The sequence below is a fragment of the Eriocheir sinensis genome, chromosome 9 (assembly GCF_024679095.1).
Source record: "Eriocheir sinensis breed Jianghai 21 chromosome 9, ASM2467909v1, whole genome shotgun sequence".
Lineage (NCBI taxonomy): Eukaryota > Metazoa > Arthropoda > Malacostraca > Decapoda > Varunidae > Eriocheir > Eriocheir sinensis.
In genome coordinates, this window is record NC_066517.1 from 5,007,797 (window position 1) to 5,079,885 (window position 72,089).

Sequence of the window (72,089 nt, forward strand, 5' to 3'; positions counted from 1 at the left end):
TCCCTATTGACTCACCAACACCGGAGAGTAGTTCAGCATGCTCTCTAAAGACAGATCCTCTCTTTATCCACACCACACTACATTCACACAACATATACACCTTTTCCCAAAATTTAAATTTCAAAATGGCGCACCTACACCAAGCCTCGGAGTCCCCGCCTGGGGGGGGGACCACAAATTCCCCCAGGGAGGACTCCCCTTCTGGCTGCCGACCCGAGAGGTGTCTTGATAACTCCTCGAACCTCTTTCTTCTCAATTTCTGCAACATTCGCGGTCTTCGCTCTATTTTTCATTCTGTGGAACATCATCTCTCCTCCTCTAAACCTCACCTTCTCTTCCTTACCGAAACACAGGTTGCTGAGGCTACTGACAGCAATCTGTACTCTGTTCCCTCCTACTATCTCTATCCTAAATTTCAATCCAAAGCTGGATGTTGCGCCTACGTGCGCAACGACATCACTTGCTCTCGTGCCCACGACCTTGACTCTTCTGAATTTTCCATCATCTGGCTAAAACTTCATTGTCATTCTATTACTAAATACATCTGTGCTGTTTATCTCTCACCTAACTCTACTAACTATGTAAAATTCTTTGACTATTTGAACTCTAAAGTGGAGCACATCTTGACCCACTCTCCCATCGCTGAAATCTCCATCCTAGGAGATTTCAATGTTCACCACCAGCTTTGGCTTTCATCCTCTTTCACTGTCCATCCTGGTGAACAAGCCTACAACTTTGCTATCCTCAACGACCTAGAGCAGTTGGTCCAGCACCCTACACGTATTCCCGACCGTCTTGGAGACAGGCCCAACTTTCTAGACCTCTTCCTTACCTCAAACCCTTCTGCTTATTCTGTCAAACTGTTCTCTCCGTTGGGCTCCTCCGATCACAATCTTATTTCTGCATCCTGTCCTATCACTCCTGTACACCCTCTGGACCCACCGAAGAGGCGATGCTTCTGGCATTTTGCTTCAGCTCGGTGGGACGACTTGAGGATGTACTTTTCCGATTTCCCGTGGAATGATTATTGCTTCCAGGATAGAGACTCCTCTGTGTGTGCTCAGCGCATCACAGAGGTGATTGTCACTGGAATGGAGGCATACATTCCTCGTTCTTTCTCTACTCCTCACGTTAAAAGCCTTGGTTTAATCACGCTTGTTCTCGTGCTGTCAATGATAGAGAGGTGGCTCACAAAAAGGTACCAGAGCCTTCAAACTAATGCTAATTAAGAACTGTACATTTCTGCCCGAAATCGTGCCAAATCTATTCTCCGACTTACCAAAAATTCTTTCATTAATAGAAAATGCCAAAACCTTGCTTTCTCTAACTCTTCCCGTGACTTCTGGCATCTAGCCAAAAACATCTCCTCCAACTTCACTTCTTCATCTTTCCCTCCACTCCTCAGTCCTGACGGCAACACTGCCGTCTCATCTATCTCTAAGGCTGAACTCTTCTCTCAAACTTTTTCTAAAAACTCCACTCTGGACGATTCTGGGCATATTCCTCCTACTCATCCTCCCTCTGACTCTTTTATGCCTGTTATAAAGATTCTTCAAAATGATGTTTTCTATGCCCTCTCTGGCCTCAATCCTCAGAAGGCTTATGGACCTGATGGAGTGCCTCCTATTGTCCTTAAAAACTGTGCCTCCGTGCTGTCACCCTGCCTGGTCAAACTCTTTCGCCTCTGCCTGTCAACATCTACCTTTGCTTCTTGCTGGAAGTATGCCTTCATACAGCCTGTGCCTAAGAAGGGTGACCGCTCCAATCCCTCAAACTACCGTCCTATAGCTTTACTTTCTTGTCTATCTAAAGCTTTTGAATCAATCGAAGATTCAAAAGCACCTTTCCACTTCTGACCTTCTATCTGATCGCCAGTATGGGTTCCGCAAGGGGCGTTCTACTGGTGATCTCCTAGCCTTCTTAACTGACTCTTGGTCATCCTCTCTTAGCCGTTTCGGTGAAACTTTTGCTATTGCGCTGGACATATCAAAAGCTTTTGATAGGGTCTGGCACAAATCTTTGCTTTCCAAACTACCCTCCTACGGTTTCTATCCTTCTCTCTGTACCTTTATCTCCAGTTTCCTTTTTGACCGCTCTATTTCTGCAGTGGTAGACGGTCACTGTTCTTCCCCTAAATCTATTAACAGTGGTGTCCCACAGGGTTCTGTCCTATCTCCCACTCTTTTTCTGTTGTTCATTGATGATCTTCTTTCCAAAACGAACTGTCCTATCCATTCCTACGCCGATGATTCCACTCAGCATTACTCAACTTCTTTTAATAGAAGACCCACCCTACAGGAACTTAACGACTCAAGGCTGGAGGCTGCAGAACGCTTAGCCTCAGCCCTTACTATTATTTCCGATTGGGGCAAGAAGAACCTGGTGTCCTTCAACGCCTCAAAAACACAGTCTCTCCACCTATCCACTCGACACAATCTTCCAAACAACTATCACCTATTCTTTGACAACACCCAGCTATCACCTTCCTCAACACTAAACATCCTCGGTCTATCCTTAACTCAAAATCTCAACTGGAAACTTCATATCTCATCTCTTACTAAATCAGCTTCCTCGAGGCTGGGCGTTCTGGACCGTCTCCGCCAGTTCTTCTCCCCTGCACAGTTGCTGTCCATATACAGGGGCCTTGTCCACCCTCGTATGGAGTATGCATCTTATGTATGGGGGGGCTCCACTCACACAGCTCTTCTGGACAGAGTGGAGGCTAAGGCTCTTCGTCTCATCAGCTCTCCTCCTCATACTGATAGTCTTCTGCCTCTTAAATTCCGCCGCAATGTTGCCTCTCTTTCTATCTTCTATCGATATTTCCACGCTGACTGCTCTTCTGAACTTGCTAACTGCATGCCTCCCCCCCTCCCGCGGCCCCGCTGCACTCGACTTTCTACTCATGCTTATCCCTATATTGTCCAAACCCCTTATGCAAGAGTTAACCAGCATCTTCACTCTTTCATCCCTCACGCTGGTAAACTCTGGAACAATCTTCCTTCATCTGTATTTCCTCCTGCCTACGACTTGAACTCTTTCAAGAGGAGGGTATCAGGACACCTCTCCTCCCGTATTTGATCTTGCTTTCGCCACCTCTTTTGTTTCTTTTTTAGGAGCGGCTTTTTTTTTATTATTGTTTTCTTTTTTGTGTGCCCTTGAGCTGCCTCCTTTATTGTAAAAAAAAAATATATTTTTATACAGATGTTCGTTATTTTATGTGTATTCTGTATATTTATTTTCCTACAAATATACATTCTTTTATCTGAATTTTGTTGCTTTATTTTGATACGAATTTACATTATTTTAGGTGTGTTTGGTATATATATTTTTATACTTATTTACATTATTTATATGTATTTTGTATGTATATTTTCATAGAAATTTACTCTATTTTATATGTATTCGTATATATATTTTGATACAAATTTACATTATTTATGTGTATTTTGCATATCTATTTCAATACAAATTTGTTTATTGTATGTGCATTTTGCAATTTTAATTTAATACAAATTTAATTGTGTTATGTTTTTTTTTTGTACGTATATTTTTATACAAATATGCGTTATTATATGGTATTTTGCAACTTTATTATTATACAAATTTACATTATTTTATGGATTTTCTGTTTATTTATTTTGAAACGCTTTTACATTATTCTATGTGTATTTTGTATATATATATATATATATATATATATATATATATATATATATATATATATATATATATATATATATATATATATATATATATATATATGTATATATATATTATGCAAATTTACGTTATTTTATGTGTATTTGTTTATATATTTTCATAAAATTTTACATTATTTAATGTATTTTTGTATATGTATATCAATTCAAATTTGCCTAATTTTATGTGTAGTTTGCATATCTATTTTCAAACAAATTTAAAATATTTATGTGTATTTTTGTATATATTTTTATACAAATTTTAGTTATTTTATTTGTATTTTGTATATATATTTTCCTACAAATATACATTCTTTTATTGTAATTTTGCTTACTCATTTTAATACGAGTTTACATTATTTTATGTGTATTTTAAATATATATTTTTCTACGTATTTACATTATTTTATGTGTATTTTGTATATATATTTTCATAAAAATGTACGTTATTTTATTTTGTGTATTCGTATATGTTTTGATACAAATTTATATTATTTTATGTGTATTTAGCATATCTATTTCAATAAAAATTTACCTTATTGTATGTGTATTTTGTATATTTATTTTAATACAAATTTAATTATTTGATGTGTATTTTTGTATATATATATTTTTTTTTAATATGAGTAATATTATGGGTAATTTGCATCTTTATTTTCATAAATTTTTACATTATTGATATTCTGTATATTTATCTTGATACAATTTTACATTATTCTAGGTGTATTTTGTATATATTTTCCTTACATATTTACATTATTTTATGTGTATTTTGTATATATATTTTTCTACGTATTTATATTATTTATGTATTTATATATATATTTACGTTATTTTATTGTGTGTATTATATATTTATACAAATTTATACAAATTCATGTCATTTTATTGGTATTTGTATATATATTTTCATACTAATTTATATTATTTCATAGGTATTTTGTACATTTATTTCATTACAAATTTTCCTTATTTTATGTTTATTTTGTATATTTATTTTAATTCAATTTTAAATTATTTTATGTTTTTGTATATATATTTTTTAAATGCGTTATTTTATGTATTTTGTATTAATTTTCAAACAAATCTACATTATTTTAATATATTCTGTTTATTTTTTTGATACGATTTTACATTTATCTCTATTTGTGTGTATATTTTTTTATACATATTTACATTATTTAGTGTGTATTTTGTAAATATATTTCATACAAATTTACGTTATTTTAAGTGTATTTGTTTATATATTTTCATTCAAATTTACATTATTTTATGTGTTTTGTATATATATTTAAAACAAATTTAGCTTATTTTATGTGTATTTTATATCTTTTTATACTTTAATTATTTTTTGTATATAGGTTTATACAATTACGTTTTTATGTATATATTTTTATACAAATTTACATTATTTTATTGGTATTTTGTTTATATATTTTGATACAATTTCCATTATTTTATGTATTTTGCATGTACATTATTTAATGTGTGTTTATATATATTTTATATATTTTTTATAAATTTTACGTTTATTTTTATGTGCATTTTGAATACAAATTTAAATATTTTATTTTGTGCATATATTTTTATAAAAATGCATTTATTTTATGGGTATTTTGCATCTTAATTTTCATACAAATTTACATTATTTTATTAATATTCTGTGTATTTATTTTGATATGATTTTACATTATTCTATTTGTGTTTTGTATACATTTTTTATACATATTTACATTCTTTAATGTATATTTTGTATATATATTTTATACAAATTTACGTTGTTTTAAGTGTATTTGTTTATATATTTTAATTCAAATTTACATTTTTTATGTGTATTTTGTTTATGTATTTCAATACAAATTAACCTAATTTTATGTGTATTTTGTATATTTATTTTCATACAAATTTACATTATTTTTGTGTATTTTTGTATAGAGTTTTTTTTCAAATTTTCGTTATTTTATGTGCATTTTGTGTATCTATTTTCATTCAAATACACATTCTTTTATTGATATTTTCTATATTTATTTTGAAACGAGTTTACATTATTTAATGTGTATTTTGTATATATATTTTTATACGTATTTTGTATATATATTTCTATAGAAATCTACGTTATTTTATGAGTATTCGTATATATATTTTTAAACAAATTTACTTTATTGTATGCGCATTTTGTATATTAATTTTAATACAAATTTAATTATTCTATGTGTATTTTTGTATATGTATTTTTATAAGAATATGCTTTATTTTATGGGTATTTTGCATCTTTATATTCATACAAATTTACATTATTTTATTGATATTCTACGTATTTATTTTGATACGATTTTCCATTATTCCATGTGTATTTTGTTTATATATTTTATACAAATGTACGTTATTTTATGTGTATTTGTTTTCATTTCATACAAATTTACATTATTTTATGTGTATTTTCTACAAGTATTTAAATACAAATTTAACTAATTATATGTGTATTTTGTATATCTATTTTCATATAATAATTATATTGAAATTATTTTTGCGTATTTTTGTTTTTATTTTTATACAAATTTTCGTTATTTTATGTGTATTTTGTATATTTATTTTCCTACAAATATACGTTCTTTTATCGGAGTTACATCATTTTAGGTGTATTTGATATATGTATTTTTATACTTATTTACATCATTTTATATGTATTTTGTATGTATATTTTCATAGAAATTTATTCTTTTATATGTTATTCGTATATGTATTTTGATACAAATTTACATTATTGATGTGTATTTTGCATATCTCTTTCAATACAAATATACATTATTGTATGTGCATTTTGTATATTTATTTTAATACAAATTTAATTAGTTTATGTGATTTTTTTATATATATTTTTATACAAAGATACGTTATTATATGGATATTTTGCATCTTTATTTTCATACAAATTTACATTATTTTATTGATATTATGTTTATTTATTTTGATACGATTTTACATTATTCTATGTGTATTTTGTATATATATATATATATATATATATATATATATATATATATTTATATATATATATATATATATATATATATATATATATATAGATATATATATATATATATATATATATATATATTTTTTTTAAATGTTTACTTTATTTAATGTATATTTTGTATATATATTTTATTCAAATTTACGTTATTTTATGTGTATTTGTTTATATATTTTCATACAAATTTATATTATTTTCTGTGTTATTATATTTTGTATATGTATTTCAATACAAATTTCCTTAATTTTATGTGTATTTTGCATATGTATTTCAAACAAATTTAAATTATTTTTGTGTATTTTTGTATATATTTTTATACAAATTTTAGATATTTTATTTGAATTTGGTATATATATTCTCCTACAAATATACATTCTTTTATTGGAGTTTGTTTATTTATTTTGATACGAATTTACATTATTTTATGTGTATTTTGTATATATATTTTTCTACGTACTTACATTATTTTATGTGTATTTAATATATATTTTTAAAAAAATTACGCTATTTTATTGATTGTATTCGTATGTATTTTGACAAATTTCCGGTATTTTATGCGTATTTGTTTAAACATTTTGATACAAATATACATTATTTTATGTATTTTGTATATATATTTCAATACAAATTTAGTTTATTTTATGTTTATTTTGTATGTCTATTTTCATACAAATTTAAACTACTTTTGTGTATTTTTGCATATAGTTTTATACAAATTTACGTTATTTTATGTGTATTTTGTATATTTATTTTCATACAAGTTCACATTCTTCTATTGGTATTTTGTTTATTTATTTTGGTACGAATTTACATTATTTTATGTGTATTTTGTATATATATTTTTATTCGTATTTACATCATTTTATGTGTATTTTTTATATATATTTTTATAGAAATTTACGTTTTTTGATGTGTATTCGTATATATATTTTGAAAAAAATATATGTGTGTTTTGCATATCTATTTCAATACAAATTTACCATATTGTATGTGCATTTTGTATATTTATTTTAATACAAATTTAATTATCTAATGTGTATTTTTGTATATATACTTTTATAAAAAAAATTGCTTTTTTATGGGTTGCATCTTTATTTTCATACAAATTTACATTATTTTATTGATATTCTGTGTATTTATTTTGATACATTGTTCTATGTGTATTCTGTATATATTTTATTTTACATATTTATATTATTTAATGTCCATTTTCTATATATATATTTTATAAATATACTTTACTTTATGTCTATTTGTTTATATATTTTCATACAAATTTACATTATTTTATGTGTATTTTGTATATGTATTTCAATACAAATTTATCTAATATTATGTGTGTTTTGTATATCTATTTTCATACAAATTGAAATTATTTTTGTGTATTTTTGTATATACTTTTATACAAATTTTAGTTATTTTATATATTATTTTGTACATTTATTTTCCTACATAGATACATTCTTTTATTGAAATTTAGTTTATATATTTTAGGTGTATTATGTATATATATTTTATACGTATTTACATCATTTTATGTTTATTTTTTATATATATTTTCATAGAAATTTACGTTATTTTATGTGTTTTCGTAATATATATTTTAATACAAATTTACATTTCTTGTTGTGTATTTTGTATATCTCTTTCAATACAAATTTACCTTATTGTATGTGCATTTTGTATATTGGTTTTAATACAAATTTAGTTATTTTATGTGTATTTTTGTATGTATATTTTTATAGAAATATGCGTTATTTTATGGTTATTTTGCATCTTTATTTTCATAGAAATTTACATTATTTTATTGATATTCTGTTCATTTATTTTTATATGATTTTACATTATTCTATGTGTATTTAATGTGTATTTTTTATATATATTTTGTACAAATTTACGTTATTTTATGTGCATTTGTTGATATATTTTGACACAAATTTACAATATCTTATGGGTATTTTGTATATATATTTCAAAATAAAATTACCTAGTTTTATGTGTATTTTGTATATCTATTTTCATACAAATTCAAATTATTTCTGGGTATTTTTGTATATATTTTAATACAAATTTTAATTATGTTATGTTTTTTTTTTTTTCATTCAGATATATATTAATTTATTGTTATTTTGGTGATTTATTTTGATAAGAATTTACATTATTTTATATGTACTTTGTATATATATTTTTATACGCATTTACATTATTTAATGTTTATTTTGAATATATATTTTTATACAAATTTATGTTATTTTATGTGTATTTCTATATATATTTTCATACAATTTTACATTATTTTATGTGTATTTTGTACATATATTTCATTACAAATTTACATTATTTTATGTTTATTTTGTATATTTATTTCATTCAATTTTAAATTATTTTATGAGTAAATATGTATTTGTATTTAGGTTATTTTATATGTATTTTCTATATATATTTTCATCCAAAATTACATTATATTATTGGTATTTTGTTTATTGGATTCGATACGAGTTTAGATTATTTCATAGATATTTTGTATACATATTTTTATACACATTTACATTATTTAATGTGTGTTTTGTATATATATTTTTGTGCAAATTTACTTTATTTATGTGCATATTTGTACATTTATTTTTTATAGAAATTTGTGTAATTTTATGTGTATTTTGTATATGTTTTCTTAAACAAATTTATATTATTTTATTGGTATCTTGTTCATTTATTTTGATACGAATTACATGATTATATGTGTATTTTGTACATATTTTTTTATACGTATTTACATTATTTAATGTGTATTTTGTTTATATATTTTTATACAAATTTACGTTATTATTTGTGTATTTGTATAAATATTTTCATACAAATTTTCATTATTTTATGTATTTTGTATATATATTTAAATTCATATTTAGCTTATGTTATATGTATTTTTTATATCTATTTTCATACAAATTTATTTACTTCTGTGTATTTTTGTATATAGTTCTATACAAATTTACGTTATTTTATGTGTATTTTGTATATTTATATTTATACAAATACACATTCTTTTATTGGTATTTTGTTTATTTATTTTGATACGAGTTTACTTTATCTTATGTGTATTTTGTATACATTTTTTTATACGTATTTACATAATTTTATGTTTATTTTGTATAGATATTTTTATAGAAATCTACGTTATTTTATGTTTATTCGTATATATATTTTACAACAAATTTACATTATTTTATATGTATTTTGCATATCTATTTCAATACAAATTACCTTACTGTATGTGCATTTTTTATATTTAATTTAATAGAAATTCAAATATTTTGTGTGTATTTTGTTAAATATATTTTTTATAAAAAAAATGTGTTATTTTATGTGTATTTTGCATCTAAATTTTCATACAAATTTACATTATTTTATTAATACTCTGTGTATTTATTTTGATACGATTTTACATTATTCTATTTGTGTTTTGTATATATTTTTTATACATATTTACATTATTTAATGTGTATTTTGTATATATATTTCATACAAATTTACGTTATTTTAAGTTAATTTGTTTATATATTTTCATTCAAATTTACATTATCTTATGTGTATTTTGTATATTTATTTCAATACAAACTTACCTAATTTTATGTGTATTTTGTATATTTATTATCATACAAATTTAAATCATTTATGTATATTTTTGTATATAGTTTTATACAAATTTACGTTATTTTAAGTGTGTTTGTTTATATATTTTCATTCAAATTTACATTATTTTATGTGTTTTTTGTATATGTATTTCAATACCTATGTATTCACCTAATTTTGTGTGTATTTTGTATATCTATTTTCTTACAAATACACATTCTTTTATTGATACTTTGTTTTTTTATTTTGACACGAGTTTACATTATTTAATGTGTATTTTGTATATATATTTTAATACGTATTTACATCATTTCATGTGTATTTTGTATATATATTTTCATACGTATTTACATCATTTCATGTGTATTTTGTATATATATTTCTATAGAAATATACGTTATCTTATGTGTACTCATATATATATATATATATATATATATATATATATATATATATATATATATATATATATATATATATATATATATATATATATATATATATATATATATATATATATATATATATATATATATATATATATATATATATATTTTTTTTTTTTTTTTTTTAAAAAAATTTAAATTGTTTTATGTGTATATTTCATATTTTTTCAATACAAATATACCTTATTGTATGTGCATTTTGTATATTAATTTTAATACAAATTTAAACATTCTATGTGCATTTTTGTATATGTATTTTTATAAAAAATATGCTTTATTTTATGGGTATTTTGCATCTTTATTTTCATGCAAATTTACATTATTTTATTGATATTCTGTGTATTTATTTTGATACGATTTTACATTATTCTATGTTTATTTTGTATATATATTTTATACAAATGTACGTTATTTTATGTGTATTTGTTTTCATTTCATACAAATTTAAATTATTTGATGTGTATTTTGTACATGTATTTAAATACAAATTTAACTAATTATATGTGTATTTTGTGTATGAGTATTTTCATACAAATTGAAATTATTTTTCTGTATTTTTGTATATATCTTTATACAAATTTTCGTTATTTTTTTGTGTATTTTGTATATTTATTTTCCTACAAATATATGTTCTTTAATGCGATTTTTTTTATTTATTTTGATACGAAATTACATTATTTTAAGTGTATTTGGTATATATATTTTTATACTTATTTTCATCATTTTATATGTATTTTGTAAGTATATTTTCATAGAAATTTACTCTATTTCATGTGTATTCGTATATATATTTTGATACAAATATACATTATTGAAGTGTATTTTGCATATCTATTTCAATACAAATTTACTTTATTGTAGGGTATTTTGCATCTTTATTTTCATACAAATTTACATTATTTTATTGATATTATGTTTATTTATTTTGATACGATTTTACATTATTCTCTGTGTATTTTGTATATATATTTTTATACATATTTACATTATTTAATGTATATTTTGTATATATATTTTATGCAAATTTACGTAGTTTTTTGTGTATTTCTTTATATATTTTCATAAAAATTTACATTATACATCATTTTGTATATGTATTTCAATACAAATTTGCCCAATTTTATGTGTATTTTCCATATCTATTTTCAGACAAATTTAAATTATTTTAGTTATTTCATTTGATTTTGTATATATATTTTCCTACAGATATACTTTGTTTTATTGGATTTTATTTTTTTTATAAGAATTTACATTATTTTATGTGTATTTTGTATATATATTTTTCAACGTATTTATATTATTTTATGTGTATTTTGTATAATTATCTTTATAAAAATTCACGTTATTTTATTGTGTGTATTCGTATATATTTTGATACAAATTTACATTGTTTTATGTGCATTTTGCATACCTATTTCAATACAAATTTACATTATTGCTTATGCATTTTGTATATTTATTTTAAAACATATTTAATAATTTTATTTGTATATTTGTATATGTATATTTTTTAAATATGAGTTATTTTATGGGTATTTTGCATCATTATTTACATAAATTTTTAAATTGCTTTATTGATATTCTGCATATTTATATTGATAGAATTTTACATTATTCTAGGTGTATTTTGTATATATTTTCCTTACATATTTACATTATTTAAAGTATATTTTGCATATATATATATATATATATATATATATATATATATATATATATATATATATATATATATATATATATATATATATATATATATATATATATATATATATATATATATATATATATATATATATATATATATATATATATATATATATATATATATATATATATATATATATATATATATATATATATATATATATATATATATATATGTGTAATTTGAATATATATTTTTATACGTATTTACATTATTTAATGTGTATTTTGTATATATATTTTCATACAAACTTATGATATTTTACGTGTATTTGTATATATATTTTGATATAAATCTACATTATTTCATGTGTATTTTGTATATATTTTTCATTACAAATTCGCCATATTTTATGTTTATTTTTATATTTATTTTCATTCAAATTTAAATTATTTTATGTGTATATATTTATTTGTATTTAAGTTATTTTATGTGTTTTTGCTATATATATTTTCATTCAAAATTACATTATTTTATCATTATTTTGTTAATTTATCTCGATACGAATTTACATTATTTCATGTGTATTTTCTATAAATATTTTTATACGCATTTACATTATTTAATGTGTGTTTTGTATATATATATATATATATATATATATATATATATATATATATATATATATATATATATATATATATATATATATATATATATTTTATACAATTTTAGTTCATTTTATGTGCATTTGTGATGTTTTTTTTATACAAATTTACATTATTTTAAGTGTATTATGTACTTTTTATACTACAAATTTGCCTAATTTTATGTGTATTTTGTTTATTTATTTTAATAGAAATTTTATTATTTGATATGTATTTTTGTAAATATATTTTTATAAAAATATGCTTTTTTTATTGGTATTTTGCATCTTTATTTCATACAAATATACATTATTTTATTGATATTCTGTGTATTTATTTTGATACGATTTTACATTGTTCTGTAGTATTTTGTATATATTTAATTTTACATATTTACATTATTTAATGTCCATTTTCTATATATATATATATATATATATATATATATATATATATCTCTATAGATATATATATATATATATATATATATATAGATATATATATATATATATATATATATATATATATATATATATATATATATATATATATATATATATATATATATATATATATATATATATATATATATATATATTATACAAATATACGTTACTTTATGTCTATTTGTTTATATATTTTCATACAGATTTACATTATTTTATGTGTATTTTGTATATGTATTTCAATGCAAATTTACCTAATTTTGTGTTTTTTGTATATCTATTTTCAAACAAATTGAAATTATTTTTGTGTATTTTTGTATGTATTTTTATTAAAAAAATTGTTACTTTACATATTATTTTGTATATTTATTTTCTTACATATAAACATTCTTTTATTGAAATTTAGTTTATTTAATTTGATACGAATTTACCTTATTTTAGGTGCATTTTGTATATATCTTTATACGTATTTACATCATTTTATGTGTATTTTTTATATATATTTTCATAGAGATTTACGTTATTTTATGTGTTTGCGTACATATATTTTGATACAAATTTACATTATTTGATGTGTATTTTGCATATCTATTTCAATACAAATTTACCTTATTGTATGTGCTTTTTGTATATTTATTTTAATACAAATTTAATTATTTTATGAGTTTTTTTAATATATATTTTTATACAAATATGCGTTTTTTATTGGAATTTTGCATCTTTATTTTCATAGAAACTTACATTATATTATTGATATTCTGTTCATTTTTTTTTATACGATTTTACATTATTCTGTGTATTTTGTATATATTTTTTATACAAATTTATACTATTTTATGGGTATTTGTTAATATATTTGGACACAAATTTACAATATTTTAAGAGTATTTTGTATATATATTCCAAAAAAAATTTACCTAGTTTTATGTGTATTTTGAATATCTATTTTCATACAAATTCAAATTATTTCAGGGTATTTTTGTATATATTTTAATACAAATTTTAGTTATGTTATGTGTATTTTGTAAATTTATTTTATATTCAAATATATATTATTTTATTGGTATTTTGTCGATTTATTTTGATACGAATTTACATTATTTTATATGTACTTTCTATGTATATTTTTATACGCATTTACATTATTTAATGTTTATTTTGAGTATATATTTTTATACAAATTCATGTTATTTTATGTGTATTTGTATATATATTTGCATAAAAATTTACATTATCTTAGGTGTATTTTGTACATATATTTCATTACAAATTTACCTTATTTTATGTTCATTTTGTATATTTATTTCATTCAATTTTAAATTATTTTATGTGTATATTTGCATTTGTATTTAGGTTATTTTATGTGTATTTTCTATATATATTTTCATCCAAAATTATATTATTTTATCGGTATTTTGTTAATTTAATTCGACACGAATTTAGATTATTTCATAGGTATTTTGTATACTTATTTTTATACACATTTACATTATTTAATGTGTGTTTTGTATATATATTTTTATGCAAATTTACTTTATTTATGTGCATTTTTGTACATATATTTTTATAGAAATTTTAGTTATTTTAAGTGTATTTTGTATATGTTTTCTCATACAAATTTACATTATTTTATTGGTATTTTGTTTATTCATTTTGATACGAATTACTTTATTATATGTGTATTTTGTACATTTTTTTATACGTTTTTACATTATTTAATGAGTATTTAATTTATATATTTTTATACAAATTTACGTTATTATATGTGTATTTGTATAAATATTTTGATACAAATTTACATTATTTTATGTATTTTGTATATATATTTCAATTCAAATTTACCTTATTTTATGTGTATTTTGTATATCTATTTTCATACAAATTTAACTACTTCTGTGTATTTTTGTATATAGTTTTATACAAATTTACGTTATTTTATGTGTATCTTGTATATTTATATTTATACAAATACACATTCTTTTATTGGTATTTTGTTAATTTATTGTGATACGAATTTACATTATTTTATGTGTATTTTGTATACATTTTTTTAAATGTAATTACTTCATTTTATGTGTATTTTGTATATATATTTTTTATAGAAATCTACGTTATTGTATGTGTATTCGTATATATATTTTGAAACAAATTTACATTGTTTTATATGTATTTTGCATATCTAATTCAATACAAATTTACCTTATTGTATGTGCATTTTGTATATTTATTTTAATACAAATTTAAATATTTTGTGTATTTTGGTATATAAATTTCATAAAAAATGCGTTATTTTAAGGGTAATTTGGATCTTTATTTTCATTCAAATTTACATTATTTTATTAATATTCTGTGTATTTATTTTAATACGATTTTATATTATTCTATTTGTGTTTTGTATATATTTTTTTCATACATATTTACATTATTTAATGTGTATTTTGTATATATATTTCATACAAATCTACGTTATTTTAAGTGCATTTGCTTATAATATTTTTATTCAAATTTACATTATTTTATGTGTATTTTGTATATGTATTTCAATACAAATTAACCTAATTTTATGTGTATTTTGTATATTTGTTTTCATACAAATTTAAATTATTTTTGTGTATTTTTGTATAGAGTTTTATACAAATTTAGGTTATTATATCTGTAATTTGTATATCTATTTTCATACAAATACACATTCTTTTATTGATATTTTGTTTATTTATTTTGACATGAATTTACATTATTTGTATATATATTTTTATTCGTATTGACATCATTTCATGTGTATTTTGTGTATATATTTCAATAGAAATCTAAGTTATTTTATAAGTATTCGTATATATATTTTAAAACAAATTTTCATTGTTTTATGTGTATTTTGCATATTTTTTCAATATAAATTTACCTTATTGTATGTGCATTTTGTATATTAATTTTAATACAAATTTAATTATTCTATGTGTATTTTTGTATATGTATTTTTATAAAAATATGTTTTATTTTATGGGTATTTTGCATCTTTATTTTCATACAAATTTACAATATTTCATTGATATTCTGTGTATTTATTTTGATACGATCTTACATTATTCTATGTGTATTTTGAATATATGTTTTGTACAAATATACGTTATTTTATGTGTATTTGTTTTCATTTCATAAAAATTTACATTATTTTATATGTATTTTGTACATGTATTTAAATACAAATTTAACTAATTATATGTGTATTTTGTGTATTTATTTTTCTGTACTGTTTATTGAATTTAATACGAATTTACCTCATTTGAGGTGTATTTTGTATATATATTTTTATACGTATTTACATTATTTTATATATATTTTTTATATATATTTTCATAGAAATTTACGTTATTTTATGTGTTTTCCTATATATATTTTAATACAAATTTATATTATTTGTTGTGTATTTTGCATATCTATTTCAATACAAATTTACCTTATTGTGTGTGCATTTTGTATATTTATTTTAATACAATTCTAATTATTTTATATGTATTTTTGTATATATATTTTTATACAAATATTGCGTTATTTTATGGGTATTTTGCATCTTTATTTTCATAGAAACTTACATTATATCATAGATATTCTCTTCATTTATTTTGATACGATTTTACATTATTCTATGTATATTTTATATATACTTTTTATACCTTTTTCCATTATTTAATGTGTATTTTTTATAAATATTTTTTACAAATTTACGTTATTTTATGTGTATTTGAAGATATATTTTGACACAAATTTACAATAATTTATGATTATTTTGTATATATATTTCAAAAGAAATTTTATATCTATTTTCATACAAATTCAAATTATTTATGGGTATTTTTGTATATATTTTAATACAAAGTTTATTTATGTTATGTTTATTTTGTAAATTTATTTTCATTTAAATATATATTATTTTATAGGTGTTTTGTTGATTTATTTTTATACGAATTTATACTATTTTATATGTACTTGTTTATATATTTTTTTTGCACATTTACATTATTTAATGTTTATTTTGAATATATATTTTTATACAAATTCATGTTATTTTATTTGTATTTTTATTTATATTTGCAAACAAATTTACATTATTTTATGTGTATTTTCTATATATATTTCATTACAAATTTACCTTATTTTATGTTTATTTTGTATATTTATTTCATTCAATCTTACATTATTTTATGTGTATATTTGTATTTGTATATAGGTTATTTTATGTGTTTTTTCTATATATATTTTCATCCAAAATTACAATATTTTATTGGTATTTTCTTAATTTATTTCGATACGAATTTAGATTATTTCATATGTATTTTGTATACATATTTTTATACGCAGTTACATTATTTAATGTGTGTTTTGTATATATATTTTAATGCAAATTTACTTTATTTCATGTGCATTTTTGTACATATATTTTCATAGAAATTTGCGTTATTTTATGTGTATTTTGTATATGTTTTCTCATACAAATTTACATTATTTTATTAGTATTTTGTTTATTTATTCTGACACGAATTACATGATTATATGTGTTTTTTGTAAATATATTTTATACGTATTTATATTATTTAATGTGTATTTTTTTATATGTTTTTATACAAATTTATGTTATTATAATTTATTATGTGTATTTGTATACATTATTTTATGTATTTTGTATATATATTTCAGTTCAAATTTAGCTTAATTTATATGTGTTTTGTATATCTATTTTCATACAAATTTAATTACTTTAATGTATTTTTTATATAGTTTTATACAAACTTACGTTATTTTATGTGTATTTTGTATATTTATATTTATACAAATACACATCCTTTTATTGGTATTTTGTTTATTTATTTTGATACGAGTTTACATTATTTTCTGTTTATTTTGTATACATTTTTTTATACGTATTGACTTAATTTTATGTGTATTTTGTTATATTTTTATAGAACTCTACTTTATTTTAAGTGTATTCGTATTTATATTTTGAAACAAATTTACATTGTTTTATATGTATTTTGCATATCTATTTCAATACAAATTTACCTTATTGTATGTGCATTTTGTATATTTATTTTAATACAAATGTAAATATTTTATGTGCATTTTGGTATATATTTTTTATTTTTAAATGCGTTTTTTGGGGGGTATTTTTCATCTTTATTTTCATACAAATTTATATTATTTTATTAATACTCTGTGCATTTATTTTGATACGATTTTACCATATTCTATTTGTGTTTTGTATATATTTTTATACATGTTTACATTATTTAATGTGTATTTTGTATATATATATTTTATTCAAATTTACGTTATTTAAGTCTGTTTGTTTATATATTTTCATTCAAATTTACATTATTTTATGTATATTTTTTATATGTATTTCAAAACAAATTTACCTAATTTTATGTGTATTTTGTATATTTATTTTCATACAAATTTAAATTATTTTTGTGTATTTTTGTATATAGTTTCATACAAATTTTGGTTATTGTATGTGTATTTTGTATATCTATTTTCATACAAATACACATTCTTTTATTGATATTTTGTTTATTTATTTTGACACGAATTTACATTATTTAATGTGTATTTTGTATATATATTTTTAGACGAATTTACACCATTTCATGTGTATTTTGTATATATATTTCTATAGATATCTACGTTATTTTATGTGTATTCGTGTATATATTTTTAAACAAATTTACATTGTTTTATGTGTATTTTGCATATTTTTTCAATACAAATTTACCTTATTGTATGTGCATTTTGTATATTAAATTTAATATAAATCTAAATATTCCATATGTAGTTTTGTATATGTATTTTTTTTTTAAATATGCTTTATTTTATGGGTATTTGTATCTATATTTTCATACGAATTTACATTATTTTATTGATATTCTGTGTATTTATTTCGATACGATTTTACATCATTCTATGTGTATTTTGTATATATATTTCATACAAATTTACGTTATTTTATGTTTATTTGTTTTCAATTCATATAAATTTACATTATTTTATGTATATTTTGTAAATGTATTTAAACACAAATTTAACTAATTATATGTGTATCTTGTATATTTATTTTCATACAAATTGAAATTATTTATGTGTATTTTTGTATATATTTTTATACAAATTATCGTTATTTTATGTGTATTTTGTATATTTATTTTCCTACAAATATACGTTCTTTTATCGGAATTTTGTTTATTTGTTTTGATACGAATTTACATTATTTATATTTTTATACTAATTTACATCATTTTTTATATGTATTTTGTATGTATATTTTCATAGAAATGTACTCTATTTTATGTGTATTCGTATATATATTTTGATACAAATTTAAATTATTGATGTGTATTTTGCATATCTATTTCAATACAAATTTAATTTTTTGTATGTGCATTTTGTATATTTATTTTAATACAAATTTAATCATTTTATGTGTATTTTTGGATATATATTTTTATACAAATATGCGTTATTATATGGGAATTTTGCATTTTTATTTTCATACAAATTTACATTATTTTATTGATATTCTGTTTATTTATTTTGATACGATTTTTCATTATTCTAAGTGTATTTTGTATACATATTTTTATACATATTTACATTATTTCATGTATATTTTGTATAAATATTTTGTGCAAATTTACGTTATTTTATGTGTATTTCTTTAAATATTTTCATACAAATTTACATTATTTTATGTGGATTTTGTATTTGTATTTCATTACAAATTTGCCTAATTTTATATTTATTTAGCATATCTATTTTCAAAAAAATTTAAATTTTTTTGTGTTTTTTTGTATATATGTTTATACAAATTTTAGTTATTTTATTTGTATTTTGTATATATATTTTCCTACAAATATACATTCTTTCATTGGAGTTTTCTTTATTTATTTTGATACGAATTTACATTATTTTACGTGTATTTTGTATATCTATTTTTCTACGTATTAAATTATTATATGTGTATTTTGTGTATAAATTTTCATAAGACTGTACGTTATATTATTGTGTGTATTCGCATAAATTTTGATACAAATTTACATTACTTAATGTGTATTTTGCATATCTATTTCAATACAAATTTACTTTATTGTATGTGTATTTTGTATATTTATTTTAATACAAATTTAATTATTTGATGTGTATTTTTGTATATATATTTTTTTTAAATATGTGTTATTTTATGGGTATTTTGCATCTTTATTTTCGTAAATTTTTACATTACTTTATTGATATTCTGTATATTTATATTGACAGAATTTTACATTATTCTTTGTGTATTTTGTATATATTTTCCTTACATATTTACATTATTTAATGTATATTTTTTAGGTTATATATATATATATATATATATATATATATATATATATATATATATATATATATATATATATATATATAGATAGATAGATAGATATATAGATAGATAGATAGATAGATAGATAGATAGATAGATAGATAGATAGATAGATAGATAGATAGATAGATAGATAGATAGATAGATAGATAGATAGATATAGATATATATATAGATATAGATATAGATATAGATATAGATATAGATATAGATATATATAGATATAGATATATATAGATATAGATATATATATATATAGATATATATATATATATATATATATATATATATATATATAGATATATCTATATATATATATATATATATATATATATATATATATATATTACGTTATTCTATGTTTATTTGTTTATATGTTTTGATAGAAATTTACAACATTTTATGAGTACTTTGTATATACGTATATTTCAAAACAAATTTACCTAATTTTATGTGTATTTTGTATATCTATTTTCATACAAATTTAAATTATTAATTATACTATGTGTATTTTGTAAATTTAATTTAACACAAATATATATTATTTTATTGGTATTTTTTTATTTATTTTGATACTTATTTACATTGTTTTATGTGTAATTTGTATATATATTTTTATACGTATTTACATTATTTAATGTGTATTTTGTATATATATTTTTATACAAATTTATGTTATTTTACGTGTATGTGTATATATATTTTGATACAAATCTGCATTATTTCATTTGTATTTTGTATATATTTTTCATTACAAATTTGCCTTATTTTATGTTAATTTTTGTTATTTATTTTCATTCAAATTTAAATTATTTTATGTGTATATATTTATTTGTATTTATGCTATTTTATGAGTATTTTCTATATATTTTTTCATTCAAAATTACATTATTTTATCGATATTTTGTTTATTTATTTTGATACGAATTTACATTATTTCATGTATATATATATATATATATATATATATATATATATATATATATATATATATATATATATATATATATATATATATATATATATATATATATATATATATATATATATATATATATATATATATATATATATATATATATATATATATATATATATATATATATATATATATATATATATATATATATATATATATTTACTTCATTTTATGTGCATTTGTGATGTTTTTTATGCAAATTTACATTATTTTAGGTGTATTCTGTACTTTTTATACTACAAATTTGCCTAATTTTATGTGTATTTTTTATTTATTTTCATACAAACTAAAATTATTTTATGTGCATTTTTGTACATATATTTTTATAGAAATTTGCGTTATTTTATGTGTATTTTGTATATATTTTTCATACAAATTTACATTTTTTTTTGGTATTGTGTTTATGTATTTTGATACGAATTTACATTATTATATGTGTATATTGTATATATTTTATAACAAATTTACGTTATTTTATGCGTATTTGTTTAAATATTATGATACAAATTTACATTATTTTATGTATTTTGTATATATATTTTAATACAAATTTAGTTTATTTTATAAATATTTTGTGTATCTATTTTCATACAAATTTAAACTACTTATGTGTATTTTTTTTTATAGTTTTATACAAATTTACGTTATTTTATGTGTATTTTGTATATTTATTTTCATACAAATTCACATTCTTCTATTTGTATTTTCTTTATTTATTTTGGTACGAATTTACATTTTTTTTATCTGTTTTGTATATATATTTTTATACGTATTTACATCATTTTATGTGTTTTTTTTTTATATATATTTTTATAGAAATTTACGTTTTTTCATGGGTATTCGTATGTATATTTTGAAACAAATTTACATTGTTTTATGTGTGTTTTGCAAATCTATTTCAATACAAATTTACCTTATTGTATGTGCATTTTGTATATTTATTTTCATACAAATTTAATTATTTGATGTTTATTCTTGTATATATATATTTTTTTTTAAATATGTTTTTTTTTTATGGGTATTTTGCATCTTTATTTTCATACAAATTTACATTATTTTGTTGATATTCTTTGTATTTATTTTGATACGATTTTACATTGTTCTATGTGTATTTTGAATATATTTTATTTTACTTATTAACATTATTTAATGTGCATTTTCTATATATATTTTATATAAAATATACGTTACTTTATGTCTATTTATTTATATATTTTCATTCAAATTTACATTATTTTATGTGTATTTTGTATATGTATCAATACAAATTTACCATATTTTATGTGTATTTTGTATATCTATTTTCATACAAAATGAAATTATTTTTGCGTATTTTTGTATGTATTCTTATACAGATTTTAATTATTTTATATATTATTTTGTATATTTATTTTCCTACATATATACATTCTTTTATTTAAATTTAGTTTATTGAGTTTGATACGAGTTTACCTTATTTAGGTGTATTTTGTATATATATTTTTATACGTATTTACATCATTTTATGTGTATTTTCTATATATATTTTCATAGAAATTTACGTTATTTTTTGTGTTTTCGTATATATATTTTAATACAAATTTACATTATTTGATGTGTATTGCGCATATTTATTTCAATACAAATTTATCATATTGTATGTGCATTTTGTATATTTATTTTAATAAAAAAATATTTACTTTATGTGTATTTTTGTATATATATTTATATACAAATATGCGTTATTTTATGGGTATTTTACATCTTTATTTTCATAGAAATTTAACTTATTTTATTGATATTCTGTTCATTTATTTTGATACGATTTTACATTATTCTATGTGTATTTTATATATGTTTTTTTTATACATTTTTCCATTATTTAATGTTTTATATATTTTGACACGTTATTATATGTGTATTTGTATAAATATTTTGATACAAATTTACATTATTTTATGTATTTTGTATATATTTTTCAATTCAAATTTAGCTTATTTTTTGTGTATTTTGTATATCTATTTTCATACAAATTTAATAACTCTTGTGTATTTATGTATATAATTTTATACAAATTTACGTTATTATATGTGTATTTTTTATATTTATATTTATACAAATACACATTCTTTTATTGGTATTTTGTTTATTTATTTTGATACGATTTTACATTATTTTATGTGTATTTTGTATACTTTTTTTTAAACGTATTTACTTCATTTTATGTGTATTTTGTATATATATTTTCATAGAATTCTACGTTATTTTATGTGTATTCGTATATATATTTTGAAACAAATTTACATTGTTTTATATTTGTATTTTGCATATCTATTTCAATACAAATTTACCTTATTGTATGTGCATTTTGTATATTTATTTTAATACAAATTTAAATATTTTATGTGTATTCTAGTATATATATTTTTATTAAAAATGCGTCATCTTATGGGTGTTTTGCATCTTTATTTTCATTCAAATTTATATTATTTTATTAATATTCTGTGTATCTATTTTGATACGATTTTACATTATTCTATTTGTGTTTTGTGTATATTTTTTTTTATTCATATTTACATTTTTTAATGTGTATTTTGTATATATATTTTATACAAATTTACGTTATTTTAAGTGTATTTTTTTATATATTTTCATTCAAATTTAATTTATTTTATATGTATTTTGTATATGTATTTCAATACAAATTTACCTAATTTTATGTGTATTTTGTATATTTATTTTCATTCAAATTTTAATTATTTTTGTGTATTTTTGTATATAGTTTTATACAAATTTTGGTTATTTTATGTGTATTTTGTGTATCTATTTTCATACAAATATACATTCTTTTATTGATATTTTGTTTATTTATTTTGACATGAATTTATATTATTTAATGTGTATTTTGTATATATATTTTTATACGTATTCACATAATTTAATTTCTAGAGAAATCTACGTTATTTTATGTGTATTCGTATGTATATTTTGCAACAAATTTACATTGTTTTATGTGTATTTTGCTTATTTTTTCAATACAAATTTACCTTATTGTATGTACATTTTGTATATTAGTTTTAATACAAATCTAGTTATTCTATGTGTATTTTAGTATATGTATTTAAAAAAAAAATATGCTTTATTTTATGGGTATTTTGCATCTTTATTTTCATACAAATTTACATTATTTTAATGATATTCTGTGTATTTATTTTGATACGATTTTACATTATTCTATGTGTATTTTGTATATATATTTTATACAAATTTACGTTATTTATTTTTTTTTTTTTCATTTCATACAAATTTACATTATTTTATGTGTATAATTAATTATACACATATAATTAATTATATGTGTATTTTGTATATCTAACAAATTGAAATTATTTTTGTGTATTTTTGTATATATTTTTATACAAATTTTCGTTATTTTATATGTATTTTGTATATTTATTTTCCTAAAAATATACGTTCTTTTATCGGAATTTTCTTTATTTATTCTGATACGAATTTACATTATTTTAGGTTTATTTGGTATTTATATTTTTATACTTATTTACATCATTTTATATGTATTTCGTACGTATATTTTCATAAATATTTTCTCTATTTTATGTGTATTCGTATATATATATTGATACAAATTTACATTATTGATGTGTATTTTCCATATCTATTTCAATACAAATTTACTTTATTGTATATGCATTTTGTATATCTATTTTAATACAAAGATGCGTTATTATATGGGTATTTTGCATCTTTATTTTCATACAAATTTACATTATTTTATTGATATTCTGTTCATTTATTATTCTATGTGCATTTTGTAAATATATTTTTATACATATTTACATTATTTAATGTATATTTTGCTTATATACTTTCATACAAATTTACATCATTTTATGTGCATTTCTATATGTTTTTCAATACAAATTTGCCTAATTTTATGTGTATTTTGCATATCTATTTTTAAACAAATTTTTATTATTGTTGTGTATTTTTGTATATATTTTTATATAAATTTTAGTTATTTTATTTGTATTTTGTATATATATTTTCAAATAAATATATATTCTTTTATTGGAATTTTGTTTATTTATTTTGATACGAATTTACATTATTTTAAGTGTATTTTGTATATATATTTTTCTATGTATTTACATTATTTTTTATGTATTTTGTATATATTTTCATAAAAATTTTCGGTATTTTATTGTGTGTATTCGTATATATTTTGATACAAATTTATATTATTTTATGTGTATTTTGCATATCTATTTAGATAGAAATTTAACTTATTGTATGTGTATATTTTATATTTATTATAATACAAATTTAATTATTTTATGTGTATTTTTGTATGTATACATTTTTTTAAATATGAGTTATTTTATGTGTATTTTGTATCTTTATTCTCATAAATTTTTACATTACTTTTTTGATATTCTGTATATTTATATTGATACAATTTTACATTATTTTATGTGTATTTTGTATATATTTTCCTTACATATTTACATTATTTAATGTTTATTTTATATATATATATATACATATATATATATATATATATATATATATATATATATATATATATATATATATATATATATATATATATATATATATATATATATATATATATATATATATATATATATATATATATATATATATATATATATATATATATATATATATATATATATATTATGCAAATTGACGTTATTTTATGATTATTTGTTTATATTTGATATAAATTTACAATATTTTATGGGTATTTTGAATATACGTATATTTCAAAACAAATTTATCTAATTTTATGTGTATTTTGTATATCTATTTTCATACAAATTAAAAGTATTTCTGTGTTTTCTTGTATAGCTTTTAATACAAATTTTACTTATGTTATCTGTATTTTGTAAATTTAATTTCACACAAATATATATCATTTTATTGGTATTTTGTTGATTTATTTGGATACGAATTTACATTGTTTTATGTGTAATTTCATTTGTATATATATTTTTATACCTATTTACATTATTTAATATGTATTTTGTATATATACTTTTATACAAATTTATGTTATTTTACGTGTATTTGTATATATATTTTGATACAAATCTACATTATTTTAAGTGTATTTTGTATGTATATTTCATTACAAAGTTGCTTTATTTTATATTAATTTTTATATGTATTTTTATTCAAATTTAAATTATTTTATGTGTATATATTTGTTTGTATGTACGTTATTTTATGAGTATTTTCTATATATATTTTCATTCAAAATTTCATTATTTTATCGGTATTTTGTTAATTTATTTCGATACGAATTTAGATTATTTCAAGAGTATTTTCTATACATATTTTTATACGAATAAACATTATTTAATGTGTCTTTTGTATATATATTTTTTTATACAATTTTACTTCATTTTACGGGCAATTATGTTTTTTTTATACAAATTTACATTATTTTAAGTGTATTCTGTACTTTTTTTCACTACAAATTTGACCTATTTTATGTGCATTTTGTTTATTTATTTTCAAACAATTTTAAGTTATTTTATGTACTTTTTTGTACATATATTTTATAGAAATTTGCGTTATGTCTATTTTGTATATATTTTTTTATACAAATTTATATTTTTTATTGGAATTTATTTTATGTATTTTGATACGAATTTACATTATTATATGTGTATTTTGTATATATTTTGTACGTAAGGTAAATTCGTATCAAATTCAATTAACTAAATTTCAATAAAAGAATGCATATATGTAGGAAAAGAAATATACAAAACAATATATAAAATAACTAAAATTTGCATAAAAATACATACAAAAATACACAAAAATATTTTCAATTTGTATGAAAATAGATATACAAAAAACACATAAAATTAGGAAAATTTGTATTGAAATACATCTACAAAATACACATAAAATAATGTAGATTTGTATCAAAATATATATACAAATACACGTAAAATAACATAAATTTGTATAAATATATATATACAAAATACACATTAAATAATGTAAATACGTATAAAAATATATATACAAATTACACATAAAACAATGTAAACTCGTATCAAAATAAATCAACAAAATACCAATAAAATAATATATATTTGAGTGAAACTAAATTTACAAAATACACATAACATAACTAAAATTTGAATTAAAATCTTTACAAAAAAACACTGAAATAATTTAAATTTGTATGAAAATAGATATACAAAATACACATAAAATAAGCTAAATTTGAATTGAAATATATATACAAAATACATAAAATATTTTAAATTTGTATCAAAATATTTATACAAATCCACATATAATAAAGTAAATTTGTATAAAAATATATAAACAAAATACACATTAAATAATGTAAATACGTATAAAAAAATATGTACAAAATATACGTATCAAAATGTAATTCGTATCAAAATAAATTTAAAAAAATACCAATAAAATAATGTAAATTTGTATGAGAAAACATATATATATATATATATATATATATATGTATATATATATATATATATATATATATATATATATATATATATATATATATATATATATATATATATATATATATATATATATATATAAAATACACATAAAATAACCTAAATACAAATATAAATTTGCACATAAAATAATTTAAAATTGAATTAAATAAATATACAAAATAAACATAAAAAGATATATAATACCCATAAAATATTGTAAATTTGTGTCAAAATATATAAAGAGATACACATAAAATAACGTAAATTTGTATAAAATATATATACAAAATACACATTAAATAATGGAAAAATGTATAAAAAATATATACAAAATACACAGGTAATAATGTAAAATCGTATCAAAATAAATGAACAAAATAACAATTAAAAAATGTAAATTTCTATGAAAATAAAGATGCAAAATATTCATAAAATAACGCATATTTGTATAAAAATATATATACATAAATACACATAAATTATTAGAATTTGTATTAAAATAAATATCCAAAATGAACATACAATAAGGTAGATTTGTATTGAAATAGATATGCAAAATACATACAAGACAATGCAAATTTAAAAAAAAAATATATATACGAATACACATAAAATAACGTAGATTTCTATAAAATATATATATATATATATACAAAATACACATAAAATGAAGTAAATACGTATAAAAAAATGTATACAAAATACACATAAAATAATGTAAATTTGTATCAAAATAAATAAACAAAATACTAATAAAAGAATGTGTATTTGTATAAATATAAATATACAAAATACACGTAAAAAAACGTAAATTTGTAAAAAAAGATATACAAAAATACACAAAAGTAATTAAATTTGTATGCAAATAGATATACAAAATACACATAAAATAAGCTAAATTTGAATTGAAATATATATAAAATATACATAACATAATGTAAATTTGTATCAAAATATCTATGCAAATACACATATAATAATGTAAATTTGTAAAGAAATATATAAACATAATACTCATTAAATAATTTAAATACGTATCAAAAAAATGTACAAAATACACATATAATCATGTAATTCGTATCAAAATAAATAAACAAAATACCAATAAAGTTATGTAAATTTGTATGAGAAAACATATACAAAAAACACATAAAATAACGCAAAATGTCTATAAAAATATATGTACAAAAATGCACATAAAATAAAGTAAATTTCCATAAAAATATATATACAAAACACACATTAAATAATGTAAATGCGTATAAAAATATGTATACAAAATACCTATGAAATAATCTAAATTCGTATCGAATTAAATAAACAAAATACCAATAAAATAATGTAATTTTGGATGAAAAAATATATAGAAAAAACACATAAAATAACCCAAATACAAATACAAATATATACATAAAATAATTAAAAATTGAATGAAATAAATATACAAAATAAGCATAAAATAAGGTAAATTTGCAATGAAATATATATACAAAATACACATAAAATAATGTAAATTTGTATGAAAATATATATAGAAATACACATAAAATAACATGAATTTGTATAAAAATATATACTCAAAATAAACATTAAATAATGTAAATTCGTATATAAAAAAAAAAATATATATATATATATATATATATATATATATATATATATATATATATATATATATATATATATATATATATATATATATATATATATATATATATATATATATATATATACAAGGTACAAAGAAATTAATGTAAATTCGTATCAAAATAAATCAACAAAATACCAATAAAATAATATATATTTGAATGAAAATAAATTTACAAAATGCTCATAACATTACTAAAAATTGTATTAAAATATATACAAAAATACCTAGAAATAATTTGAATTTGTATGAAAAAAGATATATAAAACACACATAAGAATAGGTAAATTTCTTTTGAAATATATATACAAAATACCCATAAAATATTGTAAATTTGGGTCAAAATATATAAACAAATACATATAAAATATCGTAAATTTGTATAAAATATATATACAAAATACACATTAAATAATGGAAAAATGTATAAAAAATATGTACAAAATACACAGAGAACAATGTAAAATCGTATCAAAATAAATGAACAGTATATCAATAAAAAAAAGTAAATTTCTATTAAAATAAAGATGCAAAATACCCATAAAATAACGCATATTTGTATACAAATATATATACATAAATACACATAAAATAATTGAATTTGTATTAAATTAGGGGTAGGCGGTGGCCGAAGTGATAGCGTACTGGACCCACATTCGCCGCGTGATGGACGACGCGGGTTCGAATCCTCACGCTACCACTCGGATTTTTCGGTCACCGCCGAGTGGCTTAAAACTACCCACATGTTGTCCTGAAGACCACCCATCAACCCGGACTCTAGAGGAAGCCGTCCAAGCGAATCAAGTACGAGTTCCGGGGGGCAGCATGAGCCAATGCAAGATGGCGCCACTATAAACACTCGCCTGCGCTAGAACGGGCTGGGCCGACCATCAGGCCCCACCTGGAAGAAGCCTTGGGCCGGCCATCAGGCCCCACCGGGAAGATGCCTACCGGCGCAATAGGCAATAACATAAAAAAAAAAAAAAATAAAAAAAAAAAAATAAATATACAAAACGCACATACAATAAGCTAAATTTGTATTAAATTAGATATGCAAAATACACATCAAATAATGTAAATTTGTATTAAAATAAATATACGAAAACACTTAAAATAACGTAAATTTCTATGAAAATATATATAAAAAATCCACATAAAATGATGTAAATACTTTTGAAAATATATATACAAAATACACCTAAAATAACGTAAATTCGTATCAAATTCAATAATCTAAATTTCAATAAAAGAATGTATATTTGTAGTAAAATAAATATACAAAATAATATATAAAATGACTAAAATTTGTATAAAAATATATACAAAAATATACACAATTACTTTCAATTTGTATGAAAATAGATATACAAAATACACATAAAATTAGATAAATTTGTATTGAAATACATAAACAAAATACACATAAAATAATGTAAATTTGTATAAAAATATATAAACAAATAGACTTAAAGTAACGTATATTTGTACAAAATATATATAGAAAATGCACATTAAATAATGTAAATATGTAAAATAAAATATTTGCAAAATACACATAGAACAATGTAAAATCGTATAAAAATAAATACACAGAATATCAATAAAATAATGTAAATTTGTATGAAAATAAAGATGGAAAATACCCATAAATTTTTTTATCAAAATATATATACAAAAATACACATCAAATAATTAAATTTGTATTAATATAAATATACAAAATGCACATACAATATGGTAAATTTGTATTGAAATAGATATGCAAAACACATATAAAACAATGTAAATTTGTTTCAAAATATATATACGATACACATAAAAAATATATATATAAAAAATACACTTAAAATTATGTAAATACGTATAAAAATATATATACAAAATACACATAAAATAAAGTATATTCGTACCAAAACAAATAAACAAAATACCAACAGAAGAATGTGAATTTTTATGAAAATAAATATACAAAATACACATAAAATAACGTAGATTTGTATAAAATTATACACAAAAATACTCAAAAGTAATTTAAATTGTATGAAAATAGACATACAAAAGATATATAAATAAACTAAACTTGTATTGAAATATATATACAAAGTACATAAAATAATGTAAATTTGTATCAAAATATTTAAACAGATACGCATAAAATAACGTAAATTTGTTTTAAAATATAAAAACAAAATACACATTAAATAATGAAAATACGTATACAAAATATATATAAATTACACATATAATAATGTAAATTCGTATCAATATACATAAACAAAATACCAATAAAAAAATGTAAATTTGTATGAAAAATTATATACAAAATACACATAAAATAACGCAAATTTCTATAAAAATATATGTACAAAAATGCACATAAAATAATTTAAATTTGTATAAAAATAAGGCAAATAAAAAAATAAAATAAAAAATACACATAGAATAATGTAATTTTTATTTATTTATTTTTTTTTTTTTTGTTGCATATTGCGCCCAGGCATGGCTTCGGGCCTGGGCTGATGGTCAAGGCTTCTTCCAGGTGGGCCTGATGGTCGGCCCAGCCCCAGCCCGCGCAGTACGCAGTCGAAAATGAAATAAAATTGTATAAAATATATATTTATAAAACACACATTAAATAATGCATATGCGTATAAAAATATGTAAAAATAATACACATAAAATAATCTAAAATCGTATGGAAATAAATGAACAAAAAAAAAACGATAAAATAATGTAATTTTGAATGAAAATATATATAGAAATACACATAAAATAACGTCTATACAAATAAATATATACACATAAATTAATTTAAATTTAAATGAAAATAAATATAAAAATAAACATAAAATAAGGCAAATTTGTAATGAAATATGTATACAAAATACACATAAAATAATGATGATTTGTATAAAAATATATATACAAAAACACGTAAAATAACATAAATTTGTATAAAAATATATATAAAAAATACACATTAAATAATGTAAATACGTATAAAAAATACATATATACAAATTACACATAAAACAATGTAAATTCGTATCAAAATAAATCAACAAAATACCTATAAAACAGTATATCTTTGTGTGAAATTAAATTTACAAAATACACATAACATTACTAAAATTTGTATGAAAATCTATACAAAAAAAGACAGAAATTATTTAAATTTGTATGAAAATAGATATACAAAATACACCTAAAATTAGGTAAATTTGAAATATATATATATATATATATATATAAAATATTGTAAATATATATATATATAAATATATATATATATATATATATATATATATATATATATATATATATATATATATATATATATATATATATATATATATATATATATATATATATATATATATATATATATATATATATATATATATATATATATATATATATATATATATATATATATATATATATATATATATATATATATATATATATATATATATATATATATATATATATATATAAAATGTATATACAAAATATACATTAAATAATGCAAATATGTAAGGAAAAAAAATACACATAAAATAATGTAAAATTGTATCAATATAAATATACAGAATATCAATAAATTAATGTAAAAATTTATGAAAATAAAGATGCAAAATACCCATAAAATAACTCATATATAAAAAAATATATATATACAAAAATACACATCAAATAATTAAATTTGTATTAAAATAAATATAAAAAATACACATACAATAGGGTAAATTTGTATTGAAATAGATATGCAAAAAACACATAAAATAATGTAAATTTGTATCAAAATATATACGAATACATTCAATAAAATAACGTAAATTTTTATGAAAATATATATAAAAAATACACCTAAAATACTATATATACGTAGAAAAATATATATACGAAATACACATAAAATAATGTAAATTCGTATAAAAATAAATAAACAAAACTCCAATAAAAGAAAGTATATTTGTAGGAAAATATATATACAAAATACAAATAAAATAACTAAAATTTGTATAAAAATATATACAAAAATACAAAAAAATAGTTTAAATTTGTTTGAAAATAGATATGAAAAATACATATAAAACTAGGCTAATTTTCTAATGAAATACATATACAAAATACACATAAAATAATGTAAATTTGTATGAAAATATAAAAACAAATACACATAAAATAACGTAAACTGCATAAAATATATATACAAAATATACATTATATAATGTAAATGTGTATAAAAAGATATATACAAAATACATATAGAATAGTGTAAAATTGTATCAAAATAAATAAGCAGAATATCAATAGAATAATGTAAATTTGTATGAAAATAAAGAAGCAAAACACCCATGTAAGAACGCATATTTGTATAAAAATATATTTACAAAAATTTGTATTAAAATATATAGAAAAATACCCAGAAATAATTTGAATTTGTATTAAAATAGATTTAAAAAACACACATAAAATTAGGTAAATTTCTTTTGAAATATAAATACAAAATACCCATAAAATATTGTAAATTTGTTTCAAAATATATCAATATATACACATAAAATATTGTAAATTTGTATAAAATATATATACAAAATACACATTAAATAATGGAAAAATGTATAAAAAATATATACAAGATACACATAGAATAATGTAAAATCGTATAAAAATAAATGAACAGAATATCAATAAAATAATGTAAATTTCTATGAAAATAAAGATGCAAAATCCCCATAAAATAACGCATATATGAATAAAAATACATATACAAAAATACACTTAAAATAATTAAATTTATATTGAAATAGATATGCAAAATACACATCAAATAATATGAAAAAGATATATATATAATATATATATATATATATATATATATATATATATATATATATATATATATATATATATATATATATATATATATATATATATATATATATATATATATATATATATATATATATATATATATATATATATATATATATATATATATATATATATATATATTATATATATATATATATATATATATATATATATATGGGGAGTCGGTAGCTGTATCGACAGAGTAACACCACCGCGTTCAGGCGGACGCGAGTTATATCCCCGCCCGGGGCCACCAAGCGGGGATTTTTCAGCCGCCGAGTGGCTTAAAACTACCCACATGCTGTCCAGAAGATCACCTATCAACCCGGACTCTAGATTCTAGGATTAAAGATGAGCTCCGGGAGGCAGCATGAGCCAATGCAAGATGGCGCCACTATAAACACTCGCCTGCGCCAGAACAGGCTGGGCCGACCATCAGGACCCACCAGGAAGAAGCCTTGGGCCGATCATCAGGCCCCACAAAAAACCTACCGGCGCTATAGGCCGCGACGTATATATATAAATATATATATATATATATATATATATATATATATATATATATATATATATATATATATATATATATATATATATATATATATATATATATATATATATAAAATACACCTTACATACGGTAAATTTGTATCAAATTCAATAGACTAAATTTCAATAAAAGAATGTATACATGTAGGAAAATAAATATACAAAATAATATATCAAAATAACCAAAAAATTGGCTAAAAAAAAATACAAAAATACAAAAAAATAATTTCAATTTGTTTGAAAATAGACATACAAAATACACATAAAATAATGTAAATTTGTATGAAAATATATAAACAAATAGACATAAAGTAACGTATATTTGTATAAAATATATATAGAAAATGCACATTAAATAATGTAAATATGTAAAATAAAATAAATACAAAATACACATAGAACAATGTAGAATCGTATCAAAATAAATACACAAAATATCAATAAAATAATGTAAATTTTTATAAAAATAAAGATACAAAATACCCATAAAAAAGCTTATTTTAAAAAAAAAATATACAAAATAACACATCAAATAAGTAAATTTGTATTAAAATAAATATACAAAATGCACATACAATATGGTAAATTTATATTGAAATAGATATGCAAAACACACATAAAACAATGTAAATTTGTTTCAAAATATATATATGAATACACATAAAAAATCGTAAATTTATATGAAAATATATATTAAAAATCACATAAAACTATGTAAATACGTATAAAAATATATATACAAAATACACATGAAATAATGTAAATTACTACCAAAATAAATAAACAAAATACCAATAGAAGAATGTGAATTTGTATGAAAATAAATATACAAAATATACATAAAATAACTTAAATTTGTATAAAACTATATACAAAAATACACAAAAGTAATTTAAATTTGTATGACTAAATTTGTATTGAAATCTATATACAAAATACATAAAATAATGTAAATTTGTATCAAAACATTTATACATATACGCATAAAATAGCGTAAATTTGTTTTAAAATATATGAACAAAATACACGTTAAATAATGAAAATACGTATGCAAAATATTTACAAAATACACATATAATAAGGTAACTTCGTGTCAAAAAACTTAAACAAAATACCAAAAAAAAAAAAAATTGTTTGAAAAAATATATACAACATACACATAAAATAATGCAAATTTCTATAAAAATATATGTACAAAAATGCACAAAAAATAATTTAAATTTGTATGAAAATAAATAAACAAAATACACATAAAATAAGGCAAATTTGTTGTAAAAAAAGAACAGAATACACTTAAAGTAATGTAAATTTGTATAAAAAAAACCACAAAAGCACATAAAATGAAGTAAAATTGTATAAAAAAATATATATAGAAAACACACATTAAATAATGTAAATGCGTATAAAAATATGTATAGAAAATACACATGAAATAATCTAAATTCGTATCGAAATAAATGAACAAAATACCGATAAAAAAATTTAATTTTGAATGAAAATACATATAGAAAATACACATAAAATAACGTAAATACAAATAAATATATACACAAATTTTTTTAAATTTGAATAAAAATAAATATAAAAATAAACATAAAATAAGTCAAATTTATAATGAAAAATATATACAAAATACACATAAAATAATGTAGATTTGTATCAAAATATATATACAAATACACGTAAAAGAACATGAATTTGTATAAAAATATATATACAAAATACACATCAAATAATGTAAATACGTATAAAAATATATATACGAATTACATATAAAACAATGTAAATTCGTATAAAAAAAATCAACAAAATACCAATAAATTAATATATATTTGTGTGAAATTAAATTTACAAAATACACATTACATAACTAAAATTTGTATTAAAATCTATTAAAAAAAACAAAGAAATAATTTAAATTTGTATGAAAATAGATATACAAAATACACATAAAATTAGGTAAATTTGTTTTGAAATATACGTACATACAAAATACCCATAGAATATTGTAAATTTCTATCAAAATATATAAACAAATAAACATAAACTAACGTAAATTTGCGTATATATATATATATATATATATATATATATATATATATATATATATATATATATATATATATATATATATATATATATATATATATATATATATATATATATATATACAAAATATACATTAAATAATGTAAATATGTATGGAAAATATATACAAAATACACATAGAATAATATAAAATTGTATCAATATAAATATACAGAATATCAATAAAGTAATGTAAAAATTTATGAAAATAAAGATGAAAAATACCCATAAAATGCTATATTTAAAAAATATATATATACAAAAATACACATAAAATAATTAAATTTGTATCAAAATATATACGATTACACACATATATTTTCATAGAAACTTTCGTTATTTTATGTGTATTTTGTATATGTTTTTTTCATACAAATTTACATTATTTAATTGGTATTTGTTTATTTATTTTCATACGAATTACTTTATTATATGTGTATTTTATACATATTTTTTATACGTATTTACACTCTTTAATGTGTATTTTGTTTATATATTTTTATACAAATTTACGTTATTATATGTGTATTTGTATAAATATTTTGATACAAATTTACATAATTTATGTATTTTGTATATATATTTCAATTCAAATTTAGCTAATTGTATGTGTATTTTTTATATCTATTTTCATACAAATTTAATTACTTATGTGTATTTTTGTATATAGTTTTATACAAATTAACGTTATTTTATGTGTATTTTGTATATTTATATTTATACAAATACACATTCTTTTATTGGTATTTTGTTTATTTATTTTGATACGAATTTACATTATTTTATGTGTATTTTGTATATGCATTTTTATAGAAATCTACGTTATTTTATGTATTCGTATATATATTTTGAAACAAATTTACATTGTCTTATATGTATTTTGCATATCTATTTCAATACAAATTTACCTTATTGTATGTGCATTTTGTATATTTATTTTAATACAAATTTAAATATTTTATGTGTATTTTGGTATATAATTTTTTTTTTTAATGCGCTATTTTATGGGTATTTTGTATCTTTATTTTCATACAAATTTACATTATTTTATTATTATTCTGTGTATTTATTTTGATACGATTTTACCTTATTCTATTTGTGTTTTGTATAAATTTTTTTAATACATATTTACATTATTTAATGTGTATTTTGTATATATATTTTATACAAATTTACGTTATTTTAAGTGTATTTGTTTATATATTTTCATTCAAATTTACATTATTTTATGTGTATTTTGTATATGTATTTCCATAAAAATTTACCTAATTTTATGTGTATTTTGTATATATATATTTTCATACAAATTTTAATTATATTTGTGTATTTTTGTATATAGTTTTATACAAATTTACGTTATTTTATGTGTATTTTATTTTCATACAAATACATATTCTTTTATTAATATTTTGTTTATTTATTTTGACACGAATTTACATTATTTAATATGTATTTTGTATATATTTTTTCAGACGTATTTACATCATTTCATGTTTATTTTGTATATATATTTCTATAGAAATCTACGTTATTTTATGTGTATTTGTATTTTTATTTTGAAACAAATTTACATTGTTTTATTTTATTTATTTATTTATTTATTTATTTTTTTTTTACGTCCTTGCCTGTTGCGCCGGTAGGCATCTTCCTGGTGGGGCCTGATGGTCGGCCCAAGGCTTCATCGAGGTGGGGCCTGATGGTCGGCCCAGCCCGTTCTGGCGCAGGCGAGTGTTTATAGTGGCGCCATCTTGCATTGGCTCACGCTGCCCCCCGGAACTCGTTCTTGATTCGCTTGGACGGCTTCCTCTAGAGTCCGGGTTGATGGGTGGTCTTCAGGACTGCATGTGGGTAGTTTTAAGCCACTCGGCGGTGACTGAAAAATCCGAGTGGTAGCGTGAGGATTCGAGCCCGCGTCGTCCATCACGCGGTGAATGTGAGCCCAGTACGCTACCAGTTCGGCCACCGCCTACCCAATATATATATTTATATGTATTTTGCATATTTTTTCAATACAAATTTACCTTATTGTATGTGCATTTTGTATATTAATTTTAATACAAATTTAAATATTCTATGTGTATATTTGAATATGTATTTTTTTTTAATATGCTTTATTTTATGGTATTTTGCATCTTTATTTTCATACAAATTTACATGTTTTATTGATATTCTGTGTATTTATTTTGATACGATTTTACATTATTTTATGTATATTTTGTATATATATTTTATACAAATGTACGTTATTTTATGAGTATTTTTTTTCATTTCATACAAATTTACATTATTTTAAGTGTATTTTGTAAATTTATTTAATTACAAATTTAACTGATTTATATGTGTATTTTGTATATCTATTTTCATACAAATTGAAATTATTTTTGGGTATTTTTGTATATATTTTTATACAAATTATCGTTAATTTATGAGTATTTTGTATACTTATTTTCGTACATATATACGTTCTTTTATCGGAGTTTTGTTTATTTATTTTGATACGAATTTATATTATTTTAGGTGTATATGAAATATATATTTTTATACTTATTAACATCATTTTATATGTATTTTGTATGTATATTTTCATAAAATTTACTCTATTTTATGTGTATTCGTATATCTATTTTGATACAAATTTATATCATTGATGTGTATTTTGCATCTCTATTTCAAGACAAATTTACTTTATTGTATGTGCATTTTGTATATTTATTTTAATATATATATATATATTTATCTATATATATATATATATATATATATATATATATAGACATATATATATATATATATATATATATATATATATATATATATATATATATATATATATATATATATATATATATATATATATATATATATATATATATATATATATATATATATATATATATATATATATATATATAGATATATATATATATATTTTTTTTTAAATATGAGCTATTTTATGGGTATTTTGCATCTTTATTTTCATACAAATTTACATTATTTTATTGATATTCTGTGTATTTATTTTGATACGATTTTACATTATTTTATGTATATTTTGTATATATATTTTATACAAATGTACGTTATTTTATGTGTATTTATTTTCATTTCATACAAATTTACATTATTTTAAGTGTATTTTGTACATTTATTTAAATACAAATTTAACTAATTTATATGTGTATTTTGTATATCTATTTTCATACAAATTGAAATTATTTTTGGGTATTTTTGTATATATTTTTATACAAATTATCGTTAATTTATGAGTATTTTGTATACTTATTTTCGTACATATATACGTTCTTTTATCGGAGTTTTGTTTATTTATTTTGATACGAATTTATATTATTTTAGGTGTATATGAAATATATATATATATATATATATATATATATATATATATATATATATATATATATATATATATATATATATATATATATATATATATATATATATATATATATATATATATATATATATATATATATATATATATATATATATATATATATATATATATATATATATATATATATATATATATATATATATATATATATTTTTTTTTTTTTTAATATGAGCTATTTTATGGGTATTTTGCATCTTTATTATCATAAATTTTACATTACTTTATTGATATTCTGTATATTTATAATGATACAATTTCACACTATTCTATGTGTATTTTGTATATATTTTTCTTACATATTTACATTATATATATATATATATATATATATATATATATATATATATATATATATATATATATATATATATATATATATATATATATATATATATTATGCAAATTTACGTTATTTTATGCTTATTTGTTTATATATTTTGATAGAAATTTTTATTGGTATTTTGTATATACGTATATTTCAAAACAAATTTACCTAATTTTATGTGTATTTTGTATATCTCTTTCCATACAAATTTAAATTATTTTTGTGTTTTTTTGTATAGATTTTAATACAAATTTTTGTTATGTTATGTGTATTTTGTAAATTTAATTTCACACAAGTATATATTATTTCATTGGTATTTTGTTGATTTATTTTGATACGAATTCACATAGTTTTATGTGTAATTTGTATATATATTTTTGTATGTATTTACATTACTTGATGTGTATTTTGTATAAATATTTTTATACAAACTTATGTTATTTTACGTGTATTTGTAATTATATTTTGATACAAATCTACATTATTTTATGTGTATTTTGTATATATATTTCATTACAAATTTGCCTTATTTTATGTTTATTTTTATATTTATTTTCATTCAAATTTAAATTATTTTATATGTATATATTTATTTGTATTTACGTTATTTTATGAGTATTTTCTATGCATATTTTCATTCAAAATTACATTATTTTATCGGTATTTTGTTCATTTATTTCGATACGAATTTAGATTATTTCATGTGTATTTTCTATACATATTTTTATACGCATTTATATTATTTAATGTGTGTTTTGTATATATATTTTTTTATAGAATTCTACTTCATTTTATGTGGATTTGTGTTGTTGTTTTTATACAAATTTACATTATTTTAAGTGTATTCTGTACTTTTTTTACTACAAATTTGCCTTATTTATGTGTATTTTGTATATTTATTTTCATACAACTTTAAATAATTTTATGTTCTTTTTTGTACATATATATATATATATATATATATATATATATATATATATATATATATATATATATATATATATATATATATATATATATATATATATATATAAATTTGCCTTATTTTATATGTATTTTGTATATATTTTTTCATCCAAATTTACATTTTTTTATTGGTATTTTGTTTATATATTTTGATACGAATTTACATTATTATATGTGTATTTTGTATATGTTTGTATACGTTTGTTCATTATTTAATGTGTATTTTGTTTATATATTTTAAAACAAATTTACGTTATTTTATGCGTATTTATTTAAATATTTTGATAGAAATTTACATTGTTTTATGTATTTTGTATACATATTTCAATGCAAATTTAGTTTATTTTATGTATATTTTGTATATCTATTTTCATACAGATTTAAACTACTTTTGTGTATTTTTGTATATAGATTTATACAAATTTACGTTATTTTATGTGTATTTTGTATATTTATTTTAATACAAATTCACATTCTTCTATTGTTATTTTGTTTATTTATTTTGGTACGAATTTACATTATTTTATGTATATTTTGCATATATATTTTTATACGTATGTACATAATTTTAGGTTTTTTTTATATATATTTTTATAGAAATAAGTTTTTTATGTGTATTCGTATATATATTTTGATACAAATCTACATTATTTTATGTGTGTTTTGCATATCTATTTCAAAACAAATTTACCATATTGTATGTGCATTTTGTATATTTATTTTAATACAAATTTGACTATTTGATGTGTATTTTTGTATATATATTTTATACAAATGTACGATATTTTATGTGTATTTCTTTTCATTTCATACAAATTTACATTATTTTATGTGTATTTTGTACATGTATTTAAATACAAATTTAACTAGTTATATGTGTATTTTGTATATCTATTTTCATACAAATTGAAATTATTTTTGTGTATTTTTGTATATATTTTTATACAAATTTTCGTTATTTTATGTGCATTTTGTATATTTATTTTCCTACAAATATACGTTCTTTTATCGGAATTTACATTATTTTAGGTGTATTTGGTATATATATTTTTATACTTATTTACATCATTTTATATGTATTTTGTATGTATATTTTCATAGAAATTTACTCTATTTTATGTGTATTCGTATATATATTTTGATACAAATTTACATTATTGATGTGTATTTTGCATATCTATTTCAATACAAATTTACTTTATTGTATGTGTATTTTGTATATTTATTTTAATACAAATTTTATTATTTTATGTGTATTTTTGTATATATATTTTTATACAAATATGCGTTATTATATGGGTATTTTGCATCTTTATTTTCATACAAATTTACATTATTTTATTGATATTCTGTTTATTTATTTTGATACGATTTTATATTATTCTATGTGTAATTTATCTATATATTTTTTTACTTATGTACATTATTTAATGAATATTTTTTAGAAATATATTTTATGCAAATTTACGTTATTTATGTGTATTTGTTTATATATTTTCATACAAATTTACATTATTTTATGTGAGTATTTTGTATTTGTAATTCCATGCAAATTTGCCTAATTTTATGTGTGTTTTGCATATCTATTTACAAACAAATTTAAATTATTTATGTGTATTTTTGTATATATTTTTATACAAATTTTAGTTATTTTATTTGTATTTTCTATATATATTTTCTTACAAATATAAATTCTTTTGTTGGAATTTTGTTTATATATTTTGATACGAATTTGCATTATTTGATGAGTAATTTGTATATATTTTTTTCTACGTATTTACATTATTTTATGTATATTTTGTATATATATATTCATAAAAATTTACGAAATTTTTATTGTGTGTATTCGTATATATTTTGATACAAATTTACATTATTTTATGTATAATTTGCATATCTATTTCAATACAAATTTACCTTATTGTATGTGTATTTTGTATATTTATTTTAATATAAATTCAATTATGTTATGTGCATTTTTGTATAGATATTTTTTTTTTAAATTTGAGTTATTTTATGGGTATTTTGCATCTTTATTATCAGAAATTCTTACATTACTTTATTGATATTCTGTATATTTATAATGATATAATTTTACATTATTCTATGTGTATTTTGTATATATTTTCCTTACATATTTACATTATTTAATGTATACTTTGTATATATATATATATATATATATATATATATATATATATATATATATATATATATATATATATATATATATATATATATATATATATATATATATATATTATGCAAATTTACTTTATTTTATGTTTATTTGTTTATATATTTTGATAGAAATTTACAATATTTTATGGGTATTTTGAATATACATATATTTCAAAACAAAAATACCTAATTTTATTTGTATTTTGTATATATATTTTCATACAAATTTAAATTATTTCTGTGATTTTTTGTATAGATTTTAATATTTTTTTTTTGTTATGTTAAGTGTATTTTGTAAATTTAATTTCACACAAATATATATATATATATATATATATATATATATATATATATATATATATATATATATATATATATATATATATATATATATATATATATATATATATATATATATATATATATGTATATATATATATATACTTATTTACATTATTTTATGTTTATTTGTTTAAATATTTTGATATAAATTTACAATATTTGATGGGTATTTTGTATATACGTATATTTCAAAACAAATTTTCTTAATTTTATGTGTATTCTGATTATCTATTTTCATACAAATTTAAATTATTTTTGTGTTTTTTTTGTATAGATTTTAATACAAATTTTAGTAATGTTATGTGTATTTTGTAAATTTAACTTCAACTTCAACTTCAACTTCAACTTCAACATATTATTTTACAGGTATTTTGCTGATTTATTTTTATATAATATATATATATATATATATATATATATATATATATATATATATATATATATATATATATATATATATATATATATATATATATATATATATATATATATATATATATATATATTTTTTTTTTTTTTATACGCATTTACATTATTTTACGTGTATTTGTATATATATTTTGATACAAATCTACATTATTTTATGTGTATTTTGTATATATATTTCATTACAAATTTGCCTTATTTTATGTTTATTTTTATATTTATTTTCATTCAAATTTAAATTATTTTATGTGTATATATTTATTTGTATTTACGTTATTTTATGTGTATTTTCTATATATATTTTCATTCAAAATTACATTATTTTATCGGTATTTTGTTCATTTATTTCGATACGAGTTTAGATTATTTCATGTGTATTTTCTATACATATTTTTATACGCATTTACATTATTTAATGTGTGTTTTGTATATATATTTTTTATACAATTTTACTTCATTTTATGTGCATTTGTGTTGTTTTTTTATACAAATTTACATTATTTTAAGTGTATTCTGTACTTTTTTTACTACAAATTTGCCTTATTTTATGTGTATTTTGTTTATTTATTTTCATACAAATTTAAATTATTTTATGTGCATTTTTGTACATATATTTTTATAGAAATTTGCGTTATTTTATGTGTATTTTGTATATATTTTTCATACAAATTTACATTTTTTTATTGGTATTTTGTTTATGTATTTTGATACGAATTTACATTATTATATGTGTATTTTGTATATATTTTGTATACGTATTTTCATTATTTAATGTGTATTTTGTTTATATATTTTAAAACAAATTTACGTTATTTTATGCGTATTTGTTTAAATATTTTGATACAAATTTACATTATTTTATGTATTTTGTATATATATTTCAATACAAATTTAGTTTATTTTATGTATATTTTGTATATCTATTTTCATACAAATTTAAATTACTTTTGTGTATTTTTGTATATAGTTTTATACAAATTAACAATATTTTATGTGTGTTTTGTATATCTATTTTCATACAAATTCACATTCTTCTATTGGTATTTTGCTTATTTATTTTGGTACGAGTGTACATTATTTTATGTGTATTTTGTATATGTATATTTTTATACGTATTTACATCATTTTATGTGTATTTTTTATATGTATTTTTTATAGAAATTTATGTTTTTTCATGTGTATTCGAATAAATATTTTGAAACAAATTTACATTCTTTTATGTGTGTTTTGCATAATTATTTCAATACAAATTTACCATTTTGTATGTGCATTTTGTATATTTATTTTAATACAAATTTAATTATTTGATGTGTATTTTTGTATATATATATTTTTTTAAATATGCTTTTTTATGGGTATTTTCCATCTTTATTTGCATACAAATTTACATTATTTCATTGATATTCTGTGTATTTATTTTTATACGATTTTAAATTGTTCTATGTGTATTTTGTATATATTTTATTTTACATATTTACATTATTTAATGTGCATTTTCTATATATATTTTATACAGATATATGTTACTTTATGTCTATTTGTTTATATATTTTCAAACAAATTTATATTATTTTAAGAGTATTTTGTATATGTATTTCAATAAAAATCTATATAATTTTATGTGTATTTTATATATCTATTTTCATACAAATTTAAACTATTTTTGTGTATTTTTGTATATATTTTTATACAATTTTTTTGTTACTTTATATATTATTTTGTATATTTATTTTCCTACATATATACATTCTTTTACTGAAATTCAGTTTATTAAATTTGATACGAATTTACCTTATTTTAGGTGTATTGTGTAAATATATATTTTTATACGTATTTACATCATTTTATGTGTAATTTTTATATATATTTTCGTAGAAATTTACGTTATTTTATGTATTTTCGTATATATATTTTAATGCAAATTTACATTATTTGATGTGTATTTTGCATATCTATTTTAATACAAATTTACCTTATTGTATGTGCATTTTGTATATTTATTTTAATACAAATTTTATTATTTTACGTGTATTTTTGTATATATATTTTTATATAAATATGTGTTATTTTATGGGTATTTTGCATCTTTATTTTTATAGAAATTTACATTATTTTATTGATATTCTGTTCATTTATTTTGATACGATTTTACATTATTCTATGTGTATTTTGTATATATTTTTTATACATTTTTCTATTATTTAATGAGTATTTTGTATATATATTATATACAAATTCACGTTATTTTATGTGTATTTGTTTATATATTTTGACACAAATTTACAATATTTTAAGAGTATTTTCAATATATATTTCAAAAGAAATTTACCTAGTTTTATGTGTATTTTGTATATCTATTTTCATACATGTTCAAAATATTTCTGGGTATTTTTGTATATATTTTAATACAAATTTTAGTTATGTTATGTGTATTTTGTAAATTTATTTTCATTCAAATATATATTATTTTATTGGTATTTTGTTCATTTATTTTGATACGAATCTTCATTATTTTACATGTTCTTTGTAGATATATTTTTAAACGCATTTACATTATTTAATGTTTATTTTGAATATATATTTTTATACAAATTCATGTTATTTTATGTGTATTTCTATATATATTTTCATACAAATTTACAATATATTATGTGTATTTTATACATATATTTCATTACAAATTTTTCCTTATTTTATGTTTATTTAGTGTGTTTATTTAATTCAATTTAAAATTATTTTATGTGTATATTTGTATTTGTATTTAACTTATTTTACGTGTATTTTCTATATATATTTTCTTCCAAAATTACGTTATTTTATTGGTATTTTGTTAATCTAATTCCATACGATTTTAGATTATTTCATAGGTATTTTGTATGCATATTTTTATGAGCATTTACATTATTTAATGTGTGTTTTGTATATATAATTCTATGTAAATCTACTTTATTGTATGTGCATTTTCGTACATATAATTTTATTGAAATTTGCGTTTTTTTATGTGTATTTTGTATATGTTTTCTCATACAAATTTATATTATTTTATTGGTATTTTGTCTATTTATTTTGATACGAACTACATTATTATATGTGTATTTTGTACATATATTTTATACGTATTTACATTATTTAATAAGTATTTTGTTTATATATTTTTTTACAATATTATGTTATTATATGTGTATTTGAATAAATATTTTGATACAAATTTACATTATTTTATGTATTTTGTATATATATTTCAATTAAAATTTAGCTTATTTTATGTGTATTTTGTATATCTATCTTCATACAAATTTAATTACTTTTGTGTATATTTGTATATAGTTTTAAACAAATTTACGTTATTTTATGGGGGGTTTTTTTACAACAAAGGAGGCAGCTCAAGGGAACACAAAAAAAGAAAATAATAATAAAAAAAAGCCCGCTACTCGCTGCTCCTAAAAAAGAAACAAAAGAGGTGGCCGAAAGAAGATCAAATACGGGAGGAGAGGTGTCCTGATACCCTCCTCTTGAAAGAGTTCAAGTCGTAGGCAGGAGGAAATACAGATGAAGGAAGATTGTTCCAGAGTTTACCAGCGTGAGGGATGAAAGAGTGAAGATGCTGGTTAACTCTTGCATAATGGGTTTGGACAGTATAGGGATGAGCATGAGTAGAAAGTCGAGTGCAGCGGGGCCGCGGGAGGGGGGGAGGCATGCACTTAGCAAGTTCAGAAGAGCAGTCAGCGTGGAAATATCGATAGAAGATAGAAAGGGAGCCAACATTGCGGCGGAATTTAAGAGGTAGAAGACCATCAGTATGAGGAAGAGAGCTGATGAGACGAAGAGCCTTAGCCTCCACTCTGTCCAGAAGAGCTGTTTGAGTGGAGCACCCCCACACATGAGATGCATACTCCATACGAGGGCGGACAAGGCCCCTGTATATGGACAGCAACTGTGCAGGGGAGAAGAACTGGCGGAGACGGTACAGAACGCCCAGCCTCGAGGAAGCTGATTTAGTAAGAGATGAGATATGAGGTTTCCAGTTGAGATTTTGAGTTAAGGATAGACCGAGGATGTTTAGTGTCGAGGAAGGTGATAGCTGGGTGTTGTCAAAGAATAGGGGATAGTTGTTTGGAAGATTGTGTCGCGTGGATAGGTGGAGAAACTGTGTTTTTGAGGCGTTGAAGGACAGCAGGATCTTCTTGCCCCAATCGGAAATAACAGTAAGGTTTGAGGCTAAGCGTTCTGCAGCCTCCAGCCTTGAGTCGTTAAGTTCCTGAAGGGTGGGTCTTCTATTAAAAGAAGTTGAGTAATGCAGAGTGGAATCATCGGCGTAGGAATGGATAGGACAGTTCGTTTTGGAAAGAAGATCATCAATGAACAACAGAAAAAGAGTGGGAGATAGGACAGAACCCTATGGGACACCACTGTTAATAGATTTAGGGGAAGAACAGTGACCGTCTACCACGGCAGAAATAGAACGGTCAGAAAGGAAACTGGAGATAAAGGTACAGAGAGAAGGATAGAAACCGTAGGAGGGTAGTTTAGAAAGCAAAGATTTGTGCCAGACCCTATCAAAAGCTTGTGATATGTCCAGCGCAATAGCAAAAGTTTCACCGAAACGGCTAAGAGAGGATGACCAAGAGTCAGTTAAGAAGGCTAGGAGATCACCAGTAGAACGCCCCTTGCGGAACCCATACTGGCGATCAGATAGAAGGTCAGAAGTGGAAAGGTGCTTCTGAATCTTCCGGTTAAGGATTGATTCAAAAGCTTTAGATAGACAAGAAAGTAAAGCTATAGGACGGTAGTTTGAGGGATTGGAGCGGTCACCCTTGTTAGGTACAGGCTGTATGAAGGCATACTTCCAGCAAGAAGGAAAGGTAGATGTTGACAGGCAGAGGCGAAAGAGTTTGACCAGGCAGGGTGACAGCACGGAGGCACAGTTTTTAAGGACAATAGGAGGCACTCCATCAGGTCCATAAGCCTTCTGAGGATTGAGGCCAGAGAGGGCATAGAAAACATCATTTTGAAGAATCTTTATAACAGGCATAAAGGAGTCAGAGGGGGGATGAGTTGGAGGAATATGCCCAGAATCGTCCTGAGTGGAGTTTTTAGAAAAAGTTTGAGAGAAGAGTTCAGCCTTAGAGATAGATGAGACGGCAGTGTTGCCGTCAGGACTGAGGAGTGGAGGGAAAGATGAAGAAGTGAAATTGGAAGAGATGTTTTTGGCTAGATGCCAGAAGTCACGGGAAGAGTTAGAGAAAGCAAGGTTTTGACATTTTCTATTAATGAAAGAATTTTTGGTTAGTCGGAGAATATTGTATATTTATATTTATACAAAAACACATTCTATCATTGGTATTTTGTTTATCTATTTTGATACGAATTTACATTATTTTATGTGTATTTTGTATACATTTTTTTATACGTATTTACTTCATTTTAAGTGTATTTTGTATATATATTTTTATAGAAATCTACGTTATTTTATGTGTATTCGTATATATATTTTGAAACAAATTTACATAGTTTTATATGTATTTTGCATATCTATTTCAATACAAATTTACCTTATTGTATGTGCATTTTGTATATTTATTTTAATACAAATTCAAATACATTACTTTATTGATATTCTGTATATTTATATTGATACAATTTTACATTATTCTCTTTGTTTTTTGTATATATTTTCCTAACATATTAACATTATTTAATATATATATATATATATATATATATATATATATATATATATATATATATATATATATATATATATATATATATATATATTTTATTTTATTTTATGCAAATTTACGTTATTTTATATTTATTTGTTTATATATTTTGGTAGAAATTTACAAAATTTTATGGGTATTTTGTATATACGTATATATCAAAACAAATTTACCTAATTTTATGTGTATTTTGTATATCTATTTTCATACAAATTTAAATTGTTTTTGTGTTTTTTTGTATAGATTTTAATACAAATTTTAGTTATGTTATGTGTATTTTGTAAATTTAATTTCTCACAAAAATATATTATTTCATTGGTATTTTGTTGATTTATTTTGATATGAATTTACATTGTTTTATGAGTAAATTGTAAATATATTTTTATACGTATTTACATTATCTAATGTGTATTTTGTATATACTAATTTTTATACAAATTTATGATATTTTACGTGTATTTGTATATATATTTTGATAAAAATCTACATTATTTTATGTGTATCTTGTATATATATTTCATTACAAATTTGACTTATTTTATGTTTATTTTTATATTTATTTTCATTCAAATTTAAATTATTTTATGTGTGTATATTTATTTGTATATACGTTATTTTATGTGTATTTTCTATATATATATTTTCATTCAAAATTACACTATTTTATCGGCATTTTGTTCATTTTTCTCGATACGAATTTAAATTATTTCATGTGTATTTTCTATACATATTTTTTTACGCATTTACATTATTTAATGTGTGTTTTGTATATATATTTTTTATACAATTTTACTTCATTTTATATGCATCTGTGTTGTTGTTTTTATACAAATTTACATTCTTTTAAGTGTATTTTATACTTTTTTTACTACAAATTTGCCTTATTTTATGTGTATTTTGTTTATTTATTTTCATACAAATTTAAATTATTCTATGTGAATTTTGGTACATATATTTTTATAGAAACTTGCGTAATTTTATGTGTATTTTGTATATATTTTTTCATACAAATTTACATCTTTTTTATTGGTATTTTGTTTATGTATTTATATACGAATTTACATTATTATATGTGTAATTTGTATATATTTTGTATACGTATTTTCATTATTTAATGTGTATTTTGTTTATATATTTTAAAACAAATTTGCGTTATTTTCAGCGTATTTGTTTAAAAATTTTGACACAAATTTACATTATTTTATGTATTTTGTATATATATTTCAATACAAACTTAGTTTATTTTATATATATTTTGTATATCTATTTTCATACAAATTTAAATTACTTCTGTGTATTTTTGTAAATAGTTTTATACAAATATATGTTATTTTATGTGTATTTTGTATATTTATTTTCATACAAATTCACATTCTTCTATTGGTATTTTGTTTATTTATTTTGGTACGAATTTACATTATTTTATGTGTATTTTGTATATATATTTTTATACGTATTTACATCATTTTATGTGTATTTTTTATATATATTTTTATAGAAATTTACGTTTTTTTATGTGTATTCGTATATATATTTTGAAACAAATTTACATTGTTTTATGTGTGTTTTGCATATCTATTTCAATACAAATTTACCATATTGTATGTGCATTTTGTATATTTATTTTAATACAAATTTAATTATTTGATGTGTATTTTTGTATATATATTTTTATAAAAATATGCTTTTTTTATGGGTATTTTGCATCTTTATTTTCATACAAATTTACATTATTTTATTGATATTCTGTGTATTTATTTTGATACGATTTTACATTGTTCTATGTGTATTTTGTATATATTTTATTTTACATATTTACATTATTTAATGTGCATTTTCAATATATATTTTTTACAAATATACGTTACTTTATGTCATTTGTTTATATATTTTCAGACAAATTTACATTATTTTATGTGTATTTTGTATATGTATATCAATTCAAATTAACAAATTTGATGTGTATTTTGTATATCTATTTTCATACAAATTGAAACTATTTTTGCGTATTTTTTAATGTATTTTTATACAAATTTTAGTTATATATATATATATTTTATAAAAATATATATATATATATATATATATATATATATATATATATATATATATACATATATATATATAAATGTATATATACATACATATATATATATATATATATATATATATATATATATATATATATATATATATATATATATATATATATATATATATATAGAAATTTACGTTATTTTATGTTTTCGTTTATATATTTTAATACAAATTTACATTATTTGATGTGTATTTTGCATATCTATTTCAATACAAATTTACCTTATTGTATGTGCATTTTGTATATTTATTTTAATACAAATTTAATTATTTTATGTGTATTTTTATATATATTTTTGTACAAATATGCGTTATTTTATGTGTATTTTGCATCATTATTTTCATAGAAGTTTACATTATTTTATTGATATTCTGTTCATTTATTTTGATACGATTTTACATTTTTCTCTGTGTATTTTGTATGTATTTTTTATACATTTTTCCATTATTTAATGAGTATTTTGTATATATATTTTATACAAATTTACGTTATTTTATGTGTATTTAATGATATATTTTAACACAAATTTACAATATAATTTGGGTATTTTTTATATATATTTCAAAAGAAATTTACCTAGTTTTATTTGTATTTTGAATGTCTATTTTCATACAAATTGAAATTATTTCTGGGTATTTTTTGTATATATTTTAATACAAATTTTAGTTATGTTATGTGTATTTTGTAAATTTGTTTTCATTCATATATATATTATTTTATTGGTATCTTGTTGATTTATTTTGATACGAATTTACATTATTTTAAATGTACTTTGTATATATATTTTTATACGTATTTACATTAATGATTATTTTAAATATATACTTTTATACAAATTCATGTTATTTTATGTGTATTTCTATATATATTTTCAAGCAAATTTACATTATTTTATGTGTATTTTGTAAGTATATTTCATTAAAAATCTACCTTATTTGATGTTTTTTTGTATATTTATTTCATTCAATTTTAAATTATTTTATGTGTATATTTGTATTTGTATTTAGTTTAGTTTATGTGTATTTTCTATATATATTTTTATCCAAAATTACATTAATTTATTGGTATTTTGTTCATTTAATTCGATACGAATTTAGATTATTTCATAGGTATTTTGTATACATATTTTTATACGCATTTACATTATTTAATGTGTGTTTTGTATATATATTTTAATGCAAATTTGCTTTATTTTATGTGCATTTTTGAACATATTTTTTTTTTTTAGAAATTTGCGTTATTTTATGTGTATTTTGTACACGTTTTCTCATACAAATTTACAATATCTTATTGGTATTTTGTTTATTTATTTTGATACGAGTTACATGATTATATGTGTATTTTGTACATAATTATTTTTTATACGTATTTACATTATTTAATGAGTATTTTGTTTATATATTTTTATATAAATTTACGTTATTATATGTGTATTTGCATAAATATTTTTATACAAATTTACATTATTTTATGTTTTTTGTATATATATTTCAATTCAAATTTAGCTTATTTTATGTGTATTTTGTATATCTATTTTCATACAAATTTAATTACTTTTGTGTATTTTTGTATATAGTTTTATAAAATTTACGCTATTTTTTGTGTATTTTCTATATATATATTTATACAAATACACATTCTTTTATTGGTATTTTTTTTATTTATTTTGATTCGAATTTACATTATTTTATGTGTATTTTGTATACGTTTTTTTATACGTATTTACTTCATTTGATGTGTATTTTGTATATTTATTTTTAAAGAAATCTACGTTACGTTATGTGTATTTGTATATATATTTTGAAAATAATTTACATAGTTTTATATGTATTTTGCATATCTATTTCAATACAAATTTACCTTATTTTATGTGCATTTTGCATATCTATTTTAATACAAATTCAAATATTTTACGTGTATTTTGGTATATATATTTAAAACAAATGCGTTATTTTATGGGTATTTTGCAACTTTATTTTCACACAAATTTACATTATTTTATTAATATTCTGTGTATTTATTTTGACACGAATTTCCATTATTTAATGTGTATTTAGTATATATATTTTAATACGTATTTACATCATTTCATGTGTATTTTGTATATATATTTCTATAGAAATCTACGTTATTTTATGTGTATTCGTATATATATTTTGAAACAAATTTACATTGTTTTATGTGTATTTTGCATATTTTTTCAATACAAATTTACGTTATTGTATGTGCATTTTGTATATTAATTTTAATACAAATTTCATTCTTCTATGTTTATTTTTGTATATGTATTTTTATAAAAATATGCAATATTTTATGGGTATTTTGCATCTTTATTTTCATACAAATTTTTATTATTTTATTGATATTCTGTGTATTTATTTTGATACGATTATACATTATTCTATGTGTATTTTGTATATATGTTTTATACATATTTACGTTATTTTATGTGTATTTGTTTTCATTTCATACAAATCTACAATATTTTTGTGTATTTTGTACATGTATACAAATTTAACTAATTATATGTGTGTATTTTTGTATATATTTTTATACAAATTTTCGTTATTTTATGTGTATTCTGTATATTTATTTTCCTACAATATACGTTCTTGTATCGGAATTTTGTATATTTATTTTGATACGAATTTACATTATTTTAGGTGAATTTGGTAAATATATTTTTATACTTATTTACATCATTTTATATGTATTTTGTATGTATATTTTCATAGAAATTTACTCTATTTTATGTGTATTCGTATATATATTTTGATACAAATTTACATTATTTATGTGTATTTTGCATAACTATTTCAATACAAATTTAATTTACTGTCTGTGCATTTTGTATATTTTTTTTAATGCAAATTTATTCATTTTATGTGTATTTTTGTATATATATTTTTATACAAATATGCGTTTTTATATGGGTATTTTGCATCTTTATTTTCATACAAATTTACATTATTTTATTGATATTCTGTTTATTTATTTTCATACGATTTTACATTAATCTATGTGTATTTTGTCTATATATTTTTTATACATATTTACATTATTTAATGTATATTTTGTAGATATAATTTAAGCAAATTTACGTTATTTACGTTTATTTATATAAACAAATAAACATAAAATAACGTAAATTTGCATATATATATATATATATATATATATATATATATATATATATATATATATATATATATATATATATATATATATATATATATATATATATATATATATATATATATATATATATATATATATATATATATATATATATATATATATATATATATATATATATATATATATATATATATATATTTCAAACAAATTTATCTGTGTATTATTTTGTATATCTATTTTCATACAAATTTAAATTATTTATATTTTTTTTTTTATATATTTTAATACAAATTTTAGTTATGTTATGTGTATTTTTTAAATTTAATTTCACACATATATATATATATATATATATATATATATATATATATATATATATATATATATATATATATATATATATATATATATATATATATATATATATATATATTATTTTATTGGTATTTTGTTGATTTATTTTGATACTAGTTTACATTGTTTTATGTGTGATTTGTATATATAATTTTATACGTATTTACATTATTTAATTCGTTTTTTGTTTATATATTTTTATACAAATTTAGATTATTTTCCGTGTATTTGTATATATATTTTGATACAAATGTACATTATTTTATGTGTATTTTGTATATATATTTCATTAAAAATTTGCCTTATTTTATGTATATTTTTATATTTATTTTCATTCAAATTTAAATTATTTTATGAATATATATTTATTTGTATTTACGTTATTTTATGTGTATTTTCTATATATATTTTCATTCAAAATAACATTATTTTTTCGGTATTTTGTTCATTTATTTCGATACGAATTTATATTATTTCATGTGTATTTTCTATATATATTTTTATACGCATTTACATTATTTAATTTGTGTTTTGTATATATGTTTTTTATACAATTTTACTTCATTTTACGTGCATTTGTGTTGTTTTTTTTAAAGAAATTTACAATATTTTAAGTGTATTCTGTACTTTTTTTACTACAAATTTGACTTATTTAATGTGTATTTTGCTTATTTATTTTCATACAAATTTAAATTATTTTATGTGCATTTTTGTACATATATTTTTATAGAAATTTGCGTTATTTTATGTGTATTTTGTATCAATTTTCTCATTCAAATTTAAATTTTTTTATTGGTATTTTGTTTATGTATTTTGATACGTATTTACATTATTATACGTGTATTTTGTATATATTTTGTATACGTTTATTTATTATTTAATGTGTATTTTGTTTATATATTTTAAAACAAATTTACGTTATTATATGCGTATTTGTTTAGATATTTTGATATAAATTTACATTATTTTTTGTATTTTGTATATATATTTTAATACAAATTTAGTATATTTTATATATATTTTGTATATCTAATTGATACAAATTTAAATTACTTTTGCGTATTTTTGTAAATATTTTTTTATAAATTTACGTTATTTTATGTGTATTTTGTATATTTATTTTCATACAAATTCACATTATTCTATTGGTATTTTATTTATTTATTTTGGTACCAATGTACATTATTTTATGTGTATTTTGTATATATATTTTTATACGTATTTACATCAATTGATGTGTATTTTTTATATATATTTTTATAGAAATCTACGTTTTTTTTATGTGTATTCATATATATATTTTAAAACAAATCTACATTGTTTTATGTGTGTTTTGCATATCTATTTCAATTCAAATTTACCATATTGTATGTGCATTTTGTATATTTATTTTAATACAAATTTGATTATTTGATGTGTATTTTTGTATATATATTTTTTTAAAATATGCTTTTTAATGGGTATTTGGCATCTTTATTTTCATACAAGTTTACATTATTTTATTGATATTCTGTGTATTTATTTTGACACGATTTTACAATGTTCTGTGGGTGTTTTGCATATATTTTATTTTACATATTTACATTATTTAATATGCATTTTCTATATATATTTTACAAATATACGTTACTTTATGTCTCTTTGTTTACATATTTTCATACAAATTTACATTATTTTGTGTGTATTTTGTATATGTATTTCAATACAAATTTACCTAATTTTATGTGTATTTTATATATCTATTTTCATACTAATTGAAATTATTTTGGGGTATTTTTGTATGTATTTTTATACAAATTTTAGTTATTTTATATATTATTTTGTATGTTTATTTTCCTACATATATACAATCTCTTATTGAAATTTAGTTTATTGAATTTGTTACGAATTTACGTTATTTTAGGTGTATTTTCTTTATATATTTTTATACGTATTTACATCATTTTATGTGTATTTTTTATATATATTTTCATAGAAATTTACGTTATTTTATGTGTTTTCGTATATATATTTTTTTACAAATTTACATTATTTGAAATGTATTTTGCATATCTATTTCAATAGAAATTTACATTATTGTGTGTGCACTTTGTATATTTATTTTAATTCAAATTTGATTATTTTATGTGTGTTTTTGTATATATATTTTTATACATATATGCGTTATTTTTTGGGTATTTTGCATCTTTATTTTCATAGAAATTTACATTATTTTATTGATATTCTGCTCTTTTTTTTATACAATATAACTTTATTCTATGTGTATTTTGCATATATTTTTTTTTAATTTTTCCATTATTTAATAAGTATTTTGTATTTATATTTTATACAAATTTACGTTATTTTATGTGTATTTCTTTTTATATTTTGACACAAATTTACAATATTTTATGGGTATTTTGTATATATATTTCAAAAGAAATTTACCTAGTTTGATGTGTATTTTGTATATCTATTTTCATTCAAATTAAAATTATTTTTGGATATTTTTGTAAATATTTTAATACAAATTTTAGTTAGGTTATGTATATTTTGTAAATCTATTTTCATTCAAATATATATTATTTTATTGGTATTTTGTTGATTTATTTTCATACGAGTTCACATTATTTTATATGTACTTTGTATATATATTTTTATACGCATTTACATTATTTAATGTTTATTTTGAATATATATTTTTATACAAATTCATGTTATTTTATGTGTATTTCTATATATATTTTCATACAAATTTACATTATTTTATGTGTATTTTGTACAAATATTTCATAACAAATTTACCTTATTTTATGTTCTTTTGTATATTTATTTTAGTCAATTTTAAATTAGTTTATGTGTATATTTGTATTTGTATTTAGGTTATTTTATGTGTATTTTCTATATATATTTTCATCCAAAATTACATTATTTTATTGTTATTTTGTTAATTTAATTCTACACAAATTTAGATTATTTCATAGTTATTTTGTATACATATTTTTATACGCATTTACATTATTTAATATGTGTTTTGTATATATATTTTTATGTAAATTTACTTTATTTTATGTGCATTTTTGTACATATATTTCTATAGAAATTTGCGTTATTTTATTTGTATTTTGTATATGTTTTCTCATATAAATTTACATTATTTTATTGGTATTTTGTTTATTTATTTTGATACGAATTACATTATTAAATATGTATTTTTTACATATTTTTTATACGTATTTACATTATTTAATGAGTATTTTGTTTATATATTTCTATACAAATTTACGTTATTATATGTGTATTTGTATAAATATTTTCAAACAAATTTACATTATTTTATGTATTTTGTAAATATATTTCAATTCAAATTTGCCTTATTATATATATATATATATATATATATATATATATATATATATATATATATATATATATATATATATATATATATATATATATATATATAGATATATATATATATATATATATATATATATATATTTTTTTTTTTATCTATTTTCATACAAATTTAACTAATTTTGTGTATTTTTGTATATAGTTTTATACAAATTTACGTTATTTTATGTGTATTTTGTGTATTTATATTTATACAAATACACATCCTTTTATTGGTATTTTGTTTATTTATTTTGATACGAATTTACATTATTTTATGTGTATTTTGTATAAATTTTTTTATACGTATTTACTTCATTTTATGTGTATTTTGTATATATATTTTAATAGAAATCTGCGGTATTTTATGTGTATATATTTTGAAAAAAATTTACATTGTTTTATATGTATTTTGCATATCTATTTCAATACAAATTTACCTTATTGTATGTGCATTTTGTATATTTATTTTAATACAAATTTAAATATTTTATATGTATTTTGGTATATATATTTAAAAAAAATGCGTTATTTTATGGGTATTTTGCATCTTTATTTTCATACAAACTAAATTATTTTATTAATATTCTGTGTATTTATTTTGATACGATTTTACCTTATTCTATTTGTGTTTTGTATATATTTTTTTTATACATATTTACATTATGTAATGTGTATTTTGTATATATATTTTATACAAATATACGTTATTTTAAGTGTATTTGTTTATATATTTTCATTCAAATTTACATTATTTTATGTGTATTTTGTATATGTATTTCAATACAAATCTACCTAATTTGACGTGTATTTTCTATATTTATTTTCATACATATTAGAATTATTTTTGTGTATTTTTGTATATAGTTTTATTCAAATTTAGGCTATTTTATATGTATTTTGTATATCTATTTTCATAAAAAATACACATTTTTTTATTGGTATATTGTTTATATATTTTGACACGAATATACATTATTTAATGTGTATTTTGTATATATATATTTTTAGACGAATTTACACCATTTCATGTGTATTTTGTATATATATTTCTATAGAAATCTACGTTATTTTATGTGTATTCGTATATATATTTTGAAACAAATTTACATTGTTTTATGTGTATTTTGCATATTTTTTCAAAACAAATCTACTTTATTGTATGTGCATTTTGTATATTAATTTTAATACAAATTTAATTATTCTATGTGTATTTTTGTATATGTATTTTTATAAAAAATATGCTTTATATTTTGGGTATTTTGCATCTTTATTTTCATACAAATTTACATTATTTTATTGATATTCTGTGTATTTATTTCGATACGATTTTACATTATTCTACGTGTATTTTGTCTATATATTTTATACAAATTTACGTTATTTTATGTTTATTTGTTTTCAATTCTAACAAATTTACATTATTTTATGTGTTTTTTGTACAAATATTTAGATACAAATTTAACTAATTATATGTGTATTTTGTATATCTATTTTCATACAAATTGAGTTTTTTTTTTTGTATATTTTTGTACATATTTTTATACAAATTTTCGTAATTTTATGTGTATTTTGTATATTTATTTTCCTACAAATATACGTTCTTTTATCGGAATTTTGTTTATTTATTTTGATACGAATTTACATTATTTTAGGTGTAATTGGTATATATATTTTTATACATATTTATATCATTTTATATGTTTATTGTATGTATATTATCATAGAAATTTACTCTATTTTATGTGTACTCGTATATATATTTTGATACAAATTTACATTATTGATGTGTATTTTGCATGTCTATTTCAATACAAATTTACGTTATTGTATGTGCATTTTGTATATTTATTTTAATACAAATTTAATTATTTTATGTGAATTTTTTTATATATATTTTTTTACAAATATACGTTATATGGGTATTTTGCATCTTTATTTTCATACAAATTTACGTTATTTTATTGATATTCTGTTTATTTATTTTGATACGATTTTACATTATTCTATGTGTATTTTTGTATATATATTTTTTTACATATTTAATTTATTTAATGTATATTTTGTATATATATTTTACGCAAATTTACTTTATTTTATGAGTATTTTGTATATGTATTTCAATACAAATTTGCCTAATTTTATGTGTATTTTGCATATCTATTTTCAAACAAATTTAAATCAGTTTTGTGTCTTTTTGTATATATTTTTATACAAATATTAGTTATTTTATTTGTATTTGATATACATATTTTCCGACAAATATACCTTCTTTTATTGGAATTTTGTTTATTTGTTTTGATACGAATTTACATTATTTTATGTGTATTTTGTATATATATTTTTCTACGTATTTACATTATCTTATATGTATTTTGTATATATATTTTCATAAAAATTTACGTTATTTTATTGTGTGTATTCGTATTTATTTTGGTACAAATTTATATTATTTTATGTGTATTTTGCATATTTGTTTCAATACAAATTTACCTTATTTTATGTGTATTTTGTATACTTATTTTAATACAAATTTAATTATTTCATGTGTATTTTTGTATATATATATATATATATATATATATATATATATATATATATATATATATATATATATATATATATATATATATATATATATATATATGAAGATTTTTAAATATCAGCTATTTTATGGGTATTTTGCATCTTAATTTTCATAAATTTTACATTATTTTATCGATATTCTGTATATTTATATTGATACAATTTTACATTATTCTATGTGTATTTTGTATATATTTTCATACATATTTACATTATTTAATGTATTTTATATATATATATATATATATATATATATATATATATATATATATATATATATATATATATATATATATATATATATATATATATATATATATATATATATATATATATATATATATATATATATATATATATATATATATATATATATATATATATATATATATATATATATATATATATATATATATATATATATATATACGTTATTTTTTGTCTAGTTGTATATATATTTTGATAGAAATTTACACTATTTTATGGGTATTTTGTATCAAAACAAATTTACCTAATTTTATGCGTATTTTGTATATCTATTTTCATACACATTTAAATTATTTCTGTGTTATTTTTTGTATAGATTTTAGTACAAATTTGAATTTTGTTATGTGTATTTTGTAAATTTAATTTCACAGAAATATATATTATTTTATTGGTATTTTGTTGATTTATTTTGATACGAATTTACCTTGTTTTATATGTAATTTGTATATATATTTTTATACGTATTTACATTATTTAATGTGTATTTTGTAAATACATTTTCTTCCAAATTTATGTTATTTTACCTGTATTTGTATATATGTTTTGATACAAATCTACATTATTTTATGTGTATTTTGTATATATATTTCATTACAAATTTGCCTTATTTTATGTATATTTTTATATTTATTTTCATTTAAATTAAAATTCTTTTATGTGTATATGTTTATTTGTATTAACGGTATTTTATGTGTATTTTCTATATATATTTTCATTCAAAATTACATTATTTAATCGGTATTTTGTTCATTTATTTCTTTACGAATTTAGATTATTTCATGTGTATTTTCTATATATATTTTTATACGCATTTGCATTATTTAATGTGTGTTTTGTATATATATTTTTTATACAATTTTACGTAATTTTATGTGCATTTGTGTTTTTTCTTATACAAATTTACATTATTTTAGGTGTATTCTGTACTTTTTTTCCTACAAATTTGCCTCATTTTATGTGTATTTATTTCATTTATTTTCATACAAATTTAAATTATTTTATGTGCATTTTTGTACATATATTTTTATAGAAATTTGCATTATTTTATGTGAATTTTGTATATATTTTCTCATACATATTTACATTTTTTTATTGGTATTTTGTTTATGTATTTTGATACGAATTTACATTATTATATGTGTATTTTGTATATATTTTGTATACGTATTTTCATTATTTGATGTGTATTTTGTTTATATATTTTAAAACAAATTTACGTTATTTTATGCGTATTTGTTTAAATATTTTGAAACAAATTTACATTATTTTATGTATTTTGTATATACATTTTAATACAAATTTATTTTATTTTATGTATATTTTGTATATCTATTTTCATACAAATTTAAATTACTTCTGTGTATTTTTGTATATAGTTTTATACAAATTTACGTTATTTTATGTGTATTTTGTATATTTATTTTCATTTAAATTCACATTCTTCTATTGGTATTTTGTTTATTTATCTTGGTACGAGTTTACATTAATTTATGTGTACTTTGTATATATATTTTTATACGTATTTACATCATTTTAAGTGTATTTTTTATATATATTTTTATAGAAATTTACCTTTTTTTAAGTGTATTCGTATATATATTTTGAAAGAAATTTAGATTGTTTTATGTGTGCTTTGCATATCTATTTCAATACAAATTTACCATATTGTATATGCATTTTGTATATTTATTTTAATTCAAATTTAATTATTTGATGTGTATTTTTGTATATATATATTTTTTTAATTATGCTTTTTTTATGGGTATCTTGCATCTTGATTTTCATACAAATTTACATTATTTTATTGATATTATGTGTATTTATTTTGATACGGTTTTACATTGTTCTGAGTGTATTTTGTATATATTTTTTTTAACATATTTACATTATTTAATGTGCATTTTCGATATATATTTTATACAAATATACGTTACTTTATGTCTATTTGTTTATATATTTTCATACAAATTTACATTATTTTATGTGTATTTTGTATATGTATTTCAATACAAATTTACCTTATTTTATATATATTTTGTATATCTATTTTCATACAAATTGAAATTATTTTTGTGTATTTTTGTATGTATTTTTAAACTAATTTAAGTTGTTTTATATATAATTTTGTATATTTATTTTCCTACATATATACATTCTTTTATTGAAATTTAGTGTATTGAGCTTGATACGAATTTACCTTATTTTAGGTGTATTTTTATACGTATTTACATCATTTTATGTGTATTTTTTATATATATTTTCATAGAAATTTACGTTATTTTATGTGTTTTCGTATATATATTTTAATACAAATTTACATTATTTGATGTGTATTTTGCATATCTATTTCAATACAAATTTACCTTATTGTATGTGAATTTTGTATATTTATTTTAACATAAATTCAATTAATTTATGTGTATTTTGTATATATATTTTTATACAAATATGCGTTATTTTATGGGTATTTTGCATCTTTATTTTCATAGAAATTTACATTATTTTATTGATATTCTGTTCATTTATTTTGATACGATTTTACATTATTCTATGTGTATTTTGTATATATTTTTTATACATTTTTCCATTATTTAATGTGTATTTTGTATATATATTTTATACAAATTTACGTTATTTTATGTTTATTTGTTTATATATTTTGACACAAATTTACAATATTTTATGGGTATTTTGTATATATATTTCAAAAGAAATTTACCTAGATTTATGTGTATTTTGTATATCTATTTTCAAAAAAATTCAAATTATTTCTGGGTATTTTTGTATATATTTTAATACAAATTTTAATTATGTTATGTGTATTTTGTAAATCTATTTTCATTCAAATATATATTATTTTATTGGTATTTTGTTGATTTACTTTGATAAGAATTTATATTATTTTATATGTACTTTGTATATATATTTTTATACGCATTTACATTACTTAATGTTTATTTTGAATATATATTTTTATACAAATTCATGTTATTTTATGAGTATTTCTATATATATTTTCATACAAATTTACATTATTTTATGTGTATTTTGTACATATAGCTCATTAAAAATTTACCTTATTTTATGTTTATTTTGTATATTTATTTCATTCAAATTTAAATTATTTTATGTGTATATATGCATATGTAATTAGGTTATTTTATTTGTCTTTTCTATAGATATTTTCATCCAAAATTACATTATTTTATTGGTATTTTGTTAATTTAATTCCATATGAATTTATATTATTTCATAGGTATTTTGTGTACATATTTTGATACGCATTTACATTATTCAGTGTGTGTTTTGTATATATATTTCTATGCAAACCTACTTTATTTTATGTGCATTTTTGTACATATATTTTTATAGAAATTTGCGTTATTTTATGTGTATTTTGTATGTTTTCTCATACAAATTTACATTATTTTATTGGTATTTTGTTTATTTATTTTGATACGAATTACATGATTATATATGTATTTTGTACATATTTTTTATACGTATTTACATTATTTAATAAGTATTTTGTTTATATTTTTTTATACAAATTTACGTTATTATATGTGTATTTGTATAAATATTTTGATACATTTTTACATTATTGTATGTATTTTGTATATATTTTTCAATTCAAATTTTGCTTATTTTTTGTGTATTTTGTATATCTATTTTCATACAAATTTAATTACTTCTGTGTATTTTTGTATATAATTTTATACAAATTTACGTTATTTTATGTGTATTTTGTATATTTATATTTGCTGGAGAAGGTAGGAAGACACCTACCGAACGGGCGCAAGCCACTCCCGGTGAGGTATATATGGGAGGTGAGAAGGGAGCTGAAGCCCTCCAAAGACCCTTCCCATGTCCTCACTAACCGTTTCCCTATTGTCTCACCAACACCGGAGAGTAGTTCAGCATGCTCTCTAAAGACAGATCCTCTCTTTATCCACACCACACTACATTCACACAACATATACACCTTTTCCCAAAATTAAAATTTCAAAATGGCGCACCTACATCAAGCCACGGAGTCGCCGCCCGGGGAAGGACCACAAATTCCCCCAGGGAGGACTCCCCTTCTGGCTGCCGACCCGAGAGGTGTCTTGATAACTCCTCGAACCTCTTTCTTCTCAATTTCTGCAACATTCGCGGTAATCGCTCTAATTTTCATTCTGTGGAACATCATCTCTCCTCCTCTAAACCTCACCTACTCTTCCTTACCGAAACACAGGTTTCTGAGGCTACTGACAGCAATCTCTACTCTGTTCCCTCCTACTATCTCTATCCTAAATTTCAATCCAAAGCTGGAAGTTGCGCCTACGTGCGCAACGACATCACTTGCTCTCGTGCCCACGACCTTGACTCTTCTGAATTTTCCACCATCTGGTTAAGACTTCACTGTCATTCTATTACTAAATACATCTGTGCTGTTTATCTCTCACCTAACTCTACCAACTATGTAAAATTCTTTGACTATTTGAATTCTAAAGTGGAGCACATCTTGACCCACTCTCCCTTCGCTGAAATCTCCATCCTAGGAGATTTCAATGTTCACCACCAGCTTTGGCTTTCATCCTCTTTCACTGACCATCCTGGTGAACAAGCCTACAAATTTGCTATCCTCAATGACCTAGAGCAGTTGGTCCAGCACCCTACACGTATTCCCGACCGTCTTGGAGATCGGCCCAACATTCTAGACCTCTTCCTTACCTCAAACCCTTCTGCTTATTCTGTCAAACTGTTCTCTCCGTTGGGCTCCTCCGATCACAATCTTATTTCTGCATCCTGTCCTATCGCTCCTGTACACCCTCTGGACCCACCGAAGAGGCGATGCTTCTGGCATTTTGCTTCAGCTCGGTGGGACGACCTGAGGATGTACTTTTCCGATTTCCCGTGGAATGATTATTGCTTCCAGGATAGAGACCCCTCTGTGTGTGCTCAGCGCATCACAGAGGTGATTGTCTCTGGAATGGAGGCATACATTCCTCGTTCTTTCTCTACTCCTCACGCAAAAAAGCCTTGGTTTAATCACGCTTGTTCTCGTGCTGTCAATGATAGAGAGGTAGCTCACGAAAGGTACCAGAGCCTTCAAACTAATGCTAATTATGAACTTTACATTTCTGCCCGAAATCGTGCCAAATCTATTCTCCGACTAACCAAAAATTCTTTCATTAATAGAAAATGTCAAAACCTTGCTTTTTCTAACTCTTCCCGTGACTTCTGGCATCTAGCCAAAAACATCTCCTCCAACTTCACTTCTTCATCTTTCCCTCCACTCCTCAGTCCTGACGGCAACACTGCCGTCTCCTCTATCTCTAAGGCTGAACTCTTCTCTCAAACTTTTTCTAAAAACTCCACTCTGGACGATTCTGGGCATATTCCTCCTACTCAGCCCCCCTCTGACTCCTTTAGGCCTGTTATAAAGATTCTTCAAAATGATGTTTTCTATGCCCTCTCTGGCCTCAATCCTCAGAAGGCTTATGGACCTGATGGAGTGCCTCCTATTGTCCTTAAAAACTGTGCCTCCGTGCTGTCACCCTGCCTGGTCAAACTCTTTCGCCTCTGCCTGTCAACATCTACCTTTCCTTCTTGCTGGAAGTATGCCTTCATACAGCCTGTACCTAGAAGGGTGACCGCCAATCCCTCAAACTACCGTCCTATTGCTTTACTTTCTTGTCTATATAAATCTTTTGAATCAATCTTAACCGGAAGATTCAAAATCACCTTTCCACTTCTGACCTTCTATCTGATCGCCAGTATGGGTTCCGCAAGGGGCGTTCTACTGGTGATCTCCTAGCCTTCTTAACTGACTCTTGGTCATCCTCTCTTAGCCGTTTCGGTGAAACTTTTGCTATTGCGCTGGACATATCAAAAGCTTTTGATAGGGTCTGGCACAAATCTTTGCTTTCTAAACTACCCTCCTACGGTTTCTATCCTTCTCTCTGTACCTTTATCTCCAGTTTCCTTTCTGACCGTTCTATTTCTGCCGTGGTAGACGGTCACTGTTCTTCCCCTAAATCTATTAACAGTGGTGTCCCACAGGGTTCTGTCTTATCTCCCACTCTTTTTCTGTTGTTCATTGATGATCTTCTTTCCAAAACGAACTGTCCTATCCATTCCTACGCCGATGATTCCACTCTGCATTATTCAACTTCTTTTAATAGAAGACCCACCCTTCAGGAACTTAACGACTCAAGGCTGGAGACTGCAGAACGCTTAGCCTCAGACCTTACTATTATTTCCGATTGGGGCAAGAAGAACCTGGTGTCCTTCAACGCCTCAAAAACACAGTTTCTTCACCTATCCACTCGACACAATCTTCCAAACAACTATCCCCTATTCTTTGACAACACCCAGCTATCACCTTCCTCAACACTAAACATTCTCGGTCTATCCTTAACTCAAAATCTCAACTGGAAACTTCATATCTCATCTCTTACTAAATCAGCTTCCTCGAGGCTGGGTGTTCTGTACCGTCTCCGCCAGTTCTTCTCCCCTGCACAGTTGCTGTCCATATACAGGGGCCTTGTCCGCCCTCGTATGGAGTATGCATCTCATGTGTGGGGGGGCTCCACTCACACAGCTCTTCTGGACAGAGTGGAGGCTAAGGCTCTTCGTCTCATCAGCTCTCCTCCTCATACTGATAGTCTTCTACCTCTTAAATTCCGCCGCAATGTTGCCTCTCTTTCTATCTTCTATCGATATTTCCACGCTGACTGCTCTTCTGAACCTGCTAACTGCATGCCTCCCCCCCTCCCGCGGCCCCGCTGCACTCGACTTTCTACTCATGCTCATCCCTATACTGTACAAACCCCTTATGCAAGAGTTAACCAGCATCTTCACTCTTTCATCCCTCACGCTGGTAAACTCTGGAACAATCTTCCTTCATCTGTATTTCCTCCTGCCTACGACTTAAACTCTTTCAAGAGGAGGGTATCAGGACACCTCTCCTCCCGAAACTGACCTATCTTTCGGCCACCTCTTTGGATTCTTTTTAGGAGCAGTGAGTAGCGGGCTTTTTTTATTAATGTTTGCTTTTTGTGTGCCCTTGAACTGTCTCCTTTGCTGTAAAAAAAAAAAAAAAATACAAATACACCTTCTTTTATTGGTATTTTGTTTATTTATATTGATACGAATTTACATTATTTTATGTGTATTTTGTATACTTTTTTATACGTATTTACTTCATTTATGTGCATTTTGTATATATATATTTATAGAAATCTACGTTATTTTATGTGTATTCGTATATATATTTTGAAACAAATTTACATTGTTTTATATTTGTATTTTGCATATCTAATTTAATACAAATTTACCTTATTGTATGTGCATTTTGTATATTTATTTTAATACAAATTTAAATATTTTATGTGTATCTTGGTATATATATTTTTATTAAAAATTCATTATCTTATGGGTATTTTGCATATTTATTTTCATTGAAATTTATATTATTTTATTAATATTCTGTGTATTTATTTTGATACGATTTTACATTATTATATATGTGTTTTGCATATATATATTTTTATACGTATTCACATAATTTCATGTGAATTTTGTATATATTTTTCTATAGAAATCTACGTTATTTTATGTGTGTTCGTATATATATTTTAAAACAAATTTACAATGTTTTATGTGTATTTTGCATATTTTTTCAATACAAATTTACCTTATTGTATGTGCATTTTGTATATTAATTTTAATACAAATTTAATTATTCTATGTATTTTTGTATATGTATTTTAAAAAAAAAATATGCTTTATTTTATGGGTATTTTGCATCTTTATTTTCATACAAATTTACATTATTTTATTGATATTCTGTGTATTTATTTTGATACGATTTTACATTATTCTATGTGTCTTTTGTATATATATTTTATACAAATTTACGGTTTTTTTTATTTTTTATTTCATACAATTTTACTTTATTTTATGTGTATTTTTTACATGTATTTACATACAAATTTAGCTAATTATATGTGTATTTTGTATATCTAACAAATTGAAATTATTTTTGTGTATTTTTTTATATATTTCTATACAAATTTTCGTTATTTTATATGTATTATGTATATTTATTTTCCTAAAAATATACGATCTTTTATCGGAATTTCCTTTCTTTATTCTGATACGAATTTATATTATTTTAGGTGTATTTGGTATATATATTTTTATACTTATTTACACCATTTTATATGTATTTCGTACGTATATTTTCATAAAATATTACTCTATTTTATGTGTATTTTGCAGATCTATTTCAATACAAATTTACTTTATTGTATGTGCATTTTGTATATCTATTTTAATACAAATATGCGTTATTATATGGGTATTTTGCATCTTTATTTTCATACAAATTTACATTATTTTATTGATATTCTGTTTATTAATTTTGATAAGATTTTACATTATTATATATGTATTTTGTATATATATTTTATACATATTTATATTATTTAATGTATATTTTGTTTATATATTTTCATACAAATTTACATTATTTTATGTGTATTTGTATATGTTTTTCAATACAAATTTGCCTAATTTTATGTGTATTTTGCATATCTATTTTTGTATTAATTTTAATACCAATTTTAGTTATTTTATTTGTACTTTATATATATATATATATATATATATATATATATATATATATATATATATATATATATATATATATATATATATATATATATATATATATATATATATATATACATACAAATATATACTCTTTTATTGGAATTTTGTTTATTTATTTTGATACGAGTTTACATTATTTTATGTGTATTTTGTATATATATTTTTCTACGTATTTACATTATTTTATATGTATTTTCTATATATATTTTCATAAAATTTTACGTTATTTTATTGTGAGTATTCGTATATATTTTGATACAAATTTACATTATTTTATGTGTATTTTTCATATCTATTTAGATAGAAATTTAACTTACTGAATGTGTATTTTGTATATTTATTTTAATACAAATTTAATTATTTTATGTGTATTTTTGTATGTATATATTTTTTAAATATGAGTTATTTTATGTGTATTTTGTATCTTTATTTTCATAAATTTTTACATTACTTTATTGATATTCTGTATATTTATATTGTTACAATTTTACATTATTCTATGTGTATTTTGTATATATTTTCCTAACATATTTACATTATTTAATGTATATATTTTATATAAATATATATATATATATATATATATATATATATATATATATATATATATAT